Below are 72,089 nucleotides of genomic sequence, written 5' to 3' on the forward strand. Positions count from 1 at the left end.
GCTAAAATTAGCATGTTTAAAGTGATTTTCATGCTTCCAGGGCCCCTAAACACAAGATTTGTGGAACAGTTAAAAGTGCATGAAAATGGCCAATTTACTCACTCTGAGGTCTCAAAAAGGGTTTCTTCACCCCGGGAAGTGAATTAAATACAATTTGGAGGCATTTAATGTTCAAGCAAAAACAGGTGATTTTTGACAAAAGAGATAACACCCCCCCATTACGTCATGCTTCAGAAAGGTGAAAAATGGTCCGTTTTCGAATGTATTATTTTTGAACGTCAGTTCAGATTTGTAGGTAGATCATCAGTTTAAGAGCTAAAATTAGCATGTTTAAAGTGATTTTCATGCTTCCAGGGGCCCAGGAAGTCAATTAAATACCATTTGGAGGCATTTAATGTTCAAGCAAAAACAGGTGATTTTTGACAAAAGAGATAACACCCCCCCATTACGTCATGCTTCAGAAAGGTGAAAAATGGTCCGTTTTCAAATGTTTCATTTTTGAACGTCAGTTCACATTTGTAGGTAGATCATCAGTTTAAGAGCTAAAATTAGCATGTTTAAAGTGATTTTCATGCTTCCAGGGCCCCTAAACACAAGATTTGTGGAACAGTTAAAAGTGCATGAAAATGGCCAATTTACTCACTCTGAGGTCTCAAAAAGGGTTTCTTCACCCCAGGTAGTGAATTAAATACAATTTGGAGGCATTTAATGTTCAAGCAAAAACAGGTGATTTTTGACAAAAGAGATAACACCCCCCCCATTACGTCATGCTTCAGAAAGGTGAAAAATGGTCAGTTTTCAAATGTTTTATTTTTGAACGTCAGTTCACATTTGTAGGTAGATCATCAGTTTAAGAGCTAAAATTAGCATGTTTAAAGTGATTTTCATGCTTCCAGGTGCCCAGGAAGTCAATTAAATACCATTTGGAGGCATTTAATGTTCAAGCAAAAACAGGTGATTTTTCACAAAAGAGATAACACCCCCCTATTACGTCATGCTTCAGAAAGGTGAAAAATGGTCCGTTTTCAAATGTTTTATTTTTGAACGTCAGTTCACATTTGTAGGTAGATCATCAGTTTAAGAGCTAAAATTAGCATGTTTAAAGTGATTATCATGCTTCCAGGGGCCTGGGAAGTGAATTAAATACCATTTGGAGGCATTTAATGTTCAAGCAAAAACAGGTGATTTTTGACAAAAGAGATAACACCCCCCCATTACGTCATGCTTCAGAAAGTTGAAAAATGGTCCGTTTTCAAATGTTTTATTTTTGAACGTCAGTTCACATTTATAGGTAGATCATCAGTTTAAGAGCTAAAATTAGCATGTTTAAAGTGATTTTCATGCTTCCAGGGCCCCTAAACACAAGATTTGTGGAACAGTTAAAAGTGCATGAAAATGGCCAATTTACTCACTCAGAGGTCTCAAAAAGTGTTTCTTCACCCCGGGTAGTGAATTAAATACCATTTGGAGGCATTTAATGTTCAAGCAAAAACAGGTGATTTTTGACAAAAGAGATAACACCCCCCCATTACGTCATGCTTCAGAAAGGTGAAAAATGGTCCGTTTTCAAATGTTTTATTTTTGAACGTTAGTTCACATTTGTAGGTAGATCATCAGTTTAAGAGCTAAAATTAGCATGTTTAAAGTGATTATCATGCTTCCAGGGGCCTGGGAAGTGAATTAAATACCATTTGGAGGCATTTAATGTTCAAGCAAAAACAGGTGATTTTTTACAAAAGAGATAACACCCCCCCATTACGTCATGCTTCTGAAAGGTGAAAAATGGTCCGTTTTCAAATGTATTATTTTTGAACGTCAGTTCACATTTGTAGGTAGATCATCAGTTTAAGAGCTAAAATTAGCATGTTTAAAGTGATTTTCATGCTTCCAGGGGCCCTAAACACAAGATTTGTGGAACAGTTAAAAGTGCATGAAAATGGCCAATTTACTCACTCTGAGGTCTCAAAAAGGGTTTCTTCACCCCGGGAAGTGAATTAAATACCATTTGGAGGCATTTAATGTTCAAGCAAAAACAGGTGATTTTTGACAAAAGAGATAACACCCCCCCATTACGTCATGCTTCAGAAAGGTGAAAAATGGTCCGTTTTCAAATGTTTTATTTTTGAACGTCAGTTCACATTTGTAGGTAGATCATCAGTTTAAGAGCTAAAATTAGCATGTTTAAAGTGATTTTCATGCTTCCAGGGCCCCTAAACACAAGATTTGTGGAACAGTTAAAAGTGCATGAAAATGGCCAATTTACTCACTCTGAGGTCTCAAAAAGGGTTTCTTCACCCCAGGTAGTGAATTAAATACAATTTGGAGGCATTTAATGTTCAAGCAAAAACAGGTGATTTTTGACAAAAGAGATAACACCCCCCCATTACGTCATGCTTCAGAAAGGTGAAAAATGGTCAGTTTTCAAATGTTTTATTTTTGAACGTCAGTTCACATTTGTAGGTAGATCATCAGTTTAAGAGCTAAAATTAGCATGTTTAAAGTGATTTTCATGCTTCCAGGTGCCCAGGAAGTCAATTAAATACCATTTGGAGGCATTTAATGTTCAAGCAAAAACAGGTGATTTTTCACAAAAGAGATAACACCCCCCTATTACGTCATGCTTCAGAAAGGTGAAAAATGGTCCGTTTTCAAATGTTTTATTTTTGAACGTCAGTTCACATTTGTAGGTAGATCATCAGTTTAAGAGCTAAAATTAGCATGTTTAAAGTGATTATCATGCTTCCAGGGGCCTGGGAAGTGAATTAAATACCATTTGGAGGCATTTAATGTTCAAGCAAAAACAGGTGATTTTTGACAAAAGAGATAACACCCCCCCATTACGTCATGCTTCAGAAAGTTGAAAAATGGTCCGTTTTCAAATGTTTTATTTTTGAACGTCAGTTCACATTTGTAGGTAGATCATCAGTTTAAGAGCTAAAATTAGCATGTTTAAAGTGATTTTCATGCTTCCAGGGCCCCTAAACACAAGATTTGTGGAACAGTTAAAAGTGCATGAAAATGGCCAATTTACTCACTCAGAGGTCTCAAAAAGTGTTTCTTCACCCCGGGTAGTGAATTAAATACCATTTGGAGGCATTTAATGTTCAAGCAAAACCAGGTGATTTTTGAAAAAAGAGATAACACCCCCCCATTACGTCATGCTTAAGAAAGATGAAAAATGGTCCGTTTTCAAATGTTTTATTTTTGAACGTTAGTTCACATTTGTAGGTAGATCATCAGTTTAAGAGCTAAAATTAGCATGTTTAAAGTGATTATCATGCTTCCAGGGGCCTGGGAAGTGAATTAAATACCATTTGGAGGCATTTAATGTTCAAGCAAAAACAGGTGATTTTTTACAAAAGAGATAACACCCCCCCATTACGTCATGCTTCAGAAAGGTGAAAAATGGTCCGTTTTCAAATGTTTTATTTTTGAACGTCAGTTCACATTTGTAGGTAGATCATCAGTTTAAGAGCTAAAATTAGCATGTTTAAAGTGATTTTCATGCTTACAGGGGCCCAGGAAGTCAATTAAATACCATTTGGAGGCATTTAATGTTCAAGCAAAAACAGGTGATTTTTGACAAAAGAGATAACACCCCCCCATTATGTCATGCTTCAGAAAGGTGAAAAATAGTCCGTTTTCAAATGTTTTATTTTTGAACGTCAGTTCACATTTGTAGGTAGATCATCAGTTTAAGAGCTAAAATTAGCATGTTTAAAGTGATTTTCATGCTTCCAGGGCCCCTAAACACAAGATTTGTGGAACAGTTAAAAGTGCATGAAAATGGCCAATTTACTCACTCTGAGGTCTCAAAAAGGGTTTCTTCACCCCGGGAAGTGAATTAAATACAATTTGGAGGCATTTAATGTTCAAGCAAAAACAGGTGATTTTTGACAAAAGAGATAACACCCCCCCATTACGTCATGCTTCAGAAAGGTGAAAAATGGTCCGTTTTCGAATGTATTATTTTTGAACGTCAGTTCAGATTTGTAGGTAGATCATCAGTTTAAGAGCTAAAATTAGCATGTTTAAAGTGATTTTCATGCTTCCAGGGGCCCAGGAAGTCAATTAAATACCATTTGGAGGCATTTAATGTTCAAGCAAAAACAGGTGATTTTTGACAAAAGAGATAACACCCCCCCATTACGTCATGCTTCAGAAAGGTGAAAAATGGTCCGTTTTCAAATGTTTCATTTTTGAACGTCAGTTCACATTTGTAGGTAGATCATCAGTTTAAGAGCTAAAATTAGCATGTTTAAAGTGATTTTCATGCTTCCAGGGCCCCTAAACACAAGATTTGTGGAACAGTTAAAAGTGCATGAAAATGGCCAATTTACTCACTCTGAGGTCTCAAAAAGGGTTTCTTCACCCCAGGTAGTGAATTAAATACAATTTGGAGGCATTTAATGTTCAAGCAAAAACAGGTGATTTTTGACAAAAGAGATAACACCCCCCCATTACGTCATGCTTCAGAAAGGTGAAAAATGGTCAGTTTTCAAATGTTTTATTTTTGAACGTCAGTTCACATTTGTAGGTAGATCATCAGTTTAAGAGCTAAAATTAGCATGTTTAAAGTGATTTTCATGCTTCCAGGTGCCCAGGAAGTCAATTAAATACCATTTGGAGGCATTTAATGTTCAAGCAAAAACAGGTGATTTTTCACAAAAGAGATAACACCCCCCTATTACGTCATGCGTCAGAAAGGTGAAAAATGGTCCGTTTTCAAATGTTTTATTTTTGAACGTCAGTTCACATTTGTAGGTAGATCATCAGTTTAAGAGCTAAAATTAGCATGTTTAAAGTGATTATCATGCTTCCAGGGGCCTGGGAAGTGAATTAAATACCATTTGGAGGCATTTAATGTTCAAGCAAAAACAGGTGATTTTTGACAAAAGAGATAACACCCCCCCATTACGTCATGCTTCAGAAAGTTGAAAAATGGTCCGTTTTCAAATGTTTTATTTTTGAACGTCAGTTCACATTTGTAGGTAGATCATCAGTTTAAGAGCTAAAATTAGCATGTTTAAAGTGATTTTCATGCTTCCAGGGCCCCTAAACACAAGATTTGTGGAACAGTTAAAAGTGCATGAAAATGGCCAATTTACTCACTCAGAGGTCTCAAAAAGTGTTTCTTCACCCCGGGTAGTGAATTAAATACCATTTGGAGGCATTTAATGTTCAAGCAAAAACAGGTGATTTTTGAAAAAAGAGATAACACCCCCCCATTACGTCATGCTTCAGAAAGGTGAAAAATGGTCCGTTTTCAAATGTTTTATTTTTGAACGTCAGTTCACATTTGTAGGTAGATCATCAGTTTAAGAGCTAAAATGAGCCTGTTTAAAGTGATTATCATGCTTCCAGGGGCCTGGGAAGTGAATTAAATACCATTTGGAGGCATTTAATGTTCAAGCAAAAACAGGTGATTTTTGACAAAAGAGATAACACCCCCCCATTACGTCATGCTTCAGAAAGGTGAAAAATGGTCTGTTTTCAAATGTTTTATTTTTGAACGTTAGTTCACATTTGTAGGTAGATCATCAGTTTAAGAGCTAAAATTAGCATGTTTAAAGTGATTATCATGCTTCCAGGGGCCTGGGAAGTGAATTAAATACCATTTGGAGGCATTTAATGTTCAAGCAAAAACAGGTGATTTTTTACAAAAGAGATAACACCCCCCCATTACGTCATGCTTCTGAAAGGTGAAAAATGGTCTGTTTTCAAATGTATTATTTTTGAACGTCAGTTCACATTTGTAGGTAGATCATCAGTTTAAGAGCTAAAATTAGCATGTTTAAAGTGATTTTCATGCTTCCAGGGGCCCTAAACACAAGATTTGTGGAACAGTTAAAAGTGCATGAAAATGGCCAATTTACTCACTCTGAGGTCTCAAAAAGGGTTTCTTCACCCCGGGAAGTGAATTAAATACCATTTGGAGGCATTTAATGTTCAAGCAAAAACAGGTGATTTTTGACAAAAGAGATAACACCCCCCCATTACGTCATGCTTCAGAAAGGTGAAAAATGGTCCGTTTTCAAATGTTTTATTTTTGAACGTCAGTTCACATTTGTAGGTAGATCATCAGTTTAAGAGCTAAAATTAGCATGTTTAAAGTGATTTTCATGCTTCCAGGGCCCCTAAACACAAGATTTGTGGAACAGTTAAAAGTGCATGAAAATGGCCAATTTACTCACTCTGAGGTCTCAAAAAGGGTTTCTTCACCCCAGGTAGTGAATTAAATACAATTTGGAGGCATTTAATGTTCAAGCAAAAACAGGTAATTTTTGACAAAAGAGATAACACCCCCCCCATTACGTCATGCTTCAGAAAGGTGAAAAATGGTCAGTTTTCAAATGTTTTATTTTTGAACGTCAGTTCACATTTGTAGGTAGATCATCAGTTTAAGAGCTAAAATTAGCATGTTTAAAGTGATTTTCATGCTTCCAGGTGCCCAGGAAGTCAATTAAATACCATTTGGAGGCATTTAATGTTCAAGCAAAAACAGGTGATTTTTCACAAAAGAGATAACACCCCCCTATTACGTCATGCTTCAGAAAGGTGAAAAATGGTCCGTTTTCAAATGTTTTATTTTTGAACGTCAGTTCACATTTGTAGGTAGATCATCAGTTTAAGAGCTAAAATTAGCATGTTTAAAGTGATTATCATGCTTCCAGGGGCCTGGGAAGTGAATTAAATACCATTTGGAGGGATTTAATGTTCAAGCAAAAACAGGTGATTTTTGAAAAAAGAGATAACACCCCCCATTACGTCATGCTTCAGAAAGGTGAAAAATGGTCCGTTTTCAAATGTTTTATTTTTGAACGTCAGTTCACATTTGTAGGTAGATCATCAGTTTAAGAGCTAAAATTAGCCTGTTTAAAGTGATTATTATGCTTCCAGGGGCCTGGGAAGTGAATTAAATACCATTTGGAGGCATTTAATGTTCAAGCAAAAACAGGTGATTTTTGACAAAAGAGATAACACCCCCCCATTACGTCATGCTTCAGAAAGGTGAAAAATGGTCCGTTTTCAAATGTTTTATTTTTGAACGTTAGTTCACATTTGTAGGTAGATCATCAGTTTAAGAGCTAAAATTAGCATGTTTAAAGTGATTATCATGCTTCCAGGGGCCTGGGAAGTGAATTAAATACCATTTGGAGGCATTTAATGTTCAAGCAAAAACAGGTGATTTTTTACAAAAGAGATAACACCCCCCCATTACGTCATGCTTCTGAAAGGTGAAAAATGGTCCGTTTTCAAATGTATTATTTTTGAACGTCAGTTCACATTTGTAGGTAGATCATCAGTTTAAGAGCTAAAATTAGCATGTTTAAAGTGATTTTCATGCTTCCAGGGCCCCTAAACACAAGATTTGTGGAACAGTTAAAAGTGCATGAAAATGGCCAATTTACTCACTCTGAGGTCTCAAAAAGGGTTTCTTCACCCCAGGTAGTGAATTAAATACAATTTGGAGGCATTTAATGTTCAAGCAAAAACAGGTGATTTTTGACAAAAGAGATAACACCCCCCCATTACGTCATGCTTCAGAAAGGTGAAAAATGGTCAGTTTTCAAATGTTTTATTTTTGAACGTCAGTTCACATTTGTAGGTAGATCATCAGTTTAAGAGCTAAAATTAGCATGTTTAAAGTGATTTTCATGCTTCCAGGTGCCCAGGAAGTCAATTAAATACCATTTGGAGGCATTTAATGTTCAAGCAAAAACAGGTGATTTTTCACAAAAGAGATAACACCCCCCTATTACGTCATGCTTCAGAAAGGTGAAAAATGGTCCGTTTTCAAATGTTTTATTTTTGAACGTCAGTTCACATTTGTAGGTAGATCATCAGTTTAAGAGCTAAAATTAGCATGTTTAAAGTGATTATCATGCTTCCAGGGGCCTGGGAAGTGAATTAAATACCATTTGGAGGCATTTAATGTTCAAGCAAAAACAGGTGATTTTTGACAAAAGAGATAACACCCCCCCATTACGTCATGCTTCAGAAAGTTGAAAAATGGTCCGTTTTCAAATGTTTTATTTTTGAACGTCAGTTCACATTTGTAGGTAGATCATCAGTTTAAGAGCTAAAATTAGCATGTTTAAAGTGATTTTCATGCTTCCAGGGCCCCTAAACACAAGATTTGTGGAACAGTTAAAAGTGCATGAAAATGGCCAATTTACTCACTCAGAGGTCTCAAAAAGTGTTTCTTCACCCCGGGTAGTGAATTAAATACCATTTGGAGGCATTTAATGTTCAAGCAAAAACAGGTGATTTTTGAAAAAAGAGATAACACCCCCCCATTACGTCATGCTTCAGAAAGGTGAAAAATGGTCCGTTTTCAAATGTTTTATTTTTGAACGTTAGTTCACATTTGTAGGTAGATCATCAGTTTAAGAGCTAAAATTAGCATGTTTAAAGTGATTATCATGCTTCCAGGGGCCTGGGAAGTGAATTAAATACCATTTGGAGGCATTTAATGTTCAAGCAAAAACAGGTGATTTTTTACAAAAGAGATAACACCCCCCCATTACGTCATGCTTCAGAAAGGTGAAAAATGGTCCGTTTTCAAATGTTTTATTTTTGAACGTCAGTTCACATTTGTAGGTAGATCATCAGTTTAAGAGCTAAAATTAGCATGTTTAAAGTGATTTTCATGCTTACAGGGGCCCAGGAAGTCAATTAAATACCATTTGGAGGCATTTAATGTTCAAGCAAAAACAGGTGATTTTTGACAAAAGAGATAACACCCCCCCATTATGTCATGCTTCAGAAAGGTGAAAAATAGTCCGTTTTCAAATGTTTTATTTTTGAACGTCAGTTCACATTTGTAGGTAGATCATCACTTTAAGAGCTAAAATTAGCATGTTTAAAGTGATTTTCATGCTTCCAGGGCCCCTAAACACAAGATTTGTGGAACAGTTAAAAGTGCATGAAAATGGCCAATTTACTCACTCTGAGGTCTCAAAAAGGGTTTCTTCACCCCGGGAAGTGAATTAAATACAATTTGGAGGCATTTAATGTTCAAGCAAAAACAGGTGATTTTTGACAAAAGAGATAACACCCCCCCATTACGTCATGCTTCAGAAAGGTGAAAAATGGTCCGTTTTCGAATGTATTATTTTTGAACGTCAGTTCAGATTTGTAGGTAGATCATCAGTTTAAGAGCTAAAATTAGCATGTTTAAAGTGATTTTCATGCTTCCAGGGGCCCAGGAAGTCAATTAAATACCATTTGGAGGCATTTAATGTTCAAGCAAAAACAGGTGATTTTTGACAAAAGAGATAACACCCCCCCATTACGTCATGCTTCAGAAAGGTGAAAAATGGTCCGTTTTCAAATGTTTCATTTTTGAACGTCAGTTCACATTTGTAGGTAGATCATAGTTTAAGAGCTAAAATTAGCATGTTTAAAGTGATTTTCATGCTTCCAGGGCCCCTAAACACAAGATTTGTGGAACAGTTAAAAGTGCATGAAAATGGCCAATTTACTCACTCTGAGGTCTCAAAAAGGGTTTCTTCACCCCAGGTAGTGAATTAAATACAATTTGGAGGCATTTAATGTTCAAGCAAAAACAGGTGATTTTTGACAAAAGAGATAACACCCCCCCCATTACGTCATGCTTCAGAAAGGTGAAAAATGGTCAGTTTTCAAATGTTTTATTTTTGAACGTCAGTTCACATTTGTAGGTAGATCATCAGTTTAAGAGCTAAAATTAGCATGTTTAAAGTGATTTTCATGCTTCCAGGTGCCCAGGAAGTCAATTAAATACCATTTGGAGGCATTTAATGTTCAAGCAAAAACAGGTGATTTTTCACAAAAGAGATAACACCCCCCTATTACGTCATGCTTCAGAAAGGTGAAAAATGGTCCGTTTTCAAATGTTTTATTTTTGAACGTCAGTTCACATTTGTAGGTAGATCATCAGTTTAAGAGCTAAAATTAGCATGTTTAAAGTGATTATCATGCTTCCAGGGGCCTGGGAAGTGAATTAAATACCATTTGGAGGCATTTAATGTTCAAGCAAAAACAGGTGATTTTTGACAAAAGAGATAACACCCCCCCATTACGTCATGCTTCAGGAAGTTGAAAAATGGTCCGTTTTCAAATGTTTTATTTTTGAACGTCAGTTCACATTTGTAGGTAGATCATCAGTTTAAGAGCTAAAATTAGCATGTTTAAAGTGATTTTCATGCTTCCAGGGCCCCTAAACACAAGATTTGTGGAACAGTTAAAAGTGCATGAAAATGGCCAATTTACTCACTCAGAGGTCTCAAAAAGTGTTTCTTCACCCCGGGTAGTGAATTAAATACCATTTGGAGGCATTTAATGTTCAAGCAAAAACAGGTGATTTTTGAAAAAAGAGATAACACCCCCCCATTACGTCATGCTTCAGAAAGGTGAAAAATGGTCCGTTTTCAAATGTTTTATTTTTGAACGTCAGTTCACATTTGTAGGTAGATCATCAGTTTAAGAGCTAAAATTAGCCTGTTTAAAGTGATTATCATGCTTCCAGGGGCCTGGGAAGTGAATTAAATACCATTTGGAGGCATTTAATGTTCAAGCAAAAACAGGTGATTTTTGACAAAAGAGATAACACCCCCCCATTACGTCATGCTTCAGAAAGGTGAAAAATGGTCCGTTTTCAAATGTTTTATTTTTGAACGTTAGTTCACATTTGTAGGTAGATCATCAGTTTAAGAGCTAAAATTAGCATGTTTAAAGTGATTATCATGCTTCCAGGGGCCTGGGAAGTGAATTAAATACCATTTGGAGGCATTTAATGTTCAAGCAAAAACAGGTGATTTTTTACAAAAGAGATAACACCCCCCCATTACGTCATGCTTCTGAAAGGTGAAAAATGGTCCGTTTTCAAATGTATTATTTTTGAACGTCAGTTCACATTTGTAGGTAGATCATCAGTTTAAGAGCTAAAATTAGCATGTTTAAAGTGATTTTCATGCTTCCAGGGGCCCTAAACACAAGATTTGTGGAACAGTTAAAAGTGCATGAAAATGGCCAATTTACTCACTCTGAGGTCTCAAAAAGGGTTTCTTCACCCCGGGAAGTGAATTAAATACCATTTGGAGGCATTTAATGTTCAAGCAAAAACAGGTGATTTTTGACAAAAGAGATAACACCCCCCCATTACGTCATGCTTCAGAAAGGTGAAAAATGGTCCGTTTTCAAATATTTTATTTTTGAACGTCAGTTCACATTTGTAGGTAGATCATCAGTTTAAGAGCTAAAATTAGCATGTTTAAAGTGATTTTCATGCTTCCAGGGCCCCTAAACACAAGATTTGTGGAACAGTTAAAAGTGCATGAAAATGGCCAATTTACTCACTCTGAGGTCTCAAAAAGGGTTTCTTCACCCCAGGTAGTGAATTAAATACAATTTGGAGGCATTTAATGTTCAAGCAAAAACAGGTGATTTTTGACAAAAGAGATAACACCCCCCCCATTACGTCATGCTTCAGAAAGGTGAAAAATGGTCAGTTTTCAAATGTTTTATTTTTGAACGTCAGTTCACATTTGTAGGTAGATCATCAGTTTAAGAGCTAAAATTAGCATGTTTAAAGTGATTTTCATGCTTCCAGGTGCCCAGGAAGTCAATTAAATACCATTTGGAGGCATTTAATGTTCAAGCAAAAACAGGTGATTTTTCACAAAAGAGATAACACCCCCCTATTACGTCATGCTTCAGAAAGGTGAAAAATGGTCCGTTTTCAAATGTTTTATTTTTGAACGTCAGTTCACATTTGTAGGTAGATCATCAGTTTAAGAGCTAAAATTAGCATGTTTAAAGTGATTATCATGCTTCCAGGGGCCTGGGAAGTGAATTAAATACCATTTGGAGGGATTTAATGTTCAAGCAAAAACAGGTGATTTTTGAAAAAAGAGATAACACCCCCCCATTACGTCATGCTTCAGAAAGGTGAAAAATGGTCCGTTTTCAAATGTTTTATTTTTGAACGTCAGTTCACATTTGTAGGTAGATCATCAGTTTCAGAGCTAAAATTAGCCTGTTTAAAGTGATTATCATGCTTCCAGGGGCCTGGGAAGTGAATTAAATACCATTTGGAGGCATTTAATGTTCAAGCAAAAACAGGTGATTTTTGACAAAAGAGATAACACCCCCCCATTACGTCATGCTTCAGAAAGGTGAAAAATGGTCCGTTTTCAAATGTTTTATTTTTGAACGTTAGTTCACATTTGTAGGTAGATCATCAGTTTAAGAGCTAAAATTAGCATGTTTAAAGTGATTATCATGCTTCCAGGGGCCTGGGAAGTGAATTAAATACCATTTGGAGGCATTTAATGTTCAAGCAAAAACAGGTGATTTTTTACAAAAGAGATAACACCCCCCCATTACGTCATGCTTCTGAAAGGTGAAAAATGGTCCGTTTTCAAATGTATTATTTTTGAACGTCAGTTCACATTTGTAGGTAGATCATCAGTTTAAGAGCTAAAATTAGCATGTTTAAAGTGATTTTCATGCTTCCAGGGGCCCTAAACACAAGATTTGTGGAACAGTTAAAAGTGCATGAAAATGGCCCATTTACTCACTCTGAGGTCTCAAAAAGGGTTTCTTCACCCCGGGAAGTGAATTAAATACCATTTGGAGGCATTTAATGTTCAAGCAAAAACAGGTGATTTTTGACAAAAGAGATAACACCCCCCCATTACGTCATGCTTCAGAAAGGTGAAAAATGGTCCGTTTTCAAATGTTTTATTTTTGAACGTCAGTTCACATTTGTAGGTAGATCATCAGTTTAAGAGCTAAAATGAGCATGTTTAAAGTGATTTTCATGCTTCCAGGGCCCCTAAACACAAGATTTGTGGAACAGTTAAAAGTGCATGAAAATGGCCAATTTACTCACTCTGAGGTCTCAAAAAGGGTTTCTTCACCCCAGGTAGTGAATTAAATACAATTTGGAGGCATTTAATGTTCAAGCAAAAACAGGTGATTTTTGACAAAAGAGATAACACCCCCCCCATTACGTCATGCTTCAGAAAGGTGAAAAATGGTCAGTTTTCAAATGTTTTATTTTTGAACGTCAGTTCACATTTGTAGGTAGATCATCAGTTTAAGAGCTAAAATTAGCATGTTTAAAGTGATTTTCATGCTTCCAGGTGCCCAGGAAGTCAATTAAATACCATTTGGAGGCATTTAATGTTCAAGCAAAAACAGGTGATTTTTCACAAAAGAGATAACACCCCCCTATTACGTCATGCTTCAGAAAGGTGAAAAATGGTCCGTTTTCAAATGTTTTATTTTTGAACGTCAGTTCACATTTGTAGGTAGATCATCAGTTTAAGAGCTAAAATTAGCATGTTTAAAGTGATTATCATGCTTCCAGGGGCCTGGGAAGTGAATTAAATACCATTTGGAGGCATTTAATGTTCAAGCAAAAACAGGTGATTTTTGACAAAAGAGATAACACCCCCCCATTACGTCATGCTTCAGAAAGTTGAAAAATGGTCCGTTTTCAAATGTTTTATTTTTGAACGTCAGTTCACATTTGTAGGTAGATCATCAGTTTAAGAGCTAAAATTAGCATGTTTAAAGTGATTTTCATGCTTCCAGGGCCCCTAAACACAAGATTTGTGGAACAGTTAAAAGTGCATGAAAATGGCCAATTTACTCACTCAGAGGTCTCAAAAAGTGTTTCTTCACCCCGGGTAGTGAATTAAATACCATTTGGAGGCATTTAATGTTCAAGCAAAAACAGGTGATTTTTGAAAAAAGAGATAACACCCCCCCATTACGTCATGCTTCAGAAAGGTGAAAAATGGTCCGTTTTCAAATGTTTTATTTTTGAACGTTAGTTCACATTTGTAGGTAGATCATCAGTTTAAGAGCTAAAATTAGCATGTTTAAAGTGATTATCATGCTTCCAGGGGCCTGGGAAGTGAATTAAATACCATTTGGAGGCATTTAATGTTCAAGCAAAAACAGGTGATTTTTTACAAAAGAGATAACACCCCCCCATTACGTCATGCTTCAGAAAGGTGAAAAATGGTCCGTTTTCAAATGTTTTATTTTTGAACGTCAGTTCACATTTGTAGGTAGATCATCAGTTTAAGAGCTAAAATTAGCATGTTTAAAGTGATTATCATGCTTCCAGGGGCCTGGGAAGTGAATTAAATACCATTTGGAGGCATTTAATGTTCAAGCAAAAACAGGTGATTTTTGACAAAAGAGATAACACCCCCCCCATTACGTCATGCTTCAGAAAGGTGAAAAATGGTCCGTTTTCAAATGTTTTATTTTTGAACGTCAGTTCACATTTGTAGGTAGATCATCAGTTTAAGAGCTAAAATTAGCATGTTTAAAGTGATTTTCATGCTTCCAGGGCCCCAAAACACAAGATTTGTGTAACAGTTAAAAGTGCATGATATTGGCCAATTTACTAACTCTGAGGTCTCAAAAAGGGTTTCTTCACCCCGTGAAGTGAATTAAATACAATTTGGAGGCATTTAATGTTCAAGCAAAAACAGGTGATTTTTGACAAAAGAGATAACACCCCCCCATTACGTCATGCTTCAGAAAGGTGAAAAATGGTCCGTTTTCAAATGTATTATTTTTGAACGTCAGTTCACATTTGTAGGTAGATCATCAGTTTAAGAGCTAAAATTAGCATGTTTAAAGTGATTTTCATGCTTCCAGGGGCCCGGGAAGTGAATTAAATACCATTTGGAGGCATTTAATGTTCAAGCAAAAAAAGGTGATTTTTGACAAAAGAGATAACACCCCCCCATTACGTCATGCTTCAGAAAGGTGAAAAATGGTCCGTTTTCAAATGTTTTATTTTTGAACGTCAGTTCACATTTGTAGGTAGATCATCAGTTTAAGAGCTAAAATTAGCATGTTTAAAGTGATTTTCATGCTTCCAGGGCCCCTAAACACAAGATTTGTGGAACAGTTAAAAGTGCATGAAAATGGCCAATTTACTCACTCTGAGGTCTCAAAAAGGGTTTCTTCACCCCGGGAAGTGAATTAAATAAAATTTGGAGGCATTTAATGTTCAAGCAAAAACAGGTGATTTTTGACAAAAGAGATAACACCCCCCCATTACGTCATGCTTCAGAAAGGTGAAAAATGGTCCGTTTTCAAATGTATTATTTTTGAACGTCAGTTCACATTTGTAGGTAGATCATCAGTTTAAGAGCTAAAATTAGCATGTTTAAAGTGATTTTCATGCTTCCAGGGGCCCGGGAAGTGAATTAAATACCATTTGGAGGCATTTAATGTTCAAGCAAAAAAAGGTGATTTTTGACAAAAGAGATAACACCCCCCCATTACGTCATGCTTCAGAAAGGTGAAAAATGGTCCGTTTTCAAATGTTTTATTTTTGAACGTCAGTTCACATTTGTAGGTAGATCATCAGTTTAAGAGCTAAAATTAGCATGTTTAAAGTGATTATCATGCTTCCAGGGGCCTGGGAAGTGAATTAAATACCGTTTGGAGGCATTTAATGTTCAAGCAAAAACAGGTGATTTTTGACAAAAGAGATAACACCCCCCCATTACGTCATGCTTCAGAAAGGTGAAAAATGGTTCGTTTTCAAATGTTTTATTTTTGAACGTCAGTTCACATTTGTAGGTAGATCATCAGTTTCAGAGCTAAAATTAGCCTGTTTAAAGTGATTATCATGCTTCCAGGGGCCTGGGAAGTGAATTAAATACCATTTGGAGGCATTTAATGTTCAAGCAAAAACAGGTGATTTTTGACAAAAGAGATAACACCCCCCCATTACGTCATGCTTCAGAAAGGTGAAAAATGGTCCGTTTTCAAATGTTTTATTTTTGAACGTTAGTTCACATTTGTAGGTAGATCATCAGTTTAAGAGCTAAAATTAGCATGTTTAAAGTGATTATCATGCTTCCAGGGGCCTGGGAAGTGAATTAAATACCATTTGGAGGCATTTAATGTTCAAGCAAAAACAGGTGATTTTTTACAAAAGAGATAACACCCCCCCATTACGTCATGCTTCTGAAAGGTGAAAAATGGTCCGTTTTCAAATGTATTATTTTTGAACGTCAGTTCACATTTGTAGGTAGATCATCAGTTTAAGAGCTAAAATTAGCATGTTTAAAGTGATTTTCATGCTTCCAGGGGCCCTAAACACAAGATTTGTGGAACAGTTAAAAGTGCATGAAAATGGCCCATTTACTCACTCTGAGGTCTCAAAAAGGGTTTCTTCACCCCGGGAAGTGAATTAAATACCATTCGGAGGCATTTAATGTTCAAGCAAAAACAGGTGATTTTTGACAAAAGAGATAACACCCCCCCATTACGTCATGCTTCAGAAAGGTGAAAAATGGTCCGTTTTCAAATGTTTTATTTTTGAACGTCAGTTCACATTTGTAGGTAGATCATCAGTTTAAGAGCTAAAATGAGCATGTTTAAAGTGATTTTCATGCTTCCAGGGCCCCTAAACACAAGATTTGTGGAACAGTTAAAAGTGCATGAAAATGGCCAATTTACTCACTCTGAGGTCTCAAAAAGGGTTTCTTCACCCCAGGTAGTGAATTAAATACAATTTGGAGGCATTTAATGTTCAAGCAAAAACAGGTGATTTTTGACAAAAGAGATAACACCCCCCCCATTACGTCATGCTTCAGAAAGGTGAAAAATGGTCAGTTTTCAAATGTTTTATTTTTGAACGTCAGTTCACATTTGTAGGTAGATCATCAGTTTAAGAGCTAAAATTAGCATGTTTAAAGTGATTTTCATGCTTCCAGGTGCCCAGGAAGTCAATTAAATACCATTTGGAGGCATTTAATGTTCAAGCAAAAACAGGTGATTTTTCACAAAAGAGATAACACCCCCCTATTACGTCATGCTTCAGAAAGGTGAAAAATGGTCCGTTTTCAAATGTTTTATTTTTGAACGTCAGTTCACATTTGTAGGTAGATCATCAGTTTAAGAGCTAAAATTAGCATGTTTAAAGTGATTATCATGCTTCCAGGGGCCTGGGAAGTGAATTAAATACCATTTGGAGGCATTTAATGTTCAAGCAAAAACAGGTGATTTTTGACAAAAGAGATAACACCCCCCCATTACGTCATGCTTCAGAAAGTTGAAAAATGGTCCGTTTTCAAATGTTTTATTTTTGAACGTCAGTTCACATTTGTAGGTAGATCATCAGTTTAAGAGCTAAAATTAGCATGTTTAAAGTGATTTTCATGCTTCCAGGGCCCCTAAACACAAGATTTGTGGAACAGTTAAAAGTGCATGAAAATGGCCAATTTACTCACTCAGAGGTCTCAAAAAGTGTTTCTTCACCCCGGGTAGTGAATTAAATACCATTTGGAGGCATTTAATGTTCAAGCAAAAACAGGTGATTTTTGAAAAAAGAGATAACACCCCCCCATTACGTCATGCTTCAGAAAGGTGAAAAATGGTCCGTTTTCAAATGTTTTATTTTTGAACGTTAGTTCACATTTGTAGGTAGATCATCAGTTTAAGAGCTAAAATTAGCATGTTTAAAGTGATTATCATGCTTCCAGGGGCCTGGGAAGTGAATTAAATACCATTTGGAGGCATTTAATGTTCAAGCAAAAACAGGTGATTTTTTACAAAAGAGATAACACCCCCCCATTACGTCATGCTTCAGAAAGGTGAAAAATGGTCCGTTTTCAAATGTTTTATTTTTGAACGTCAGTTCACATTTGTAGGTAGATCATCAGTTTAAGAGCTAAAATTAGCATGTTTAAAGTGATTATCATGCTTCCAGGGGCCTGGGAAGTGAATTAAATACCATTTGGAGGCATTTAATGTTCAAGCAAAAACAGGTGATTTTTGACAAAAGAGATAACACCCCCCCCATTACGTCATGCTTCAGAAAGGTGAAAAATGGTCCGTTTTCAAATGTTTTATTTTTGAACGTCAGTTCACATTTGTAGGTAGATCATCAGTTTAAGAGCTAAAATTAGCATGTTTAAAGTGATTTTCATGCTTCCAGGGCCCCAAAACACAAGATTTGTGTAACAGTTAAAAGTGCATGATATTGGCCAATTTACTAACTCTGAGGTCTCAAAAAGGGTTTCTTCACCCCGTGAAGTGAATTAAATACAATTTGGAGGCATTTAATGTTCAAGCAAAAACAGGTGATTTTTGACAAAAGAGATAACACCCCCCCATTACGTCATGCTTCAGAAAGGTGAAAAATGGTCCGTTTTCAAATGCATTATTTTTGAACGTCAGTTCACATTTGTAGGTAGATCATCAGTTTAAGAGCTAAAATTAGCATGTTTAAAGTGATTTTCATGCTTCCAGGGGCCCGGGAAGTGAATTAAATACCATTTGGAGGCATTTAATGTTCAAGCAAAAAAAGGTGATTTTTGACAAAAGAGATAACACCCCCCCATTACGTCATGCTTCAGAAAGATGAAAAATGGTCCGTTTTCAAATGTTTTATTTTTGAACGTCAGTTCACATTTGTAGGTAGATCATCAGTTTAAGAGCTAAAATTAGCATGTTTAAAGTGATTATCATGCTTCCAGGGGCCTGGGAAGTGAATTAAATACCATTTGGAGGCATTTAATGTTCAAGCAAAAACAGGTGATTTTTGACAAAAGAGATAACACCCCCCCATTACGTCATGCTTCAGAAAGGTGAAAAATGGTCCGTTTTCAAATGCATTATTTTTGAACGTCAGTTCACATTTGTAGGTAGATCATCAGTTTAAGAGCTAAAATTAGCAAGTTTAAAGTGATTTTCATGCTTCCAGGGGCCCTAAACACAAGCTTTGTGGAACAGTTAAAAGTGCATGAAAATGGCCAATTTACTCACTCTGAGGTCTCAAAAAGGGTTTCTTCACCTCGGGAAGTGAATTAAATACCATTTGGAGGCATTTAATGTTCAAGCAAAAACAGGTGATTTTTGACAAAAGAGATAACACCCCCCCATTACGTCATGCTTCAGAAAGGTGAAAAATGGTCCGTTTTCAAATGTTTTATTTTTGAACGTCAGTTCACATTTGTAGGTAGATCATCAGTTTAAGAGCTAAAATTAGCATGTTTAAAGTGATTATCATGCTTCCAGGGGCCTGGGAAGTGAATTAAATACCATTTGGAGGCATTTAATGTTCAAGCAAAAACAGGTGATTTTTTACAAAAGAGATAACACCCCCCCCATTACATCATGCTTCAGAAAGGTGAAAAATGGTCCGTTTTCAAATGTTTTATTTTTGAACGTCAGTTCACATTTGTAGGTAGATCATCAGTTTAAGAGCTAAAATTAGCATGTTTAAAGTGATTATCATGCTTCCAGGGGCCTGGGAAGTGAATTAAATACCATTTGGAGGCATTTAATGTTCAAGCAAAAACAGGTGATTTTTGACAAAAGAGATAACACCCCCCCCCATTACGTCATGCTTCAGAAAGGTGAAAAATGGTCCGTTTTCAAATGTTTTATTTTTGAACGTCAGTTCACATTTGTAGGTAGATCATCAGTTTAAGAGCTAAAATTAGCATGTTTAAAGTGATTTTCATGCTTCCAGGGCCCCAAAACACAAGATTTGTGTAACAGTTAAAAGTGCATGATATTGGCCAATTTACTAACTCTGAGGTCTCAAAAAGGGTTTCTTCACCCCGTGAAGTGAATTAAATACAATTTGGAGGCATTTAATGTTCAAGCAAAAACAGGTGATTTTTGACAAAAGAGATAACACCCCCCCATTACGTCATGCTTCAGAAAGGTGAAAAATGGTCAGTTTTCAAATGCATTATTTTTGAACGTCAGTTCACATTTGTAGGTAGATCATCAGTTTAAGAGCTAAAATTAGCATGTTTAAAGTGATTTTCATGCTTCCAGGGGCCCGGGAAGTGAATTAAATACCATTTGGAGGCATTTAATGTTCAAGCAAAAAAGGTGATTTTTGACAAAAGAGATAACACCCCCCCATTACGTCATGCTTCAGAAAGATGAAAAATGGTCCGTTTTCAAATGTTTTATTTTTGAACGTCAGTTCACATTTGTAGGTAGATCATCAGTTTAAGAGCTAAAATTAGCATGTTTAAAGTGATTATCATGCTTCCAGGGGCCTGGGAAGTGAATTAAATACCATTTGGAGGCATTTAATGTTCAAGCAAAAACAGGTGATTTTTTACAAAAGAGATAACACCCCCCCATTACGTCATGCTTCAGAAAGGTGAAAAATGGTCCGTTTTCAAATGTTTTATTTTTGAACGTCAGTTCACATTTGTAGGTAGATCATCAGTTTAAGAGCTAAAATTAGCATGTTTAAAGTGATTATCATGCTTCCAGGGGCCTGGGAAGTGAATTAAATACCATTTGGAGGCATTTAATGTTCAAGCAAAAACAGGTGATTTTTGACAAAAGAGATAACACCCCCCCATTACGTCATGCTTCAGAAAGGTGAAAAATGGTCCGTTTTCAAATGTTTTATTTTTGAACGTCAGTTCACATTTGTAGGTAGATCATCAGTTTAAGAGCTAAAATTAGCATGTTTAAAGTGATTTTCATGCTTCCAGGGCCCCTAAACACAAGATTTGTGGAACAGTTAAAAGTGCATGATATTGGCCAATTTACTCACTCTGAGGTCTCAAAAAGGGTTTCTTCACCCCGGGAAGTGAATTAAATACAATTTGGAGGCATTTAATGTTCAAGCAAAAACAGGTGATTTTTGACAAAAGAGATAACACCCCCCCATTACGTCATGCTTCAGAAAGGTGAAAAATGGTCCGTTTTCAAATGCATTATTTTTGAACGTCAGTTCACATTTGTAGGTAGATCATCAGTTTAAGAGCTAAAATTAGCATGTTTAAAGTGATTTTCATGCTTCCAGGGGCCCGGGAAGTGAATTAAATACCAATTGGAGGCATTTAATGTTCAAGCAAAAAAAGGTGATTTTTTGACAAAAGAGATAACACCCCCCCCCATTACGTCATGCTTCAGAAAGGTGAAAAATGGTCCGTTTTCAAATGTTTTATTTTTGAACGTCAGTTCACATATGTAGGTAGATCATCAGTTTAAGAGCTAAAATTAGCATGTTTAAAGTGATTTTCATGCTTCCAGGGGCACGGGAAGTGAATTAAATACCATTTGGAGGCATTTAATGTTCAAGCAAAAACAGGTGATTTTTGACAAAAGAGATAACACCCCCCATTACGTCATGCTTCAGAAAGGTGAAAAATGGTCAGTTTTCAAATGTTTTATTTTTGAACGTCAGTTCACATTTGTAGGTAGATCATCAGTTTAAGAGCTAAAATTAGCAAGTTTAAAGTGATTTTCATGCTTCCAGGGGCCCTAAACACAAGCTTTGTGGAACAGTTAAAAGTGCATGAAAATGGCCAATTTACTCACTCTGAGGTCTCAAAAAGGGTTTCTTCACCTCGGGAAGTGAATTAAATACCATTTGGAGGCATTTAATGTTCAAGCAAAAACAGGTGATTTTTGACAAAAGAGATAACACCCCCCCATTACGTCATGCTTCAGAAAGGTGAAAAATGGTCCGTTTTCAAATGTTTTATTTTTGAACGTCAGTTCACATTTGTAGGTAGATCATCAGTTTAAGAGCTAAAATTAGCATGTTTAAAGTGATTATCATGCTTCCAGGGGCCTGGGAAGTGAATTAAATACCATTTGGAGGCATTTAATGTTCAAGCAAAAACAGGTGATTTTTTACAAAAGAGATAACACCCCCCCCATTACATCATGCTTCAGAAAGGTGAAAAATGGTCCGTTTTCAAATGTTTTATTTTTGAACGTCAGTTCACATTTGTAGGTAGATCATCAGTTTAAGAGCTAAAATTAGCATGTTTAAAGTGATTATCATGCTTCCAGGGGCTGGGAAGTGAATTAAATACCATTTGGAGGCATTTAATGTTCAAGCAAAAACAGGTGATTTTTGACAAAAGAGATAACACCCCCCCATTACGTCATGCTTCAGAAAGGTGAAAAATGGTCCGTTTTCAAATGTTTTATTTTTGAACGTCAGTTCACATTTGTAGGTAGATCATCAGTTTAAGAGCTAAAATTAGCATGTTTAAAGTGATTTTCATGCTTCCAGGGCCCCTAAACACAAGATTTGTGGAACAGTTAAAAGTGCATGAAAATGGCCAATTTACTCACTCTGAGGTCTCAAAAAGGGTTTCTTCACCCCAGGTAGTGAATTAAATACAATTTGGAGGCATTTAATGTTCAAGCAAAAACAGGTGATTTTTGACAAAAGAGATAACACCCCCCCCCCATTACGTCATGCTTCAGAAAGGTGAAAAATTGTCAGTTTTCAAATGTTTTATTTTTGAACGTCAGTTCACATTTGTAGGTAGATCATCAGTTTAAGAGCTAAAATTAGCATGTTTAAAGTGATTTTCATGCTTCCAGGTGCCCAGGAAGTCAATTAAATACCATTTGGAGGCATTTAATGTTCAAGCAAAAACAGGTGATTTTTCACAAAAGAGATAACACCCCCCCATTACGTCATGCTTCAGAAAGTTGAAAAATGGTCCGTTTTCAAATGTTTTATTTTTGAACGTCAGTTCACATTTGTAGGTAGATCATCAGTTTAAGAGCTAAAATTAGCATGTTTAAAGTGATTTTCATGCTTCCAGGGCCCCTAAACACAAGATTTGTGGAACAGTTAAAAGTGCATGAAAATGGCCAATTTACTCACTCAGAGGTCTCAAAAAGTGTTCTTCACCCCGGGTAGTGAATTAAATACCATTTGGAGGCATTTAATGTTCAAGCAAAAACAGGTGATTTTTGAAAAAAGAGATAACACCCCCCCATTACGTCATGCTTCAGAAAGGTGAAAAATGGTCCGTTTTCAAATGTTTTATTTTTGAACGTCAGTTCACATTTGTAGGTAGATCATCAGTTTAAGAGCTAAAATTAGCATGTTTAAAGTGATTATCATGCTTCCAGGGGCCTGGGAAGTGAATTAAATACCATTTGGAGGCATTTAATGTTCAAGCAAAAACAGGTGATTTTTTACAAAAGAGATAACACCCCCCCATTACGTCATGCTTCAGAAAGGTGAAAAATGGTCCGTTTTCAAATGTTTTATTTTTGAACGTCAGTTCACATTTGTAGGTAGATCATCAGTTTAAGAGCTAAAATTAGCATGTTTAAAGTGATTTTCATGCTTACAGGGGCCCAGGAAGTCAATTAAATACCATTTGGAGGCATTTAATGTTCAAGCAAAAACAGGTGATTTTTGACAAAAGAGATAACACCCCCCCCATTATGTCATGCTTCAGAAAGGTGAAAAATGGTCCGTTTTCAAATGTTTTATTTTTGAACGTCAGTTCACATTTGTAGGTAGATCATCAGTTTAAGAGCTAAAATTAGCATGTTTAAAGTGATTTTCATGGTTCCAGGGCCCCTAAACACAAGATTTGTGGAACAGTTAAAAGTGCATGAAAATGGCCAATTTACTCACTCTGAGGTCTCAAAAAGGGTTTCTTCACCCCGGGAAGTGAATTAAATACAATTTGGAGGCATTTAATGTTCAAGCAAAAACAGGTGATTTTTGACAAAAGAGATAACACCCCCCCCCCATTACGTCATGCTTCAGAAAGGTGAAAAATTGTCAGTTTTCAAATGTTTTATTTTTGAACGTCAGTTCACATTTGTAGGTAGATCATCAGTTTAAGAGCTAAAATTAGCATGTTTAAAGTGATTTTCATGCTTCCAGGTGCCCAGGAAGTCAATTAAATACCATTTGGAGGCATTTAATGTTCAAGCAAAAACAGGTGATTTTTCACAAAAGAGATAACACCCCCCCATTACGTCATGCTTCAGAAAGTTGAAAAATGGTCCGTTTTCAAATGTTTTATTTTTGAACGTCAGTTCACATTTGTAGGTAGATCATCAGTTTAAGAGCTAAAATTAGCATGTTTAAAGTGATTTTCATGCTTCCAGGGCCCCTAAACACAAGATTTGTGGAACAGTTAAAAGTGCATGAAAATGGCCAATTTACTCACTCAGAGGTCTCAAAAAGTGTTCTTCACCCCGGGTAGTGAATTAAATACCATTTGGAGGCATTTAATGTTCAAGCAAAAACAGGTGATTTTTGAAAAAAGAGATAACACCCCCCCATTACGTCATGCTTCAGAAAGGTGAAAAATGGTCCGTTTTCAAATGTTTTATTTTTGAACGTCAGTTCACATTTGTAGGTAGATCATCAGTTTAAGAGCTAAAATTAGCATGTTTAAAGTGATTATCATGCTTCCAGGGGCCTGGGAAGTGAATTAAATACCATTTGGAGGCATTTAATGTTCAAGCAAAAACAGGTGATTTTTTACAAAAGAGATAACACCCCCCCATTACGTCATGCTTCAGAAAGGTGAAAAATGGTCCGTTTTCAAATGTTTTATTTTTGAACGTCAGTTCACATTTGTAGGTAGATCATCAGTTTAAGAGCTAAAATTAGCATGTTTAAAGTGATTTTCATGCTTACAGGGGCCCAGGAAGTCAATTAAATACCATTTGGAGGCATTTAATGTTCAAGCAAAAACAGGTGATTTTTGACAAAAGAGATAACACCCCCCCCATTACGTCATGCTTCAGAAAGGTGAAAAATGGTCCGTTTTCAAATGTTTTATTTTTGAACGTCAGTTCACATTTGTAGGTAGATCATCAGTTTAAGAGCTAAAATTAGCATGTTTAAAGTGATTTTCATGGTTCCAGGGCCCCTAAACACAAGATTTGTGGAACAGTTAAAAGTGCATGAAAATGGCCAATTTACTCACTCTGAGGTCTCAAAAAGGGTTTCTTCACCCCGGGAAGTGAATTAAATACAATTTGGAGGCATTTAATGTTCAAGCAAAAACAGGTGATTTTTGACAAAAGAGATAACACCCCCCCATTACGTCATGCTTCAGAAAGGTGAAAAATGGTCCGTTTTCGAATGTATTATTTTTGAACGTCAGTTCAGATTTGTAGGTAGATCATCAGTTTAAGAGCTAAAATTAGCATGTTTAAAGTGATTTTCATGCTTCCAGGGGCCCAGGAAGTCAATTAAATACCATTTGGAGGCATTTAATGTTCAAGCAAAAACAGGTGATTTTTGACAAAAGAGATAACACCCCCCCATTACGTCATGCTTCAGAAAGGTGAAAAATGGTCCGTTTTCAAATGTTTTATTTTTGAACGTCAGTTCACATTTGTAGGTAGATCATCAGTTTAAGAGCTAAAATTAGCATGTTTAAAGTGATTTTCATGTTTCCAGGGCCCCTAAACACAAGATTTGTGGAACAGTTAAAAGTGCATGAAAATGGCCAATTTACTCACTCTGAGGTCTCAAAAAGGGTTTCTTCACCCCAGGTAGTGAATTAAATACAATTTGGAGGCATTTAATGTTCAAGCAAAAACAGGTGATTTTTGACAAAAGAGATAACACCCCCCCCATTACGTCATGCTTCAGAAAGGTGAAAAATGGTCAGTTTTCAAATGTTTTATTTTTGAACGTCAGTTCACATTTGTAGGTAGATCATCAGTTTAAGAGCTAAAATTAGCATGTTTAAAGTGATTTTCATGCTTCCAGGTGCCCAGGAAGTCAATTAAATACCATTTGGAGGCATTTAATGTTCAAGCAAAAACAGGTGATTTTTCACAAAAGAGATAACACCCCCCTATTACGTCATGCTTCAGAAAGGTGAAAAATGGTCCGTTTTCAAATGTTTTATTTTTGAACGTCAGTTCACATTTGTAGGTAGATCATCAGTTTAAGAGCTAAAATTAGCATGTTTAAAGTGATTATCATGCTTCCAGGGGCCTGGGAAGTGAATTAAATACCATTTGGAGGCATTTAATGTTCAAGCAAAAACAGGTGATTTTTGACAAAAGAGATAACACCCCCCCATTACGTCATGCTTCAGAAAGTTGAAAAATGGTCCGTTTTCAAATGTTTTATTTTTGAACGTCAGTTCACATTTGTAGGTAGATCATCAGTTTAAGAGCTAAAATTAGCATGTTTAAAGTGATTTTCATGCTTCCAGGGCCCCTAAACACAAGATTTGTGGAACAGTTAAAAGTGCATGAAAATGGCCAATTTACTCACTCAGAGGTCTCAAAAAGTGTTTCTTCACCCCGGGTAGTGAATTAAATACCATTTGGAGGCATTTAATGTTCAAGCAAAAACAGGTGATTTTTGAAAAAAGAGATAACACCCCCCCATTACGTCATGCTTCAGAAAGGTGAAAAATGGTCCGTTTTCAAATGTTTTATTTTTGAACGTTAGTTCACATTTGTAGGTAGATCATCAGTTTAAGAGCTAAAATTAGCATGTTTAAAGTGATTATCATGCTTCCAGGGGCCTGGGAAGTGAATTAAATACCATTTGGAGGCATTTAATGTTCAAGCAAAAACAGGTGATTTTTTACAAAAGAGATAACACCCCCCCATTACGTCATGCTTCAGAAAGGTGAAAAATGGTCCGTTTTCAAATGTTTTATTTTTGAACGTCAGTTCACATTTGTAGGTAGATCATCAGTTTAAGAGCTAAAATTAGCATGTTTAAAGTGATTTTCATGCTTACAGGGGCCCAGGAAGTCAATTAAATACCATTTGGAGGCATTTAATGTTCAAGCAAAAACAGGTGATTTTTGACAAAAGAGATAACACCCCCCCATTATGTCATGCTTCAGAAAGGTGAAAAATGGTCCGTTTTCAAATGTTTTATTTTTGAACGTCAGTTCACATTTGTAGGTAGATCATCAGTTTAAGAGCTAAAATTAGCATGTTTAAAGTGATTTTCATGCTTCCAGGGCCCCTAAACACAAGATTTGTGGAACAGTTAAAAGTGCATGAAAATGGCCAATTTACTCACTCTGAGGTCTCAAAAAGGGTTTCTTCACCCCGGGAAGTGAATTAAATACAATTTGGAGGCATTTAATGTTCAAGCAAAAACAGGTGATTTTTGACAAAAGAGATAACACCCCCCCATTACGTCATGCTTCAGAAAGGTGAAAAATGGTCCGTTTTCGAATGTATTATTTTTGAACGTCAGTTCAGATTTGTAGGTAGATCATCAGTTTAAGAGCTAAAATTAGCATGTTTAAAGTGATTTTCATGCTTCCAGGGGCCCAGGAAGTCAATTAAATACCATTTGGAGGCATTTAATGTTCAAGCAAAAACAGGTGATTTTTGACAAAAGAGATAACACCCCCCCATTACGTCATGCTTCAGAAAGGTGAAAAATGGTCCGTTTTCAAATGTTTTATTTTTGAACGTCAGTTCACATTTGTAGGTAGATCATCAGTTTAAGAGCTAAAATTAGCATGTTTAAAGTGATTTTCATGCTTCCAGGGCCCCTAAACACAAGATTTGTGGAACAGTTAAAAGTGCATGAAAATGGCCAATTTACTCACTCTGAGGTCTCAAAAAGGGTTTCTTCACCCCAGGTAGTGAATTAAATACAATTTGGAGGCATTTAATGTTCAAGCAAAAACAGGTGATTTTTGACAAAAGAGATAACACCCCCCCCATTACGTCATGCTTCAGAAAGGTGAAAAATGGTCAGTTTTCAAATGTTTTATTTTTGAACGTCAGTTCACATTTGTAGGTAGATCATCAGTTTAAGAGCTAAAATTAGCATGTTTAAAGTGATTTTCATGCTTCCAGGTGCCCAGGAAGTCAATTAAATACCATTTGGAGGCATTTAATGTTCAAGCAAAAACAGGTGATTTTTCACAAAAGAGATAACACCCCCCTATTACGTCATGCTTCAGAAAGGTGAAAAATGGTCCGTTTTCAAATGTTTTATTTTTGAACGTCAGTTCACATTTGTAGGTAGATCATCAGTTTAAGAGCTAAAATTAGCATGTTTAAAGTGATTATCATGCTTCCAGGGGCCTGGGAAGTGAATTAAATACCATTTGGAGGGATTTAATGTTCAAGCAAAAACAGGTGATTTTTGAAAAAAGAGATAACACCCCCCCATTACGTCATGCTTCAGAAAGGTGAAAAATGGTCCGTTTTCAAATGTTTTATTTTTGAACGTCAGTTCACATTTGTAGGTAGATCATCAGTTTAAGAGCTAAAATTAGCCTGTTTAAAGTGATTATCATGCTTCCAGGGGCCTGGGAAGTGAATTAAATACCATTTGGAGGCATTTAATGTTCAAGCAAAAACAGGTGATTTTTGACAAAAGAGATAACACCCCCCCATTACGTCATGCTTCAGAAAGGTGAAAAATGGTCCGTTTTCAAATGTTTTATTTTTGAACGTTAGTTCACATTTGTAGGTAGATCATCAGTTTAAGAGCTAAAATTAGCATGTTTAAAGTGATTATCATGCTTCCAGGGGCCTGGGAAGTGAATTAAATACCATTTGGAGGCATTTAATGTTCAAGCAAAAACAGGTGATTTTTTACAAAAGAGATAACACCCCCCCATTACGTCATGCTTCTGAAAGGTGAAAAATGGTCCGTTTTCAAATGTATTATTTTTGAACGTCAGTTCACATTTGTAGGTAGATCATCAGTTTAAGAGCTAAAATTAGCATGTTTAAAGTGATTTTCATGCTTCCAGGGGCCCTAAACACAAGATTTGTGGAACAGTTAAAAGTGCATGAAAATGGCCCATTTACTCACTCTGAGGTCTCAAAAAGGGTTTCTTCACCCCGGGAAGTGAATTAAATACCATTTGGAGGCATTTAATGTTCAAGCAAAAACAGGTGATTTTTGACAAAAGAGATAACACCCCCCCCCATTACGTCATGCTTCAGAAAGGTGAAAAATGGTCCGTTTTCAAATGTTTTATTTTTGAACGTCAGTTCACATTTGTAGGTAGATCATCAGTTTAAGAGCTAAAATTAGCATGTTTAAAGTGATTTTCATGCTTCCAGGGCCCCTAAACACAAGATTTGTGGAACAGTTAAAAGTGCATGAAAATGGCCAATTTACTCACTCTGAGGTCTCAAAAAGGGTTTCTTCACCCCAGGTAGTGAATTAAATACAATTTGGAGGCATTTAATGTTCAAGCAAAAACAGGTGATTTTTGACAAAAGAGATAACACCCCCCCCCATTACGTCATGCTTCAGAAAGGTGAAAAATGGTCAGTTTTCAAATGTTTTATTTTTGAACGTCAGTTCACATTTGTAGGTAGATCATCAGTTTAAGAGCTAAAATTAGCATGTTTAAAGTGATTTTCATGCTTCCAGGTGCCCAGGAAGTCAATTAAATACCATTTGGAGGCATTTAATGTTCAAGCAAAAACAGGTGATTTTTCACAAAAGAGATAACACCCCCCTATTACGTCATGCTTCAGAAAGGTGAAAAATGGTCCGTTTTCAAATGTTTTATTTTTGAACGTCAGTTCACATTTGTAGGTAGATCATCAGTTTAAGAGCTAAAATTAGCATGTTTAAAGTGATTATCATGCTTCCAGGGGCCTGGGAAGTGAATTAAATACCATTTGGAGGCATTTAATGTTCAAGCAAAAACAGGTGATTTTTGACAAAAGAGATAACACCCCCCCATTACGTCATGCTTCAGAAAGTTGAAAAATGGTCCGTTTTCAAATGTTTTATTTTTGAACGTCAGTTCACATTTGTAGGTAGATCATCAGTTTAAGAGCTAAAATTAGCATGTTTAAAGTGATTTTCATGCTTCCAGGGCCCCTAAACACAAGATTTGTGGAACAGTTAAAAGTGCATGAAAATGGCCAATTTACTCACTCAGAGGTCTCAAAAAGTGTTTCTTCACCCCGGGTAGTGAATTAAATACCATTTGGAGGCATTTAATGTTCAAGCAAAAACAGGTGATTTTTGAAAAAAGAGATAACACCCCCCCATTACGTCATGCTTCAGAAAGGTGAAAAATGGTCCGTTTTCAAATGTTTTATTTTTGAACGTTAGTTCACATTTGTAGGTAGATCATCAGTTTAAGAGCTAAAATTAGCATGTTTAAAGTGATTATCATGCTTCCAGGGGCCTGGGAAGTGAATTAAATACCATTTGGAGGCATTTAATGTTCAAGCAAAAACAGGTGATTTTTTACAAAAGAGATAACACCCCCCCATTATGTCATGCTTCAGAAGGGTGAAAAATGGTCCGTTTTCAAATGTTTTATTTTTGAACGTCAGTTCACATTTGTAGGTAGATCATCAGTTTAAGAGCTAAAATTAGCATGTTTAAAGTGATTATCATGCTTCCAGGGGCCTGGGAAGTGAATTAAATACCATTTGGAGGCATTTAATGTTCAAGCAAAAACAGGTGATTTTTGACAAAAGAGATAACACCCCCCCCATTACGTCATGCTTCAGAAAGGTGAAAAATGGTCCGTTTTCAAATGTTTTATTTTTGAACGTCAGTTCACATTTGTAGGTAGATCATCAGTTTAAGAGCTAAAATTAGCATGTTTAAAGTGATTTTCATGCTTCCAGGGCCCCAAAACACAAGATTTGTGTAACAGTTAAAAGTGCATGATATTGGCCAATTTACTAACTCTGAGGTCTCAAAAAGGGTTTCTTCACCCCGTGAAGTGAATTAAATACAATTTGGAGGCATTTAATGTTCAAGCAAAAACAGGTGATTTTTGACAAAAGAGATAACACCCCCCCATTACGTCATGCTTCAGAAAGGTGAAAAATGGTCCGTTTTCAAATGCATTATTTTTGAACGTCAGTTCACATTTGTAGGTAGATCATCAGTTTAAGAGCTAAAATTAGCATGTTTAAAGTGATTTTCATGCTTCCAGGGGCCCGGGAAGTGAATTAAATACCATTTGGAGGCATTTAATGTTCAAGCAAAAAAAGGTGATTTTTGACAAAAGAGATAACACCCCCCCATTACGTCATGCTTCAGAAAGATGAAAAATGGTCCGTTTTCAAATGTTTTATTTTTGAACGTCAGTTCACATTTGTAGGTAGATCATCAGTTTAAGAGCTAAAATTAGCATGTTTAAAGTGATTATCATGCTTCCAGGGGCATGGGAAGTGAATTAAATACCATTTGGAGGCATTTAATGTTCAAACAAAAACAGGTGATTTTTTACAAAAGAGATAACACCCCCCCATTACGTCATGCTTCAGAAAGGTGAAAAATGGTCCGTTTTCAAATGTTTTATTTTTGAACGTCAGTTCACATTTGTAGGTAGATCATCAGTTTAAGAGCTAAAATTAGCATGTTTAAAGTGATTATCATGCTTCCAGGGGCCTGGGAAGTGAATTAAATACCATTTGGAGGCATTTAATGTTCAAGCAAAAACAGGTGATTTTTGACAAAAGAGATAACACCCCCCCCATTACGTCATGCTTCAGAAAGGTGAAAAATGGTCCGTTTTCAAATGTTTTATTTTTGAACGTCAGTTCACATTTGTAGGTAGATCATCAGTTTAAGAGCTAAAATTAGCATGTTTAAAGTGATTATCATGCTTCCAGGGCCCCAAAACACAAGATTTGTGGAACAGTTAAAAGTGCATGATATTGGCCAATTTACTAACTCTGAGGTCTCAAAAAGGGTTTCTTCACCCCGTGAAGTGAATTAAATACAATTTGGAGGCATTTAATGTTCAAGCAAAAACAGGTGATTTTTGACAAAAGAGATAACACCCCCCCATTACGTCATGCTTCAGAAAGGTGAAAAATGGTCCGTTTTCAAATGCATTATTTTTGAACGTCAGTTCACATTTGTAGGTAGATCATCAGTTTAAGAGCTAAAATTAGCATGTTTAAAGTGATTTTCATGCTTCCAGGGGCCCGGGAAGTGAATTAAATACCATTTGGAGGCATTTAATGTTCAAGCAAAAAAAGGTGATTTTTGACAAAAGAGATAACACCCCCCCATTACGTCATGCTTCAGAAAGATGAAAAATGGTCCGTTTTCAAATGTTTTATTTTTGAACGTCAGTTCACATTTGTAGGTAGATCATCAGTTTAAGAGCTAAAATTAGCATGTTTAAAGTGATTATCATGCTTCCAGGGGCCTGGGAAGTGAATTAAATACCATTTGGAGGCATTTAATGTTCAAGCAAAAACAGGTGATTTTTTACAAAAGAGATAACACCCCCCCATTACGTCATGCTTCAGAAAGGTGAAAAATGGTCCGTTTTCAAATGTTTTATTTTTAAACGTCAGTTCACATTTGTAGGTAGATCATCAGTTTAAGAGCTAAAATTAGCATGTTTAAAGTGATTATCATGCTTCCAGGGGCCTGGGAAGTGAATTAAATACCATTTGGAGGCATTTAATGTTCAAGCAAAAACAGGTGATTTTTGACAAAAGAGATAACACCCCCCCATTACGTCATGCTTCAGAAAGGTGAAAAATGGTCCGTTTTCAAATGTTTTATTTTTGAACGTCAGTTCACATTTGTAGGTAGATCATCAGTTTAAGAGCTAAAATTAGCATGTTTAAAGTGATTTTCATGCTTCCAGGGCCCCTAAACACAAGATTTGTGGAACAGTTAAAAGTGCATGATATTGGCCAATTTACTCACTCTGAGGTCTCAAAAAGGGTTTCTTCACCCCGGGAAGTGAATTAAATACAATTTGGAGGCATTTAATGTTCAAGCAAAAACAGGTGATTTTTGACAAAAGAGATAACACCCCCCCATTACGTCATGCTTCAGAAAGGTGAAAAATGGTCCGTTTTCAAATGCATTATTTTTGAACGTCAGTTCACATTTGTAGGTAGATCATCAGTTTAAGAGCTAAAATTAGCATGTTTAAAGTGATTTTCATGCTTCCAGGGGCCCGGGAAGTGAATTAAATACCAATTGGAGGCATTTAATGTTCAAGCAAAAAAAGGTGATTTTTGACAAAAGAGATAACACCCCCCCCATTACGTCATGCTTCAGAAAGGTGAAAAATGGTCCGTTTTCAAATGTTTTATTTTTGAACGTCAGTTCACATATGTAGGTAGATCATCAGTTTAAGAGCTAAAATTAGCATGTTTAAAGTGATTTTCATGCTTCCAGGGGCACGGGAAGTGAATTAAATACCATTTGGAGGCATTTAATGTTCAAGCAAAAACAGGTGATTTTTGACAAAAGAGATAACACCCCCCATTACGTCATGCTTCAGAAAGGTGAAAAATGGTCAGTTTTCAAATGTTTTATTTTTGAACGTCAGTTCACATTTGTAGTTAGATCATCAGTTTAAGAGCTAAAATTAGCAAGTTTAAAGTGATTTTCATGCTTCCAGGGGCCCTAAACACAAGCTTTGTGGAACAGTTAAAAGTGCATGAAAATGGCCAATTTACTCACTCTGAGGTCTCAAAAAGGGTTTCTTCACCTCGGGAAGTGAATTAAATACCATTTGGAGGCATTTAATGTTCAAGCAAAAACAGGTGATTTTTGACAAAAGAGATAACACCCCCCCATTACGTCATGCTTCAGAAAGGTGAAAAATGGTCCGTTTTCAAATGTTTTATTTTTGAACGTCAGTTCACATTTGTAGGTAGATCATCAGTTTAAGAGCTAAAATTAGCATGTTTAAAGTGATTATCATGCTTCCAGGGGCCTGGGAAGTGAATTAAATACCATTTGGAGGCATTTAATGTTCAAGCAAAAACAGGTGATTTTTTACAAAAGAGATAACACCCCCCCCATTACGTCATGCTTCAGAAAGGTGAAAAATGGTCCGTTTTCAAATGTTTTATTTTTGAACGTCAGTTCACATTTGTAGGTAGATCATCAGTTTAAGAGCTAAAATTAGCATGTTTAAAGTGATTATCATGCTTCCAGGGGCCTGGGAAGTGAATTAAATACCATTTGGAGGCATTTAATGTTCAAGCAAAAACAGGTGATTTTTGACAAAAGAGATAACACCCCCCCATTACGTCATGCTTCAGAAAGGTGAAAAATGGTCCGTTTTCAAATGTTTTATTTTTGAACGTCAGTTCACATTTGTAGGTAGATCATCAGTTTAAGAGCTAAAATTAGCATGTTTAAAGTGATTTTCATGCTTCCAGGGCCCCTAAACACAAGATTTGTGGAACAGTTAAAAGTGCATGAAAATGGCCAATTTACTCACTCTGAGGTCTCAAAAAGGGTTTCTTCACCCCAGGTAGTGAATTAAATACAATTTGGAGGCATTTAATGTTCAAGCAAAAACAGGTGATTTTTGACAAAAGAGATAACACCCCCCCATTACGTCATGCTTCAGAAAGGTGAAAAATGGTCAGTTTTCAAATGTTTTATTTTTGAACGTCAGTTCACATTTGTAGGTAGATCATCAGTTTAAGAGCTAAAATTAGCATGTTTAAAGTGATTTTCATGCTTCCAGGTGCCCAGGAAGTCAATTAAATACCATTTGGAGGCATTTAATGTTCAAGCAAAAACAGGTGATTTTTCACAAAAGAGATAACACCCCCCTATTACGTCATGCTTCAGAAAGGTGAAAAATGGTCCGTTTTCAAATGTTTTATTTTTGAACGTCAGTTCACATTTGTAGGTAGATCATCAGTTTAAGAGCTAAAATTAGCATGTTTAAAGTGATTATCATGCTTCCAGGGGCCTGGGAAGTGAATTAAATACCATTTGGAGGCATTTAATGTTCAAGCAAAAACAGGTGATTTTTGACAAAAGAGATAACACCCCCCCATTACGTCATGCTTCAGAAAGTTGAAAAATGGTCCGTTTTCAAATGTTTTATTTTTGAACGTCAGTTCACATTTGTAGGTAGATCATCAGTTTAAGAGCTAAAATTAGCATGTTTAAAGTGATTTTCATGCTTCCAGGGCCCCTAAACACAAGATTTGTGGAACAGTTAAAAGTGCATGAAAATGGCCAATTTACTCACTCAGAGGTCTCAAAAAGTGTTCTTCACCCCGGGTAGTGAATTAAATACCATTTGGAGGCATTTAATGTTCAAGCAAAAACAGGTGATTTTTGAAAAAAGAGATAACACCCCCCCATTACGTCATGCTTCAGAAAGGTGAAAAATGGTCCGTTTTCAAATGTTTTATTTTTGAACGTCAGTTCACATTTGTAGGTAGATCATCAGTTTAAGAGCTAAAATTAGCATGTTTAAAGTGATTATCATGCTTCCAGGGGCCTGGGAAGTGAATTAAATACCATTTGGAGGCATTTAATGTTCAAGCAAAAACAGGTGATTTTTTACAAAAGAGATAACACCCCCCATTACGTCATGCTTCAGAAAGGTGAAAAATGGTCCGTTTTCAAATGTTTTATTTTTGAACGTCAGTTCACATTTGTAGGTAGATCATCAGTTTAAGAGCTAAAATTAGCATGTTTAAAGTGATTTTCATGCTTACAGGGGCCCAGGAAGTCAATTAAATACCATTTGGAGGCATTTAATGTTCAAGCAAAAACAGGTGATTTTTGACAAAAGAGATAACACCCCCCCCATTACGTCATGCTTCAGAAAGGTGAAAAATGGTCCGTTTTCAAATGTTTTATTTTTGAACGTCAGTTCACATTTGTAGGTAGATCATCAGTTTAAGAGCTAAAATTAGCATGTTTAAAGTGATTTTCATGCTTCCAGGGCCCCTAAACACAAGATTTGTGGAACAGTTAAAAGTGCATGAAAATGGCCAATTTACTCACTCTGAGGTCTCAAAAAGGGTTTCTTCACCCCGGGAAGCGAATTAAATACAATTTGGAGGCATTTAATGTTCAAGCAAAAACAGGTGATTTTTGACAAAAGAGATAACACCCCCCCATTACGTCATGCTTCAGAAAGGTGAAAAATGGTCCGTTTTCGAATGTATTATTTTTGAACGTCAGTTCAGATTTGTAGGTAGATCATCAGTTTAAGAGCTAAAATTAGCATGTTTAAAGTGATTTTCATGCTTCCAGGGGCCCAGGAAGTCAATTAAATACCATTTGGAGGCATTTAATGTTCAAGCAAAAACAGGTGATTTTTGACAAAAGAGATAACACCCCCCCATTACGTCATGCTTCAGAAAGGTGAAAAATGGTCCGTTTTCAAATGTTTTATTTTTGAACGTCAGTTCACATTTGTAGGTAGATCATCAGTTTAAGAGCTAAAATTAGCATGTTTAAAGTGATTTTCATGCTTCCAGGGCCCCTAAACACAAGATTTGTGGAACAGTGAAAAGTGCATGAAAATGGCCAATTTACTCACTCTGAGGTCTCAAAAAGGGTTTCTTCACCCCAGGTAGTGAATTAAATACAATTTGGAGGCATTTAATGTTCAAGCAAAAACAGGTGATTTTTGACAAAAGAGATAACACCCCCCCCATTACGTCATGCTTCAGAAAGGTGAAAAATGGTCAGTTTTCAAATGTTTTATTTTTGAACGTCAGTTCACATTTGTAGGTAGATCATCAGTTTAAGAGCTAAAATTAGCATGTTTAAAGTGATTTTCATGCTTCCAGGTGCCCAGGAAGTCAATTAAATACCATTTGGAGGCATTTAATGTTCAAGCAAAAACAGGTGATTTTTCACAAAAGAGATAACACCCCCCTATTACGTCATGCTTCAGAAAGGTGAAAAATGGTCCGTTTTCAAATGTTTTATTTTTGAACGTCAGTTCACATTTGTAGGTAGATCATCAGTTTAAGAGCTAAAATTAGCATGTTTAAAGTGATTATCATGCTTCCAGGGGCCTGGGAAGTGAATTAAATACCATTTGGAGGCATTTAATGTTCAAGCAAAAACAGGTGATTTTTGACAAAAGAGATAACACCCCCCCATTACGTCATGCTTCAGAAAGGTGAAAAATGGTCTGTTTTCAAATGTGTTATTTTTGAACGTCAGTTCACATTTGTAGGTAGATCATCAGTTTAAGAGCTAAAATTAGCATGTTTAAAGTTATTTTCATGCTTCCAGGGGCCCAGGAAGTCAATTAAATACCATTTGGAGGCATTTAATGTTCAAGCAAAAACAGGTGATTTTTGACAAAAGAGATAACACCCCCCCCATTACGTCATGCTTCAGAAAGGTGAAAAATGGTCCGTTTTCAAATGTTTTATTTTTGAACGTCAGTTTACATTTGTAGGTAGATCATCAGTTTAAGAGCTAAAATTAGCATGTTTAAAGTGATTTTCATGCTTCCAGGGCCCCTAAACACAAGATTTGTGGAACAGTTAAAAGTGCATGAAAATGGCCAATTTACTCACTCTGAGGTCTCAAAAAGGGTTTCTTCACCCCAGGTAGTGAATTAAATACAATTTGGAGGCATTTAATGTTCAAGCAAAAACAGGTGATTTTTGACAAAAGAGATAACACCCCCCCCATTACGTCATGCTTCAGAAAGGTGAAAAATGGTCAGTTTTCAAATGTTTTATTTTTGAACGTCAGTTCACATTTGTAGGTAGATCATCAGTTTAAGAGCTAAAATTAGCATGTTTAAAGTGATTTTCATGCTTCCAGGTGCCCAGGAAGTCAATTAAATACCATTTGGAGGCATTTAATGTTCAAGCAAAAACAGGTGATTTTTCACAAAAGAGATAACACCCCCCTTACGTCATGCTTCAGAAAGGTGAAAAATGGTCCGTTTTCAAATGTTTTATTTTTGAACGTCAGTTCACATTTGTAGGTAGATCATCAGTTTAAGAGCTAAAATTAGCATGTTTAAAGTGATTATCATGCTTCCAGGGGCCTGGGAAGTGAATTAAATACCATTTGGAGGCATTTAATGTTCAAGCAAAAACAGGTGATTTTTGACAAAAGAGATAACACCCCCCCATTACGTCATGCTTCAGAAAGTTGAAAAATGGTCCGTTTTCAAATGTTTTATTTTTGAACGTCAGTTCACATTTGTAGGTAGATCATCAGTTTAAGAGCTAAAATTAGCATGTTTAAAGTGATTTTCATGCTTCCAGGGCCCCTAAACACAAGATTTGTGGAACAGTTAAAAGTGCATGAAAATGGCCAATTTACTCACTCAGAGGTCTCAAAAAGTGTTTCTTCACCCCGGGTAGTGAATTAAATACCATTTGGAGGCATTTAATGTTCAAGCAAAAACAGGTGATTTTTGAAAAAAGAGATAACACCCCCCCATTACGTCATGCTTCAGAAAGGTGAAAAATGGTCCGTTTTCAAATGTTTTATTTTTGAACGTTAGTTCACATTTGTAGGTAGATCATCAGTTTAAGAGCTAAAATTAGCATGTTTAAAGTGATTATCATGCTTCCAGGGGCCTGGGAAGTGAATTAAATACCATTTGGAGGCATTTAATGTTCAAGCAAAAACAGGTGATTTTTTACAAAAGAGATAACACCCCCCCATTACGTCATGCTTCAGAAAGGTGAAAAATGGTCCGTTTTCAAATGTTTTATTTTTGAACGTCAGTTCACATTTGTAGGTAGATCATCAGTTTAAGAGCTAAAATTAGCATGTTTAAAGTGATTTTCATGCTTACAGGGGCCCAGGAAGTCAATTAAATACCATTTGGAGGCATTTAATGTTCAAGCAAAAACAGGTGATTTTTGACAAAAGAGATAACACCCCCCCATTATGTCATGCTTCAGTAAGGTGAAAAATGGTCCGTTTTCAAATGTTTTATTTTTGAACGTCAGTTCACATTTGTAGGTAGATCATCAGTTTAAGAGCTAAAATTAGCATGTTTAAAGTGATTTTCATGCTTCCAGGGCCCCTAAACACAAGATTTGTGGAACAGTTAAAAGTGCATGAAAATGGCCAATTTACTCACTCTGAGGTCTCAAAAAGGGTTTCTTCACCCCGGGAAGTGAATTAAATACAATTTGGAGGCATTTAATGTTCAAGCAAAAACAGGTGATTTTTGACAAAAGAGATAACACCCCCCCATTACGTCATGCTTCAGAAAGGTGAAAAATGGTCCGTTTTCGAATGTATTATTTTTGAACGTCAGTTCAGATTTGTAGGTAGATCATCAGTTTAAGAGCTAAAATTAGCATGTTTAAAGTGATTTTCATGCTTCCAGGGGCCCAGGAAGTCAATTAAATACCATTTGGAGGCATTTAATGTTCAAGCAAAAACAGGTGATTTTTGACAAAAGAGATAACACCCCCCATTACGTCATGCTTCAGAAAGGTGAAAAATGGTCCGTTTTCAAATGTTTTATTTTTGAACGTCAGTTCACATTTGTAGGTAGATCATCAGTTTAAGAGCTAAAATTAGCATGTTTAAAGTGATTTTCATGCTTCCAGGGCCCCTAAACACAAGATTTGTGGAACAGTTAAAAGTGCATGAAAATGGCCAATTTACTCACTCTGAGGTCTCAAAAAGGGTTTCTTCACCCCAGGTAGTGAATTAAATACAATTTGGAGGCATTTAATGTTCAAGCAAAAACAGGTGATTTTTGACAAAAGAGATAACACCCCCCCCATTACGTCATGCTTCAGAAAGGTGAAAAATGGTCAGTTTTCAAATGTTTTATTTTTGAACGTCAGTTCACATTTGTAGGTAGATCATCAGTTTAAGAGCTAAAATTAGCATGTTTAAAGTGATTTTCATGCTCCCAGGTACCCAGGAAGTCAATTAAATACCATTTGGAGGCATTTAATGTTCAAGCAAAAACAGGTGATTTTTCACAAAAGAGATAACACCCCCCTATTACGTCATGCTTCAGAAAGGTGAAAAATGGTCCGTTTTCAAATGTTTTATTTTTGAACGTCAGTTCACATTTGTAGGTAGATCATCAGTTTAAGAGCTAAAATTAGCATGTTTAAAGTGATTATCATGCTTCCAGGGGCCTGGGAAGTGAATTAAATACCATTTGGAGGCATTTAATGTTCAAGCAAAAACAGGTGATTTTTGACAAAAGAGATAACACCCCCCCATTACGTCATGCTTCAGAAAGGTGAAAAATGGTCTGTTTTCAAATGTGTTATTTTTGAACGTCAGTTCACATTTGTAGGTAGATCATCAGTTTAAGAGCTAAAATTAGCATGTTTAAAGTTATTTTCATGCTTCCAGGGGCCCAGGAAGTCAATTAAATACCATTTGGAGGCATTTAATGTTCAAGCAAAAACAGGTGATTTTTGACAAAAGAGATAACACCCCCCCCCATTACGTCATGCTTCAGAAAGGTGAAAAATGGTCCGTTTTCAAATGTTTTATTTTTGAACGTCAGTTTACATTTGTAGGTAGATCATCAGTTTAAGAGCTAAAATTAGCATGTTTAAAGTGATTTTCATGCTTCCAGGGCCCCTAAACACAAGATTTGTGGAACAGTTAAAAGTGCATGAAAATGGCCAATTTACTCACTCTGAGGTCTCAAAAAGGGTTTCTTCACCCCAGGTAGTGAATTAAATACAATTTGGAGGCATTTAATGTTCAAGCAAAAACAGGTGATTTTTGACAAAAGAGATAACACCCCCCCCATTACGTCATGCTTCAGAAAGGTGAAAAATGGTCAGTTTTCAAATGTTTTATTTTTGAACGTCAGTTCACATTTGTAGGTAGATCATCAGTTTAAGAGCTAAAATTAGCATGTTTAAAGTGATTTTCATGCTTCCAGGTGCCCAGGAAGTCAATTAAATACCATTTGGAGGCATTTAATGTTCAAGCAAAAACAGGTGATTTTTCACAAAAGAGATAACACCCCCCTATTACGTCATGCTTCAGAAAGGTGAAAAATGGTCCGTTTTCAAATGTTTTATTTTTGAACGTCAGTTCACATTTGTAGGTAGATCATCAGTTTAAGAGCTAAAATTAGCATGTTTAAAGTGATTATCATGCTTCCAGGGGCCTGGGAAGTGAATTAAATACCATTTGGAGGGATTTAATGTTCAAGCAAAAACAGGTGATTTTTGAAAAAAGAGATAACACCCCCCCATTACGTCATGCTTCAGAAAGGTGAAAAATGGTCCGTTTTCAAATGTTTTATTTTTGAACGTCAGTTCACATTTGTAGGTAGATCATCAGTTTAAGAGCTAAAATTAGCCTGTTTAAAGTGATTATCATGCTTCCAGGGGCCTGGGAAGTGAATTAAATACCATTTGGAGGCATTTAATGTTCAAGCAAAAACAGGTGATTTTTGACAAAAGAGATAACACCCCCCCCCCATTACGTCATGCTTCAGAAAGGTGAAAAATGGTCCGTTTTCAAATGTTTTATTTTTGAACGTTAGTTCACATTTGTAGGTAGATCATCAGTTTAAGAGCTAAAATTAGCATGTTTAAAGTGATTATCATGCTTCCAGGGGCCTGGGAAGTGAATTAAATACCATTTGGAGGCATTTAATGTTCAAGCAAAAACAGGTGATTTTTTACAAAATAGATAACACCCCCCCATTACGTCATGCTTCTGAAAGGTGAAAAATGGTCCGTTTTCAAATGTATTATTTTTGAACGTCAGTTCACATTTGTAGGTAGATCATCAGTTTAAGAGCTAAAATTAGCATGTTTAAAGTGATTTTCATGCTTCCAGGGGCCCTAAACACAAGATTTGTGGAACAGTTAAAAGTGCATGAAAATGGCCAATTTACTCACTCTGAGGTCTCAAAAAGGGTTTCTTCACCCCGGGAAGTGATTTAAATACCATTTGGAGGCATTTAATGTTCAAGCAAAAACAGGTGATTTTTGACAAAAGAGATAACACCCCCCCATTACGTCATGCTTCAGAAAGGTGAAAAATGGTCCGTTTTCAAATGTTTTATTTTTGAACGTCAGTTCACATTTGTAGGTAGATCATCAGTTTAAGAGCTAAAATTAGCATGTTTAAAGTGATTTTCATGCTTCCAGGGCCCCTAAACACAAGATTTGTGGAACAGTTAAAAGTGCATGAAAATGGCCAATTTACTCACTCTGAGGTCTCAAAAAGGGTTTCTTCATCCCAGGTAGTGAATTAAATACAATTTGGAGGCATTTAATGTTCAAGCAAAAACAGGTGATTTTTGACAAAAGAGATAACACCCCCCCCATTACGTCATGCTTCAGAAAGGTGAAAAATGGTCAGTTTTCAAATGTTTTATTTTTGAACGTCAGTTCACATTTGTAGGTAGATCATCAGTTTAAGAGCTAAAATTAGCATGTTTAAAGTGATTTTCATGCTTCCAGGTGCCCAGGAAGTCAATTAAATACCATTTGGAGGCATTTAATGTTCAAGCAAAAACAGGTGATTTTTCACAAAAGAGATAACACCCCCCTATTACGTCATGCTTCAGAAAGGTGAAAAATGGTCCGTTTTCAAATGTTTTATTTTTGAACGTCAGTTCACATTTGTAGGTAGATCATCAGTTTAAGAGCTAAAATTAGCATGTTTAAAGTGATTATCATGCTTCCAGGGGCCTGGGAAGTGAATTAAATACCATTTGGAGGCATTTAATGTTCAAGCAAAAACAGGTGATTTTTGACAAAAGAGATAACACCCCCCCATTACGTCATGCTTCAGAAAGTTGAAAAATGGTCCGTTTTCAAATGTTTTATGTTTGAACGTCAGTTCACATTTGTAGGTAGATCATCAGTTTAAGAGCTAAAATTAGCATGTTTAAAGTGATTTTCATGCTTCCAGGGCCCCTAAACACAAGATTTGTGGAACAGTTAAAAGTGCATGAAAATGGCCAATTTACTCACTCAGAGGTCTCAAAAAGTGTTTCTTCACCCCGGGTAGTGAATTAAATACCATTTGGAGGCATTTAATGTTCAAGCAAAAACAGGTGATTTTTGAAAAAAGAGATAACACCCCCCCATTACGTCATGCTTCAGAAAGGTGAAAAATGGTCCGTTTTCAAATGTTTTATTTTTGAACGTTAGTTCACATTTGTAGGTAGATCATCAGTTTAAGAGCTAAAATTAGCATGTTTAAAGTGATTATCATGCTTCCAGGGGCCTGGGAAGTGAATTAAATACCATTTGGAGGCATTTAATGTTCAAGCAAAAACAGGTGATTTTTTACAAAAGAGATAACACCCCCCCATTACGTCATGCTTCAGAAAGGTGAAAAATGGTCCGTTTTCAAATGTTTTATTTTTGAACGTCAGTTCACATTTGTAGGTAGATCATCAGTTTAAGAGCTAAAATTAGCATGTTTAAAGTGATTATCATGCTTCCAGGGGCCTGGGAAGTGAATTAAATACCATTTGGAGGCATTTAATGTTCAAGCAAAAACAGGTGATTTTTGACAAAAGAGATAACACCCCCCCCATTACGTCATGCTTCAGAAAGGTGAAAAATGGTCCGTTTTCAAATGTTTTATTTTTGAACGTCAGTTCACATTTGTAGGTAGATCATCAGTTTAAGAGCTAAAATTAGCATGTTTAAAGTGATTTTCATGCTTCCAGGGCCCCAAAACACAAGATTTGTGGAACAGTTAAAAGTGCATGATATTGGCCAATTTACTAACTCTGAGGTCTCAAAAAGGGTTTCTTCACCCCGTGAAGTGAATTAAATACAATTTGGAGGCATTTAATGTTCAAGCAAAAACAGGTGATTTTTGACAAAAGAGATAACACCCCCCCATTACGTCATGCTTCAGAAAGGTGAAAAATGGTCCGTTTTCAAATGCATTATTTTTGAACGTCAGTTCACATTTGTAGGTAGATCATCAGTTTAAGAGCTAAAATTAGCATGTTTAAAGTGATTTTCATGCTTCCAGGGGCCCGGGAAGTGAATTAAATACCATTTGGAGGCATTTAATGTTCAAGCAAAAAAAGGTGATTTTTGACAAAAGAGATAACACCCCCCCATTACGTCATGCTTCAGAAAGATGAAAAATGGTCCGTTTTCAAATGTTTTATTTTTGAACGTCAGTTCACATTTGTAGGTAGATCATCAGTTTAAGAGCTAAAATTAGCATGTTTAAAGTGATTATCATGCTTCCAGGGGCCTGGGAAGTGAATTAAATACCATTTGGAGGCATTTAATGTTCAAGCAAAAACAGGTGATTTTTTACAAAAGAGATAACACCCCCCCATTACGTCATGCTTCAGAAAGGTGAAAAATGGTCCGTTTTCAAATGTTTTATTTTTGAACGTCAGTTCACATTTGTAGGTAGATCATCAGTTTAAGAGCTAAAATTAGCATGTTTAAAGTGATTATCATGCTTCCAGGGGCCTGGGAAGTGAATTAAATACCATTTGGAGGCATTTAATGTTCAAGCAAAAACAGGTGATTTTTGACAAAAGAGATAACACCCCCCCCATTACGTCATGCTTCAGAAAGGTGAAAAATGGTCCGTTTTCAAATGTTTTATTTTTGAACGTCAGTTCACATTTGTAGGTAGATCATCAGTTTAAGAGCTAAAATTAGCATGTTTAAAGTGATTTTCATGCTTCCAGGGCCCCTAAACACAAGATTTGTGGAACAGTTAAAAGTGCATGATATTGGCCAATTTACTCACTCTGAGGTCTCAAAAAGGGTTTCTTCACCCCGGGAAGTGAATTAAATACAATTTGGAGGCATTTAATGTTCAAGCAAAAACAGGTGATTTTTGACAAAAGAGATAACACCCCCCCATTACGTCATGCTTCAGAAAGGTGAAAAATGGTCCGTTTTCAAATGCATTATTTTTGAACGTCAGTTCACATTTGTAGGTAGATCATCAGTTTAAGAGCTAAAATTAGCATGTTTAAAGTGATTTTCATGCTTCCAGGGGCCCGGGAAGTGAATTAAATACCATTTGGAGGCATTTAATGTTCAAGCAAAAAAAGGTGATTTTTGACAAAAGAGATAACACCCCCCCCCATTACGTCATGCTTCAGAAAGGTGAAAAATGGTCCGTTTTCAAATGTTTTATTTTTGAACGTCAGTTCACATATGTAGGTAGATCATCAGTTTAAGAGCTAAAATTAGCATGTTTAAAGTGATTTTCATGCTTCCAGGGGCACGGGAAGTGAATTAAATACCATTTGGAGGCATTTAATGTTCAAGCAAAAACAGGTGATTTTTGACAAAAGAGATAACACCCCCCATTACGTCATGCTTCAGAAAGGTGAAAAATGGTCAGTTTTCAAATGTTTTATTTTTGAACGTCAGTTCACATTTGTAGGTAGATCATCAGTTTAAGAGCTAAAATTAGCAAGTTTAGAGTGATTTTCATGCTTCCAGGGGCCCTAAACACAAGCTTTGTGGAACAGTTAAAAGTGCATGAAAATGGCCAATTTACTCACTCTGAGGTCTCAAAAAGGGTTTCTTCACCTCGGGAAGTGAATTAAATACCATTTGGAGGCATTTAATGTTCAAGCAAAAACAGGTGATTTTTGACAAAAGAGATAACACCCCCCCATTACGTCATGCTTCAGAAAGGTGAAAAATGGTCCGTTTTCAAATGTTTTATTTTTGAACGTCAGTTCACATTTGTAGGTAGATCATCAGTTTAAGAGCTAAAATTAGCATGTTTAAAGTGATTATCATGCTTCCAGGGGCCTGGGAAGTGAATTAAATACCATTTGGAGGCATTTAATGTTCAAGCAAAAACAGGTGATTTTTTACAAAAGAGATAACACCCCCCCCATTACGTCATGCTTCAGAAAGGTGAAAAATGGTCCGTTTTCAAATGTTTTATTTTTGAACGTCAGTTCACATTTGTAGGTAGATCATCCGTTTAAGAGCTAAAATTAGCATGTTTAAAGTGATTATCATGCTTCCAGGGGCCTGGGAAGTGAATTAAATACCATTTGGAGGCATTTAATGTTCAAGCAAAAACAGGTGATTTTTGACAAAAGAGATAACACCCCCCCATTACGTCATGCTTCAGAAAGGTGAAAAATGGTCCGTTTTCAAATGTTTTATTTTTGAACGTCAGTTCACATTTGTAGGTAGATCATCAGTTTAAGAGCTAAAATTAGCATGTTTAAAGTGATTTTCATGCTTCCATGGCCCCTAAACACAAGATTTGTGGAACAGTTAAAAGTGCATGATATTGGCCAATTTACTCACTCTGAGGTCTAAAAAAGGGTTTCTTCACCCCGGGAAGTGAATTAAATACAATTTGGAGGCATTTAATGTTCAAGCAAAAACAGGTGATTTTTGACAAAAGAGATAACACCCCCCCATTACGTCATGCTTCAGAAAGGTGAAAAATGGTCCGTTTTCAAATGTATTATTTTTGAACGTCAGTTCACATTTGTAGGTAGATCATCAGTTTAAGAGCTAAAATTAGCATGTTTAAAGTGATTTTCATGCTTCCAGGGGCCCAGGAAGTCAATTAAATACCATTTGGAGGCATTTAATGTTCAAGCAAAAACAGGTGATTTTTGACAAAAGAGATCAATCAATCAATCAATCAGGCCATTTATAGAGCGCACTACTCACCCGTAGGGTCTCAAGGCGCTGGGATGGGGGGGGGGTGCCGTTACTGCTCGAACAGCCAGGTCTTGAGCTTCTTCCTGAAGGAGAGGTGGTCTTGGGTCAGGCGCAGGTCGGTCGGGAGTGAGTTCCAGGTCTTGGCGGCCAGGTAGGAGAAGGACCTTCCTCCTGTTGTCGCTCTTCGGATGCGGGGGACGGCGGCGAGGGCGTGGCTGGTTGATCTGAGGAGGTGCTTGGGAGTGTAGAAGTTGATCCGGTTGTTGAGGTAGCTCGGGCCTTGGTCGTGTAGGGCTTTGTGCGCGTGGGTGAGGAGACGGAAGGTGATTCTCTTGTTGACCGGGAGCCAATGCAGATCTCTCAGGTGTCCGGAGATGTGGCTGCGTCGTGGGATGTCGAGGATAACACCCCCCCATTACGTCATGCTTCAGAAAGGTGAAAAATGGTCCGTTTTCAAATGTTTTATTTTTGAACGTCAGTTCACATTTGTAGGTAGATCATCAGTTTAAGAGCTAAAATTAGCATGTTTAAAGTGATTTTCATGCTTCCAGGGCCCCTAAACACAAGATTTGTGGAACAGTTAAAAGTGCATGAAAACGGCCAATTTACTCACTCTGAGGTCTCAAAAAGGGTTTCTTCACCCCGGGAAGTGAATTAAATACAATTTGGAGGCATTTAATGTTCAAGCAAAAACAGGTTATTTTTGACAAAAGAGATAACACCCCCCATTACGTCATGCTTCAGAAAGGTGAAAAATGGTCCGTTTTCAAATGTTTTATTTTTGAACGTCAGTTCACATTTGTAGGTAGATCATCAGTTTAAGAGCTAAAATTAGCATGTTTAAAGTGATTTTCATGCTTCCAGGGCCCCTAAACACAAGATTTGTGGAACAGTTAAAAGTGCATGAAAATGGCCAATTTACTCACTCTGAGGTCTCAAAAAGGGTTTCTTCACCCCGGGAAGTGAATTAAATACAATTTGGAGGCATTTAATGTTCAAGCAAAAACAGGTGATTTTTGACAAAAGAGATAACACCCCCCCATTACGTCATGCTTCAGAAAGGTGAAAAATGGTCTGTTTTCAAATGTGTTATTTTTGAACGTCAGTTCACATTTGTAGGTAGATCATCAGTTTAAGAGCTAAAATTAGCATGTTTAAAGTTATTTTCATGCTTCCAGGGGCCCAGGAAGTCAATTAAATACCATTTGGAGGCATTTAATGTTCAAGCAAAAACAGGTGATTTTTGACAAAAGAGATAACACCCCCCCCCCATTACGTCATGCTTCAGAAAGGTGAAAAATGGTCCGTTTTCAAATGTTTTATTTTTGAACGTCAGTTTACATTTGTAGGTAGATCATCAGTTTAAGAGCTAAAATTAGCATGTTTAAAGTGATTTTCATGCTTCCAGGGCCCCTAAACACAAGATTTGTGGAACAGTTAAAAGTGCATGAAAATGGCCAATATACTCACTCTGAGGTCTCAAAAAGGGTTTCTTCACCCCGGGAAGTGAATTAAATACAATTTGGAGGCATTTAATGTTCAAGCAAAAACAGGTGATTTTTGACAAAAGAGATAACACCCCCCCATTACGTCATGCTTCAGAAAGGTGAAAAATGGTCCGTTTTCAAATGTATTATTTTTGAACGTCAGTTCACATTTGTAGGTAGATCATCAGTTTAAGAGCTAAAATTAGCATGTTTAAAGTGATTTTCATGCTTACAGGGGCCCAGGAAGTCAATTAAATACCATTTGGAGGCATTTAATGTTCAAGCAAAAACAGGTGATTTTTGACAAAAGAGATAACACCCCCCCATTACGTCATGCTTCAGAAAGGTGAAAAATGGTCCGTTTTCAAATGTTTTATTTTTGAACGTCAGTTCACATTTGTAGGTAGATCATCAGTTTAAGAGCTAAAATTAGCATGTTTAAAGTGATTATCATGCTTCCAGGGGCCTGGGAAGTGAATTAAATACCATTTGGAGGCATTTAATGTTCAAGCAAAAACAGGTGATTTTTGACAAAAGAGATAACACCCCCCCATTACGTCATGCTTCAGAAAGGTGAAAAATGGTCCGTTTTCAAATGTATTATTTTTGAACGTCAGTTCACATTTGTAGGTAGATCATCAGTTTAAGAGCTAAAATTTGCATGTTTAAAGTGATTTTTATGCTTCCAGGGGCCCAGGAAGTCAATTAAATACCATTTGGAGGCATTTAATGTTCAAGCAAAAACAGGTGATTTTTGACAAAAGAGATAACACCCCCCCATTACGTCATGCTTCAGAAAGGTGAAAAATGGTCCGTTTTCAAATGTTTTATTTTTGAACGTCAGTTCACATTTGTAGGTAGATCATCAGTTTAAGAGCTAAAATTAGCATGTTTAAAGTGATTATCATGCTTCCAGGGGCCTGGGAAGTGAATTAAATACCATTTGGAGGCATTTAATGTTCAAGCAAAAACAGGTGATTTTTGACAAAAGAGATAACACCCCCCCATTACGTCATTCTTCAGAAAGGTGAAAAATGGTCCGTTTTCAAATGTTTTATTTTTGAACGTCAGTTCACATTTGTAGGTAGATCATCAGTTTAAGAGCTAAAATTAGCATGTTTAAAGTGATTATCATGCTTCCAGGGGCCTGGGAAGTGAATTAAATACCATTTGGAGGCATTTAATGTTCAAGCAAAAACAGGTGATTTTTGACAAAAGAGATAACACCCCCCCATTACGTCATGCTTCAGAAAGGTGAAAAATGGTCAGTTTTCAAATGTTTTATTTTTGAACGTCAGTTCACATTTGTAGATAAATCATCAGTTTAAGAGCTACAATTTGCATGTTTAAAGTGATTTTCATGCTTCCAGGGCCCCTAAACACAAGATTTGTGGAACAGTTAAAAGTGCATGAAAATGGCCAATTTACTCACTCTGAGGTCTCAAAAAGGGTTTCTTCACCCCGGGAAGTGAATTAAATACAATTTGGAGGCATTTAATGTTCAAGCAAAAACAGGTGATTTTTGACAAAAGAGATAACACCCCCCCATTACGTCATGCTTCTGAAAGGTGAAAAATGGTCCGTTTTCAAATGTAATATTTTTGAACGTCAGTTCACATTTGTAGGTAGATCATCAGTTTAAGAGCTAAAATTAGCATGTTTAAAGTGATTTTCATGCTTCCAGGGGCCCGGGAAGTGAATTAAATACCATTTGGAGGCATTTAATGTTCAAGCAAAAAAAGGTGATTTTTGACAAAAGAGATAACACCCCCCCCATTACGTCATGCTTCAGAAAGGTGAAAAATGGTCCATTTTCAAATGTTTTATTTTTGAACGTCAGTTCACATTTGTAGGTAGATCATCAGTTTAAGAGCTAAAATTAGCATGTTTAAAGTGATTTTCATGCTTCCAGGGCCCCTAAACACAAGATTTGCGGAACAGTTAAAAGTGCATGAAAATGGCCAATATACTCACTCTGAGGTCTCAAAAAGGGTTTCTTCACCCCGGGAAGTGAATTAAATACAATTTGGAGGCATTTAATGTTCAAGCAAAAACAGGTGATTTTTGACAAAAGAGATAACCTCCCCCCCATTACGTCATGCTTCAGAAAGGTGAAAAATGGTCCGTTTTCAAATGTTTTATTTTTGAACGTCAGTTCACATTTGTAGGTAGATCATCAGTTTAAGAGCTAAAATTAGCATGTTTAAAGTGATTATCATGCTTCCAGGGGCCTGGGAAGTGAATTAAATACCATTTGGAGGCATTTAATGTTCAAGCAAAAACAGGTGATTTTTGACAAAAGAGATAACACCCCCCCATTACGTCATGCTTCAGAAAGGTGAAAAATGGTCCGTTTTCAAATGTATTATTTTTGAACGTCAGTTCACATTTGTAGGTAGATCATCAGTTTAAGAGCTAAAATTAGCATGTTTAAAGTGATTTTTATGCTTCCAGGGGCCCAGGAAGTCAATTAAATACCATTTGGAGGCATTTAATGTTCAAGCAAAAACAGGTGATTTTTGACAAAAGAGATAACACCCCCCCATTACGTCATGCTTCAGAAAGGTGAAAAATGGTCCGTTTTCAAATGTTTTATTTTTGAACGTCAGTTCACATTTGTAGGTAGATCATCAGTTTAAGAGCTAAAATTAGCATGTTTAAAGTGATTATCATGCTTCCAGGGGCCTGGGAAGTTAATTAAATACCATTTGGAGGCATTTAATGTTCAAGCAAAAACAGGTGATTTTTGACAAAAGAGATATCACCCCCCCATTACGTCATGCTTCAGAAAGGTGAAAAATGGTCCGTTTTCAAATGTTTTATTTTTGAACGTCAGTTCACATTTGTAGGTAGATCATCAGTTTAAGAGCTAAAATTAGCATGTTTAAAGTGATTATCATGCTTCCAGGGGCCTTGGAAGTGAATTAAATACCATTTGGAGGCATTTAATGTTCAAGCAAAAACAGGTGATTTTTGACAAAAGAGATAACACCCCCCCATTACGTCATGCTTCAGAAAGGTGAAAAATGGTCAGTTTTCAAATGTTTTATTTTTGAACGTCAGTTCACATTTGTAGATAAATCATCAGTTTAAGAGCTACAATTTGCATGTTTAAAGTGATTTTCATGCTTCCAGGGCCCCTAAACACAAGATTTGTGGAACAGTTAAAAGTGCATGAAAATGGCCAATTTACTCACTCTGAGGTCTCAAAAAGGGTTTCTTAACCCCGGGAAGTGAATTAAATACAATTTGGAGGCATTTAATGTTCAAGCAAAAACAGGTGATTTTTGACAAAAGAGATAACACCCCCCCCATTACGTCATGCTTCTGAAAGGTGAAAAATGGTCCGTTTTCAAATGTTTTATTTTTGAACGTCAGTTCACATTTGTAGGTAGATCATCAGTTTAAGAGCTAAAATTAGCATGTTTAAAGTTATTTTCATGCTTCCAGGGGCCCAGGAAGTCAATTAAATACCATTTGGAGGCATTTAATGTTCAAGCAAAAACAGGTGATTTTTGACAAAAGAGATAACACCCCCCCATTACGTCATGCTTCAGAAAGGTGAAAAATGGTCCGTTTTCAAATGTTTTATTTTTGAACGTCAGTTTACATTTGTAGGTAGATCATCAGTTTAAGAGCTAAAATCAGCATGTTTAAAGTGATTTTCATGCTTCCAGGGCCCCTAAACACAAGATTTGTGGAACAGTTAAAAGTGCATGAAAATGGCCAATATACTCACTCTGAGGTCTCAAAAAGGGTTTCTTCACCCCGGGAAGTGAATTAAATACAATTTGGAGGCATTTAATGTTCAAGCAAAAACAGGTGATTTTTGACAAAAGAGATAACACCCCCCCATTACGTCATGCTTCAGAAAGGTGAAAAATGGTCCGTTTTCAAATGTATTATTTTTGAACGTCAGTTCACATTTGTAGGTAGATCATCAGTTTAAGAGCTAAAATTAGCATGTTTAAAGTGATTTTCATGCTTACAGGGGCCCAGGAAGTCAATTAAATACCATTTGGAGGCATTTAATGTTCAAGCAAAAACAGGTGATTTTTGACAAAAGAGATAACACCCCCCCATTACGTCATGCTTCAGAAAGGTGAAAAATGGTCTGTTTTCAAATGTTTTATTTTTGAACGTCAGTTCACATTTGTAGGTAGATCATCAGTTTAAGAGCTAAAATTAGCATGTTTAAAGTGATTATCATGCTTCCAGGGGCCTGGGAAGTGAATTAAATACCATTTGGAGGCATTTAATGTTCAAGCAAAAACAGGTGATTTTTGACAAAAGAGATAACACCCCCCCATTACGTCATGCTTCAGAAAGGTGAAAAATGGTCCGTTTTCAAATGTATTATTTTTGAACGTCAGTTCACATTTGTAGGTAGATCATCAGTTTAAGAGCTAAAATTAGCATGTTTAAAGTGATTTTTATGCTTCCAGGGGCCCAGGAAGTCAATTAAATACCATTTGGAGGCATTTAATGTTCAAGCAAAAACAGGTGATTTTTGACAAAAGAGATAACACCCCCCCCATTACGTCATGCTTCAGAAAGGTGAAAAATGGTCCGTTTTCAAATGTAATATTTTTGAACGTCAGTTCACATTTGTAGGTAGATCATCAGTTTAAGAGCTAAAATTAGCATGTTTAAAGTGATTTTCATGCTTCCAGGGGCCCGGGAAGTGAATTAAATACCATTTGGAGGCATTTAATGTTCAAGCAAAAAAAGGTGATTTTTGACAAAAGAGATAACACCCCCCCCCCCCATTACGTCATGCTTCAGAAAGGTGAAAAATGGTCCGTTTTCAAATGTTTTATTTTTGAACGTCAGTTCACATTTGTAGGTAGATCATCAGTTTAAGAGCTAAAATTAGCATGTTTAAAGTGATTTTCATGCTTCCAGGGCCCCTAAACACAAGATTTGTGGAACAGTTAAAAGTGCATGAAAATGGCCAATATACTCACTCTGAGGTCTCAAAAAGGGTTTCTTCACCCCGGGAAGTGAATTAAATACAATTTGGAGGCATTTAATGTTCAAGCAAAAACAGGTGATTTTTGACAAAAGAGATAACACCCCCCCATTACGTCATGCTTCAGAAAGGTGAAAAATGGTCCGTTTTCAAATGTTTTATTTTTGAACGTCAGTTCACATTTGTAGGTAGATCATCAGTTTAAGAGCTAAAATTAGCATGTTTAAAGTTATTTTCATGCTTCCAGGGGCCCAGGAAGTCAATTAAATACCATTTGGAGGCATTTAATGTTCAAGCAAAAACAGGTGATTTTTGACAAAAGAGATAACACCCCCCCATTACGTCATGCTTCAGAAAGGTGAAAAATGGTCCGTTTTCAAATGTTTTATTTTTGAACGTCAGTTTACATTTGTAGGTAGATCATCAGTTTAAGAGCTAAAATTAGCATGTTTAAAGTGATTTTCATGCTTCCAGGGCCCCTAAACACAAGATTTGTGGAACAGTTAAAAGTGCATGAAAATGGCCAATATACTCACTCTGAGGTCTCAAAAAGGGTTTCTTCACCCCGGGAAGTGAATTAAATACAATTTGGAGGCATTTAATGTTCAAGCAAAAACAGGTGATTTTTGACAAAAGAGATAACACCCCCCCATTACGTCATGCTTCAGAAAGGTGAAAAATGGTCCGTTTTCAAATGTATTATTTTTGAACGTCAGTTCACATTTGTAGGTAGATCATCAGTTTAAGAGCTAAAATTAGCATGTTTAAAGTGATTTTCATGCTTCCAGGGGCCCAGGAAGTCAATTAAATACCATTTGGAGGCATTTAATGTTCAAGCAAAAACAGGTGATTTTTGACAAAAGAGATAACACCCCCCCATTACGTCATGCTTCAGAAAGGTGAAAAATGGTCCGTTTTCAAATGTTTTATTTTTGAACGTCAGTTTACATTTGTAGGTAGATCATCAGTTTAAGAGCTAAAATTAGCATGTTTAAAGTGATTTTCATGCTTCCAGGGCCCCTAAACACAAGATTTGTGGAACAGTTAAAAGTGCATGAAAATGGCCAATATACTCACTCTGAGGTCTCAAAAAGGGTTTCTTCACCCCGGGAAGTGAATTAAATACAATTTGGAGGCATTTAATGTTCAAGCAAAAACAGGTGATTTTTGACAAAAGAGATAACACCCCCCCATTACGTCATGCTTCAGAAAGGTGAAAAATGGTCCGTTTTCAAATGTATTATTTTTGAACGTCAGTTCACATTTGTAGGTAGATCATCAGTTTAAGAGCTAAAATTAGCATGTTTAAAGTGATTTTCATGCTTACAGGGGCCCAGGAAGTCAATTAAATACCATTTGGAGGCATTTAATGTTCAAGCAAAAACAGGTGATTTTTGACAAAAGAGATAACACCCCCCCATTACGTCATGCTTCAGAAAGGTGAAAAATGGTCCGTTTTCAAATGTTTTATTTTTGAACGTCAGTTCACATTTGTAGGTAGATCATCAGTTTAAGAGCTAAAATTAGCATGTTTAAAGTGATTATCATGCTTCCAGGGGCCTGGGAAGTGAATTAAATACCATTTGGAGGCATTTAATGTTCAAGCAAAAACAGGTGATTTTTGACAAAAGAGATAACACCCCCCCATTACGTCATGCTTCAGAAAGGTGAAAAATGGTCCGTTTTCAAATGTATTATTTTTGAACGTCAGTTCACATTTGAAGGTAGATCATCAGTTTAAGAGCTAAAATTAGCATGTTTAAAGTGATTTTTATGCTTCCAGGGGCCCAGGAAGTCAATTAAATACCATTTGGAGGCATTTAATGTTCAAGCAAAAACAGGTGATTTTTGACAAAAGAGATAACACCCCCCCATTACGTCATGCTTCAGAAAGGTGAAAAATGGTCCGTTTTCAAATGTTTTATTTTTGAACGTCAGTTCACATTTGTAGGTAGATCATCAGTTTAAGAGCTAAAATTAGCATGTTTAAAGTGATTATCATGCTTCCAGGGGCCTGGGAAGTGAATTAAATACCATTTGGAGGCATTTAATGTTCAAGCAAAAACAGGTGATTTTTGACAAAAGAGATAACACCCCCCCCATTACGTCATGCTTCAGAAAGGTGAAAAATGGTCCGTTTTCAAATGTTTTATTTTTGAACGTCAGTTCACATTTGTAGGTAGATCATCAGTTTAAGAGCTAAAATTAGCATGTTTAAAGTGATTATCATGCTTCCAGGGGCCTGGGAAGTGAATTAAATATAATTTGGAGGCATTTAATGTTCAAGCAAAAACAGGTGATTTTTGACAAAAGAGATAACACCCCCCCATTACGTCATGCTTCAGAAAGGTAAAAAATGGTCAGTTTTCAAATGTTTTATTTTTGAACGTCAGTTCACATTTGTAGATAAATCATCAGTTTAAGAGCTACAATTTGCATGTTTAAAGTGATTTTCATGCTTCCAGGGCCCCTAAACACAAGATTTGTGGAACAGTTAAAAGTGCATGAAAATGGCCAATTTACTCACTCTGAGGTCTCAAAAAGGGTTTCTTCACCCCGGGAAGTGAATTAAATACAATTTGGAGGCATTTAATGTTCAAGCAAAAACAGGTGATTTTTGACAAAAGAGATAACACCCCCCCATTACGTCATGCTTCTGAAAGGTGAAAAATGGTCCGTTTTCAAATGTAATATTTTTGAACGTCAGTTCACATTTGTAGGTAGATCATCAGTTTAAGAGCTAAAATTAGCATGTTTAAAGTGATTTTCATGCTTCCAGGGGCCCGGGAAGTGAATTAAATACCATTTGGAGGCATTTAATGTTCAAGCAAAAAAAGGTGATTTTTGACAAAAGAGATAACACCCCCCCCCCCCATTACGTCATGCTTCAGAAAGGTGAAAAATGGTCCGTTTTCAAATGTTTTATTTTTGAACGTCAGTTCACATTTGTAGGTAGATCATCAGTTTAAGAGCTAAAATTAGCATGTTTAAAGTGATTTTCATGCTTCCAGGGCCCCTAAACACAAGATTTGTGGAACAGTTAAAAGTGCATGAAAATGGCCAATATACTCACTCTGAGGTCTCAAAAAGGGTTTCTTCACTCCGGGAAGTGAATTAAATACAATTTGGAGGCATTTAATGTTCAAGCAAAAACAGGTGATTTTTGACAAAAGAGATAACACCCCCCCATTACGTAATGCTTCAGAAAGGTGAAAAATGGTCCGTTTTCAAATGTTTTATTTTTGAACATCAGTTCACATTTGTAGGTAGATCATCAGTTTAAGAGCTAAAATTAGCATGTTTAAAGTGATTATCATGCTTCCAGGGGCCTGGGAAGTGAATGAAATACCATTTGGAGGCATTTAATGTTCAAGCAAAAACAGGTGATTTTTGACAAAAGAGATAACACCCCCCCATTACGTCATGCTTCAGAAAGGTGAAAAATGGTCCGTTTTCAAATGTTTTATTTTTGAACGTCAGTTCACATTTGTAGGTAGATCATCAGTTTAAGAGCTAAAATTAGCATGTTTAAAGTGATTATCATGCTTCCAGGGGCCTGGGAAGTGAATTAAATACCAGTTGGAGGCATTTAATGTTCAAGCAAAAACAGGTGATTTTTGATAAAAGAGATAACACCCCCCCATTACGTCATGCTTCAGAAAGGTGAAAAATGGTCCGTTTTCAAATGTTTAATTTTTGAACGTCAGTTCACATTTGTAGGTAGATCATCAGTTTAAGAGCTAAAATTAGCATGTTTAAAGTGATTATCATGCTTCCAGGGGCCTGGGAAGTGAATTAAATACCATTTGGAGGCATTTAATGTTCAAGCAAAAACAGGTGATTTTTGACAAAAGAGATAACACCCCCCCATTACGTCATGCTTCAGAAAGGTGAAAAATGGTCCGTTTTCAAATGTTTTATTTTTGAACGTCAGTTCACATTTGTAGATAAATCATCAGTTTAAGAGCCACAATTTGCATGTTTAAAGTGATTTTCATGCTTCCAGGGCCCCTAAACACAAGATTTGTGGAACAGTTAAAAGTGCATGAAAATGGCCAATTTACTCACTCTGAGGACTCAAAAAGGGTTTCTTCACCCCGGGAAGTGAATTAAATACAATTTGGAGGCATTTAATGTTCAAGCAAAAACAGGTGATTTTTTTACAAAAGAGATAACACCCCCCCATTACGTCATGCTTCTGAAAGGTGAAAAATGGTCCGTTTTCAAATGTAATATTTTTGAACGTCAGTTCACATTTGTAGGTAGATCATCAGTTTAAGAGCTAAAATTAGCATGTTTAAAGTGATTTTCATGCTTCCAGGGGCCCGGGAAGTGAATTAAATACCATTTGGAGGCATTTAATGTTCAAGCAAAAAAAGGTGATTTTTGACAAAAGAGATAACACCCCCCCCATTACGTCATGCTTCAGAAAGGTGAAAAATGGTCCGTTTTCAAATGTTTTATTTTTGAACGTCAGTTCACATTTGTAGGTAGATCATCAGTTTAAGAGCTAAAATTAGCATGTATAAAGTGATTTTCATGCTTCCAGGGGCCCTAAACACAAGATTTGTGGAACAGTTAAAAGTGCATGAAAATGGCCAATTTACTCACTCTGAGGTCTCAAAAAGGGTTTCTTCACCCCGGGAAGTGAATTAAATACAATTTGGAGGCATTTAATGTTCAAGCAAAAACAGGTGATTTTTGACAAAAGAAATAACACCCCCCCATTACGTCATGCTTCAGAAAGGTGAAAAATGGTCCGTTTTCAAATGTATTATTTTTGAACGTCAGTTCACATTTGTAGGTAGATCATCAGTTTAAGAGCTAAAATGAGCATGTTTAAAGTGATTTTCATGCTTCCAGGGGCCCAGGAAGTCAATTAAATACCATTTGGAGGCATTTAATGTTCAAGCAAAAACAGGTGATTTTTGACAAAAGAGATAACACCCCCCCATTACGTCATGCTTCAGAAAGTTGAAAAATGGTCCGTTTTCAAATGTTTTATTTTTGAACGTCAGTTCACATTTGTAGGTAGATCATCAGTTTAAGAGCTAAAATTAGCATGTTTAAAGTGATTATCATGCTTCCAGGGGCCTGGGAAGTGAATTAAATACCATTTGGAGACATTTAATGTTCAAGCAAAAACAGGTGATTTTTGACAAAACAGATAACACCCCCCCATTACGTCATGCTTCAGAAAGGTGAAAAATGGTCCGTTTTCAAATGTTTTATTTTTGAAACGTCAGTTCACATTTATAGGTAGATCATCAGTTTAAGAGCTAAAATTAGCATGTTTAAAGTGATTTTCATGCTTCCAGGGCCCCTAAACACAAGATTTGTGGAACAGTTAAAAGTGCATGAAAATGGCCAATTTACTCACTCTGAGGTCTCAAAAAGGGTTTCTTCACTCCGGGAAGTGAATTAAATACAATTTGGAGGCATTTAATGTTCAAGCAAAAACAGGTGATTTTTGACAAAAGAGATAACACCCTCCCATTACGTCATGCTTCAGAAAGGTGAAAAATGGTCCGTTTTCAAATGTATTATTTTTGAACGTCAGTTCACATTTGTAGGTAGATCATCAGTTTAAGAGCTAAAATTAGCATGTTTAAAGTGATTTTCATGCATCCAGGGGCCCAGGAAGTCAATTAAATACCATTTGGAGGCATTTAATGTTCAAGCAAAAACAGGTGATTTTTGACAAAAGAGATAACACCCCCCCCCATTACGTCATGCTTCAGAAAGGTGAAAAATGGTCCGTTTTCAAATGTTTTATTTTTGAACGTCAGTTCACATTTGTAGGTAGATCATCAGTTTAAGAGCTAAAATGAGCATGTTTAAAGTGATTTTCATGCTTCCAGGGGCCCAGGAAGTCAATTAAATACCATTTGGAGGCATTTAATGTTCAAGCAAAAACAGGTGATTTTTGACAAAAGAGATAACACCCCCCCATTACGTCATGCTTCAGAAAGGTGAAAAATGGTCCGTTTTCAAATGTTTTATTTTTGAACGTCAGTTCACATTTGTAGGTAGATCATCAGTTTAAGAGCTAAAATTAGCATGTTTAAAGTGATTATCATGCTTCCAGGGCCCCTAAACACAAGATTTGTGGAACAGTTAAAAGTGCATGAAAATGGCCAATTTACTCACTCTGAGGTCTCAAAAAGGGTTTCTTCACCCCGGGAAGTGAATTAAATACAATTTGGAGGCATTTAATGTTCAAGCAAAAACAGGTGATTTTTGACAAAAGAGATAACACCCCCCCATTACGTCATGCTTCAGAAAGGTGAAAAATGGTCCGTTTTCAAATGTATTATTTTTGAACGTCAGTTCACATTTGTAGGTAGATCATCAGTTTAAGAGCTAAAATGAGCATGTTTAAAGTGATTTTCATGCTTCCAGCGGCCCAGGAAGTCAATTAAATACCATTTGGAGGCATTTAATGTTCAAGCAAAAACAGGTGATTTTTGACAAAAGAGATAACACCCCCCCATTACGTCATGCTTCAGAAAGGTGAAAAATGGTCCGTTTTCAAATGTTTTATTTTTGAACGTCAGTTCACATTTGTAGGTAGATCATCAGTTTAAGAGCTAAAATTAGCATGTTTAAAGTGATTATCATGCTTCCAGGGGCCTGGGAAGTGAATTAAATACCATTTGGAGACATTTAATGTTCAAGCAAAAACAGGTGATTTTTGACAAAAGAGATAACACCCCCCCATTACGTCATGCTTCAGAAAGGTGAAAAATGGTCCGTTTTCAAATGTTTTATTTTTGAAACGTCAGTTCACATTTATAGGTAGATCATCAGTTTAAGAGCTAAAATTAGCATGTTTAAAGTGATTTTCATGCTTCCAGGGCCCCTAAACACAAGATTTGTGGAACAGTTAAAAGTGCATGAAAATGGCCAATTTACTCACTCTGAGGTCTCAAAAAGGGTTTCTTCACCCCGGGAAGTGAATTAAATACAATTTGGAGGCATTTAATGTTCAAGCAAAAACAGGTGATTTTTGACAAAAGAGATAACACCCCCCCATTACGTCATGCTTCAGAAAGGTGAAAAATGGTCCGTTTTCAAATGTATTATTTTTGAACGTCAGTTCACATTTGTAGGTAGATCATCAGTTTAAGAGCTAAAATGAGCATGTTTAAAGTGATTTTCATGCATCCAGGGGCCCAGGAAGTCAATTAAATACCATTTGGAGGCATTTAATGTTCAAGCAAAAACAGGTGATTTTTGACAAAAGAGATAACACCCCCCCATTACGTCATGCTTCAGAAAGGTGAAAAATGGTCCGTTTTCAAATGTTTTATTTTTGAACGTCAGTTCACATTTGTAGGTAGATCATCAGTTTAAGAGCTAAAATGAGCATGTTTAAAGTGATTTTCATGCTTCCAGGGGCCCAGGAAGTCAATTAAATACCATTTGGAGGCATTTAATGTTCAAGCAAAAACAGGTGATTTTTGACAAAAGAGATAACACCCCCCCATTACGTCATGCTTCAGAAAGGTGAAAAATGGTCCGTTTTCAAATGTTTTATTTTTGAACGTCAGTTCACATTTGTAGGTAGATCATCAGTTTAAGAGCTAAAATTAGCATGTTTAAAGTGATTATCATGCTTCCAGGGGCCTGGGAAGTGAATTAAATACCATTTGGAGGCATTTAATGTTCAAGCAAAAACAGGTGATTTTTGACAAAAGAGATAACACCCCCCCATTACGTCATGCTTCAGAAAGGTGAAAAATGGTCCGTTTTCAAATGTATTATTTTTGTACGTCAGTTCACATTTGTAGGTAGATCATCAGTTTAAGAGCTAAAATTAGCATGTTTAAAGTGATTTTCATGCATCCAGGGGCCTGGGAAGTGAATTAAATACCATTTGGAGGCATTTAATGTTCAAGCAAAAACAGGTGATTTTTGACAAAAGAGATAACACCCTCCCATTACGTCATGCTTCAGAAAGGTGAAAAATGGTCCGTTTTCAAATGTTTTATTTTTGAACGTCAGTTCACATTTGTAGGTAGATCATCAGTTTAAGAGCTAAAATTAGCATGTTTAAAGTGATTATCATGCTTCCTGGTGCCTGGGAAGTAAATTAAATACCATTTGGAGGCATTTAATGTTCAAGCAAAAACAGGTGATTTTTGACAAAAGAGATAACACCCCCCCATTACGTCATGCTTCAGAAAGGTGAAAAATGGTCCGTTTTCAAATGTATTATTTTTGAACGTCAGTTCACATTTGTAGGTAGATCATCAGTTTAAGAGCTAAAATTAGCATGTTTAAAGTGATTTTCATGCTTCCAGGGCCCCTAAACACAAGATTTGTGGAACAGTTAAAAGTGCATGAAAATGGCCAATTTACTCACTCTGAGGTCTCAAAAAGGGTTTCTTCACCCCGGGAAGTGAATTAAATACAATTTGGAGGCATTTAATGTTCAAGCAAAAACAGGTGATTTTTGACAAAAGAGATAACACCCCCCCATTACGTCATGCTTCAGAAAGGTGAAAAATGGTCCGTTTTCAAATGTATTATTTTTGAACGTCAGTTCACATTTGTAGGTAGATCATCAGTTTAAGAGCTAAAATTAGCATGTTTAAAGTGATTTTCATGCTTCCAGGGGCCCAGGAAGTCAATTAAATACCATTTGGAGGCATTTAATGTTCAAGCAAAAACAGGTGATTTTTGACAAAAGAGATAACACCCCCCCATTACGTCATGCTTCAGAAAGGTGAAAAATGGTCCGTTTTCAAATGTTTTATTTTTGAACGTCAGTTCACATTTGTAGGTAGATCATCAGTTTAAAAGCTAAAATTAGCATGTTTAAAGTGATTATCATGCTTCCAGGGGCCTGGGAAGTGAATTAAATACCATTTGGAGGCATTTAATGTTCAAGCAAAAACAGGTGATTTTTGACAAAAGAGATAACACCCCCGCATTACGTCATGCTTCAGAAAGGTGAAAAATGGTCCGTTTTCAAATGTTTTATTTTTGAACGTCAGTTCACATTTGTAGGTAGATCATCAGTTTAAGAGCTAAAATTAGCATGTTTAAAGTGATTATCATGCTTCCAGGGGCCTGGGAAGTGAATGAAATACCATTTGGAGGCATTTAATGTTCAAGCAAAAACAGGTGATTTTTGACAAAAGAGATAACACCCCCCCATTACGTCATGCTTCAGAAAGGTGAAAAATGGTCCGTTTTCAAATGTTTTATTTTTGAACGTCAGTTCACATTTGTAGGTAGATCATCAGTTTAAGAGCTAAAATTAGCATGTTTAAAGTGATTATCATGCTTCCAGGGGCCTGGGAAGTGAATTAAATACCATTTGGAGGCATTTAATGTTCAAGCAAAAACAGGTGATTTTTGATAAAAGAGATAACACCCCCCCATTACGTCATGCTTCAGAAAGGTGAAAAATGGTCCGTTTTCAAATGTTTAATTTTTGAACGTCAGTTCACATTTGTAGGTAGATCATCAGTTTAAGAGCTAAAATTAGCATGTTTAAAGTGATTATCATGCTTCCAGGGGCTTGGGAAGTGAATTAAATACCATTTGGAGGCATTTAATGTTCAAGCAAAAACAGGTGATTTTTGACAAAAGAGATAACACCCCCCCATTACGTCATGCTTCAGAAAGGTGAAAAATGGTCCGTTTTCAAATGTTTTATTTTTGAACGTCAGTTCACATTTGTAGATAAATCATCAGTTTAAGAGCCACAATTTGCATGTTTAAAGTGATTTTCATGCTTCCAGGGCCCCTAAACACAAGATTTGTGGAACAGTTAAAAGTGCATGAAAATGGCCAATTTACTCACTCTGAGGACTCAAAAAGGGTTTCTTCACCCCGGGAAGTGAATTAAATACAATTTGGAGGCATTTAATGTTCAAGCAAAAACAGGTGATTTTTGACAAAAGAGATAACACCCCCCCATTACGTCATGCTTCAGAAAGGTGAAAAATGGTCCGTTTTCAAATGTTTTATTTTTGAACGTCAGTTCACATTTGTAGGTAGATCATCAGTTTAAGAGCTAAAATTAGCATGTTTAAAGTGATTATCATGCTTCCAGGGGCCTGGGAAGTGAATTAAATACCATTTGGAGACATTTAATGTTCAAGCAAAAACAGGTGATTTTTGACAAAAGAGATAACACCCCCCCATTACGTCATGCTTCAGAAAGGTGAAAAATGGTCCGTTTTCAAATGTTTTATTTTTGAAACGTCAGTTCACATTTATAGGTAGATCATCAGTTTAAGAGCTAAAATTTGCATGTTTAAAGTTATTTTCATGCTTCCAGGGCCCCTAAACACAAGATTTGTGGAACAGTTAAAAGTGCATGAAAATGGCCAATTTACTCACTCTGAGGTCTCAAAAAGGGTTTCTTCACCCCGGGAAGTGAATTAAATACAATTTGGAGGCATTTAATGTTCAAGCAAAAACAGGTGATTTTTGACAAAAGAGATAACACCCTCCCATTACGTCATGCTTCAGAAAGGTGAAAAATGGTCCGTTTTCAAATGTATTATTTTTGAACGTCAGTTCACATTTGTAGGTAGATCATCAGTTTAAGAGCTAAAATTAGCATGTTTAAAGTGATTTTCATGCATCCAGGGGCCCAGGAAGTCAATTAAAAACCATTTGGAGGCATTTAATGTTCAAGCAAAAACAGGTGATTTTTGACAAAAGAGATAACACCCCCCCCCATTACGTCATGCTTCAGAAAGGTGAAAAATGGTCAGTTTTCAAATGTTTTATTTTTGAACGTCAGTTCACATTTGTAGGTAGATCATCAGTTTAAGAGCTAAAATGAGCATGTTTAAAGTGATTTTCATGCTTCCAGGGGCCCAGGAAGTCAATTAAATACCATTTGGAGGCATTTAATGTTCAAGCAAAAACAAGTGATTTTTGACAAAAGAGATAACACCCCCCCATTACGTCATGCTTCAGAAAGGTGAAAAATGGTCCGTTTTCAAATGTTTTATTTTTGAACGTCAGTTCACATTTGTAGGTAGATCATCTGTTTAAGAGCTAAAATTAGCATGTTTAAAGTGATTATCATGCTTCCAGGGGCCTGGGAAGTGGATTAAATACCATTTGGAGGCATTTAATGTTCAAGCAAAAACAGGTGATTTTTGACAAAAGAGATAACACCCCCCCATTACGTCATGCTTCAGAAAGGTGAAAAATGGTCAGTTTTCAAATGTTTTATTTTTGAACGTCAGTTCACATTTGTAGGTAGATCATCAGTTTAAGAGCTAAAATTAGCATGTTTAAAGTGATTTTCATGCTTCCAGGGCCCCTAAACACAAGATTTGTGGAACAGTTAAAAGTGCATGAAAATGGCCAATTTACTCACTCTGAGGTCTCAAAAAGGGTTTCTTCACCCCGGGAAGTGAATTAAATACAATTTGGAGGCATTTAATGTTCAAGCAAAAACAGGTGATTTTTGACAAAAGAGATAACACCCCCCCATTACGTCATGCTTCAGAAAGGTGAAAAATGGTCCGTTTTCAAATGTATTATTTTTGAACGTCAGTTCACATTTGTAGGTAGATCATCAGTTTAAGAGCTAAAATGAGCATGTTTAAAGTGATTTTCATGCTTCCAGGGGCCCAGGAAGTCAATTAAATACCATTTGGAGGCATTTAATGTTCAAGCAAAAACAGGTGATTTTTGACAAAAGAGATAACACCCCCCCATTACGTCATGCTTCAGAAAGGTGAAAAATGGTCCGTTTTCAAATGTTTTATTTTTGAACGTCAGTTCACATTTGTAGGTAGATCATCAGTTTAAGAGCTAAAATTAGCATGTTTAAAGTGATTATCATGCTTCCAGGGGCCTGGGAAGTGAATTAAATACCATTTGGAGACATTTAATGTTCAAGCAAAAACAGGTGATTTTTGACAAAAGAGATAACACCCCCCCATTACGTCATGCTTCAGAAAGGTGAAAAATGGTCCGTTTTCAAATGTTTTATTTTTGAAACGTCAGTTCACATTTATAGGTAGATCATCAGTTTAAGAGCTAAAATTAGCATGTTTAAAGTGATTTTCATGCTTCCAGGGCCCCTAAACACAAGATTTGTGGAACAGTTAAAAGTGCATGAAAATGGCCAATTTACTCACTCTGAGGTCTCAAAAAGGGTTTCTTCACCCCGGGAAGTGAATTAAATACAATTTGGAGGCATTTAATGTTCAAGCAAAAACAGGTGATTTTTGACAAAAGAGATAACACCCCCCCATTACGTCATGCTTCAGAAAGGTGAAAAATGGTCCGTTTTCAAATGTATTATTTTTGAACGTCAGTTCACATTTGTAGGTAAATCATCAGTTTAAGAGCTAAAATGAGCATGTTTAAAGTGATTTTCATGCATCCAGGGGCCCAGGAAGTCAATTAAATACCATTTGGAGGCATTTAATGTTCAAGCAAAAACAGGTGATTTTTGACAAAAGAGATAACACCCCCCCATTACGTCATGCTTCAGAAAGGTGAAAAATGGTCCGTTTTCAAATGTTTTATTTTTGAACGTCAGTTCACATTTGTAGGTAGATCATCAGTTTAAGAGCTAAAATTAGCATGTTTAAAGTGATTATCATGCTTCCAGGGGCCTGGGAAGTGAATTAAATACCATTTGGAGATATTTAATGTTCAAGCAAAAACAGGTGATTTTTGACAAAAGAGATAACACCCCCCCATTACGTCATGCTTCAGAAAGGTGAAAAATGGTCCGTTTTCAAATGTTTTATTTTTGAAACGTCAGTTCACATTTATAGGTAGATCATCAGTTTAAGAGCTAAAATTAGCATGTTTAAAGTGATTTTCATGCTTCCAGGGCCCCTAAACACAAGATTTGTGGAACAGTTAAAAGTGCATGAAAATGGCCAATTTACTCACTCTGAGGTCTCAAAAAGGGTTTCTTCACCCCGGGAAGTGAATTAAATACAATTTGGAGGCATTTAATGTTCAAGCAAAAACAGGTGATTTTTGACAAAAGAGATAACACCCCCCCATTACGTCATGCTTCAGAAAGGTGAAAAATGGTCCGTTTTCAAATGTATTATTTTTGAACGTCAGTTCACATTTGTAGGTAGATCATCCGTTTAAGAGCTAAAATTAGCATGTTTAAAGTGATTTTCATGCATCCAGGGGCCCAGGAAGTCAATTAAATACCATTTGGAGGAATTTAATGTTCAAGCAAAAACAGGTGATTTTTGACAAAAGAGATAACACCCCCCCATTACGTCATGCTTCAGAAAGGTGAAAAATGGTCCGTTTTCAAATGTTTTATTTTTGAACGTCAGTTCACATTTGTAGGTAGATCATCAGTTTAAGAGCTAAAATTAGCATGTTTAAAGTGATTATCATGCTTCCAGGGCCCCTAAACACAAGATTTGTGGAACAGTTAAAAGTGCATGAAAATGGCCAATTTACTCACTCTGAGGTCTCAAAAAGGGTTTCTTCACCCCGGGAAGTGAATTAAATACCATTTGGAGGCATTTAATGTTCAAGCAAAAACAGGTGATTTTTGACAAAAGAGATAACACCCCCCCATTACGTCATGCTTCAGAAAGGTGAAAAATGGTCCGTTTTCAAATGTTTTATTTTTGAACGTCAGTTCACATTTGTAGGTAGATCATCAGTTTAAGAGTTAAAATTAGCATGTTTAAAGTGATTATCATGCTTCCAGGGGCCCGGGAAGTGAATTAAATACCATTTGGAGACATTTAATGTTCAAGCAAAAACAGGTGATTTTTGACAAAAGAGATAACACCCCCCCATTACGTCATGCTTCAGAAAGGTGAAAAATGGTCCGTTTTCAAATGTTTTATTTTTGAAACGTCAGTTCACATTTATAGGTAGATCATCAGTTTAAGAGCTAAAATTAGCATGTTTAAAGTGATTTTCATGCTTCCAGGGCCCCTAACAGACAAAACGGTCGTGCAGTCAGCGGAGCCAGCGCTGACGTCACACGCCTTCTCCCCCTCGCGCCCTCCCGCCACGAGCGGAGGCCACGCCCACTTTAGGCCACGCCCCCAAACAATCACTCGCGCTTAAAAGCGCAGCGTTAAGGCACTCTAGCAAAGATAAGGATCGACTCCTGAGGCGAGAAAGCCGGGAGTAAGGAGACTGAAATTTTTTAACATTCTGTCACTGATTAACTTGCATTTTGTAAAAACTTTTAACTTGTATTAACTGAAGTCACAGAATACTTGTGTATAATTGAAGTCACAGATTACTTGTGTGAACCTAAGTCACAGAATAACTGTTAGAAATACTGCCACAGAACACTTGGGCAGCGCCTCACTTACCAGACAAAACGGTCGTGCAGTCAGCGGAGCCAGCGCTGACGTCACACGCCTTCTCCCCCTCGCGCCCTCCCGCCACGAGCGGAGGCCACGCCCACTTTAGGCCACGCCCCCAAACAATCACTCGCGCTTAAAAGCGCAGCGTTAAGGCACTCTAGCAAAGATAAGGATCGACTCCTGAGGCGAGAAAGCCGGGAGTAAGGAGACTGAAATTTTTTAACATTCTGTCACTGATTAACTTGCATTTTGTAAAAACTTTTAACTTGTATTAACTGAAGTCACAGAATACTTGTGTATAATTGAAGTCACAGATTACTTGTGTGAACCTAAGTCACAGAATAACTGTTAGAAATACTGCCACAGAACACTTGGGCAGCGCCTCACTTACCAGACAAAACGGTCGTGCAGTCAGCGGAGCCAGCGCTGACGTCACACGCCTTCTCCCCCTCGCGCCCTCCCGCCACGAGCGGAGGCCACGCCCACTTTAGGCCACGCCCCCCTGTTCCACAACCCCAGAACAGCATAAAACATGTGTCAATCTCGGTCGCGCAGCGGGCGAGCGCAGCGGGCGAGCGCAGCGGGCGCGACGATTGCGCGCCGAAGGCGCGCCTAAGGCAAGCCCGTCTGCGCCCGTCCGCGACCGACCGGGACCAGGGGCCATACCCCCTACAGGACCCAGCCCTTCCAGGGCCAAACCTACTCGCTACACACGTAGCGATCTATTAGCTCTTCACAACGCCACCATGGGTGCCAGATCTCTCCCATGTGTCCAAACGGGCCCTGGTCATACCTATGGCCCTATCTCGTGCCGCTCATGTCGATGGTCCGGCATGGAACAGCTTGCTATTGTACATCACTCTTCCCCCACTAGTAATCTGCTGGAATTAAAATGTTTATATTTTAACGCCAGGTCCTTACCTAAACATGAACTGGACATCTGGGACATGCTGATATCCATGACCCCCGACCTAGTTTTTGTTACGGAAACCTGGCTAACCGATTCCAGCGCCCCAGATCTAGCTAATGCCCTCCCCTCCGAATACAAAATAATCACACAAAACAGACTAGGGAAAAAAAAAGGAGGCGGAGTTGCCGTGATTTTCAGAGATCACCTAACTTGCCTCACGGAAACAATAACCACATACCCCGAACTTGAAACATTACCATTCACTATCTCTCTAGAGGGCCTTATTATACTAGCAGGTGCTGTTGTCTATAACCCCCCAGGACAACCAACTTGTGTTAGTGCCAAATTATTAAACCAACTACTACCATCCTGCCTAAAACGTAACAACTACATGGTCATAGGAGATTTCAACGTCCATTATGAAAGCACGATTGCCCCCGGATCCGCTCAGCTGAAATACGACATGGAACTCCTACAGCTTAAACAGTGGGTCGAGGGTCCTACGCATTCAGCAGGGCACACCCTGGACCTCCTCTTCACGAATATTGAGTCTACCATTATGAATGATATCCTCCCCCTGTCCTGGTCTGATCACTCCATGATATCCTTCTCATTCAAACTTCCCGGTAAACCCATGAATCCCAAACTTATCCCACCCACCACCAACAGAGCCTGGAGACTCATTAACGACTCCAACTTTCATAAACATTTCCCTGACACAAACATCATCCTTAAGGATGACGCCTCCATCGGTACCAACGTCACTCTCCTAGAAATGGGAATTCGCCAAACACTAGACACACTGGCGCCCCTACGAGCGATAAGGGAAAAAACTGCCACCAGGGAAAAATGGTACACTCCTCTCCTCAAAAGCCTCAAAAGGGAATGTCAAAAAACCGAACATCGATGGAGACAAATAAAGGATTCGGAAACCAGAGTTAACTATGTCACCAAACGGAAACAATACATCTCAGCCATCCGAGCCGCAAAAAAAGCATACCTTAGTCAACGAATCCTTGATAACCAAAACTCCACAAAAGAACTGTTTAAAATTGTAAAGGAACTTAGCAATCCCTCTGGTACCTCACAAACCCTCACTCCGTCAACCGAGGCTTGCGACCGCATTAGCACCTTTTTCATGGACAAAATTAACAAAATATATTTCACCTTCACCCCCCCACACTCCCTTCATTCGCACGACATCCCTGACAAGATGTCACCAGCATCAGACAACAGCAACTCCCAACAAGACACAGGCAATCTAACAAGCCTAACAAGTTTTCAACCAGTCTCTGAAACCGAGGTACTATCTGTACTACAAACAATCAAATCTGGCTCTCCTGCAGACCCATGCCCCCACTTTGTGTTCTCCGCAATCGCACCAACGCTCTGCCCACTTATTACCAAACTTTTTAACCAGTCACTCACTTCCGCATCCTTCCCTGAAACTTGGAAGCACGCATCCGTGATCCCCCTTCTGAAAAAAGCCGGATCCGACATCACTAATCCTGAAAACTACAGGCCCATCTCCCAGCTCCCCTACCTCTCCAAGGCTTTGGAAAAACTGGTTAATACCCAATTGTCCAGATATCTGGAGGAGAATTCACTCCTGGACCCCACCCAGACCGGCTTTAGAGCCAACAATAGTACCGAGGCAACGCTGCTGGCAGTGTCGGACAGTGTGAGATGCATCACAGATCAAGGGGGATCTGTGGCTCTGATACTGCTCGACCTGTCAGCGGCGTTTGACACGGTGTCACACGACCGCCTGTTAAACATCCTCCTAAGCAAAGGAGTGCAAGCCACAGCTTTGGGCTGGATTAAATCGTTTCTCAGCAATCGCAGCCAATCAGTCCATATGGGCCAATTCCACTCAAAACCCTATCCCATCAGCTGTGGAGTCCCACAAGGGGCCTCACTGAGCCCCACTCTCTTTAATGTCTACGTATCATCTCTGGCAGACATTGCAAGAAAGTGGGGCATCGGCATATGTTCATATGCCGACGACACACAGCTGATGGTGAAAATGGATGAGGGACCAGAGACAGCAAAAGAAAAGCTACACGGCTGTCTCTCTGAAATGGCTAGCTGGATGCGCACCCATTGCTTAAAGCTAAATGCCGGCAAATCAGAGATACTTCTGTTTGGAGGAGCTAAACTCACATGGAATGCCACATGGTGGCCATCCTCACTGGGATCAGCTCCTACTCCAAAACAGCATGCCAGGAATCTCGGCATCATTATGGACGATGTCGTGTCCATGAAGGACCACATCCGTTCATTATGGGGCAAGGGATTCGCAATACTTAAACTCCTGGCAAAAATCTTTTCCTGGATACCCCTGGACTGTCGACGCACTGTCACTCAAGCCCTTCTAGTTAGCCGCCTGGACTATGGAAATGCCCTGTTCGAAGGGATGAACGAACACCTGTTCTCCCGCCTACAGATCCTCCAAAACCAGGCGGCCAAACTGGTATGTAACAAAGGCAGGCGAGACTCGGCATCCGCATGTCTCAAAAGACTCCATTGGCTACCAATGCGTCAGAGGGCCACCTTCAAACTACTCTGTCATGCACACAGAGCTCTTCATAAAACGGGCCCCCTCATTCTTCAAGAGAAAATTGAGTTTTACATCCCCAGCAGGAACCTAAGATCAAACCACCTGGCGCTGGCTAAATCCAAGCGCATCTACAAAGCGCGAACTGGCGGTCGCGCCTTCTCATACCTGGCTGCCAAAAGATGGAATGAGCTACCTGTAGACCTCAGACTCACCACAAACTACCTTCAATTCCGCCAAAAACTTAAAACTCACCTTTTCCCCAAAAACTAACTCCCCAATTCAGTCCTCAGCAGTTTCCTTTGATTTACAGCGCCGTGATGTCCCATGGGACGAGTGTCGCGCTTTACAAAAACATAAATAAAAAAAATAAACACAAGATTTGTGGAACAGTTAAAAGTGCATGAAAATGGCCAATTTACTCACTCTGAGGTCTCAAAAAGGGTTTCTTCACCCCGGGAAGTGAATTAAATACAATTTGGAGGCATTTAATGTTCAAGCAAAAACAGGTGATTTTTGACAAAAGAGATAACACCCCCCATTACGTCATGCTTCAGAAAGGTGAAAAATGGTCCGTTTTCAAATGTATTATTTTTGAACGTCAGTTCACATTTGTAGGTAAATCATCAGTTTAAGAGCTAAAATGAGCATGTTTAAAGTGATTTTCATGCATCCAGGGGCCCAGGAAGTCAATTAAATACCATTTGGAGGCATTTAATGTTCAAGCAAAAACAGGTGATTTTTGACAAAAGAGATAACACCCCCCCATTACGTCATGCTTCAGAAAGGTGAAAAATGGTCCGTTTTCAAATGTTTTATTTTTGAACGTCAGTTCACATTTGTAGGTAGATCATCAGTTTAAGAGCTACAATGAGCATGTTTAAAGTGATTTTCATGCTTCCAGGGGCCCAGGAAGTCAATTAAATACCATTTGGAGGCATTTAATGTTCAAGCAAAAACAGGTGATTTTTGACAAAAGAGATAACACCCCCCCATTACGTCATGCTTCAGAAAGGTGAAAAATGGTCCGTTTTCAAATGTTTTATTTTTGAACGTCAGTTCACATTTGTAGGTAGATCATCAGTTTAAGAGCTAAAATTAGCATGTTTAAAGTGATTATCATGCTTCCAGGGGCCTGGGAAGTGAATTAAATACCATTTGGAGACATTTAATGTTCAAGCAAAAACAGGTGATTTTTGACAAAAGAGATAACACCCCCCCATTACGTCATGCTTCAGAAAGGTGAAAAATGGTCCGTTTTCAAATGTTTTATTTTTGAAACGTCAGTTCACATTTATAGGTAGATCATCAGTTTAAGAGCTAAAATTAGCATGTTTAAAGTGATTTTCATGCTTCCAGGGCCCCTAAACACAAGATTTGTGGAACAGTTAAAAGTGCATGAAAATGGCCAATTTACTCACTCTGAGGTCTCAAAAAGGGTTTCTTCACCCCGGGAAGTGAATTAAATACAATTTGGAGGCATTTAATGTTCAAGCAAAAACAGGTGATTTTTGACAAAAGAGATAACACCCCCCCATTACGTCATGCTTCAGAAAGGTGAAAAATGGTCCGTTTTCAAATGTATTATTTTTGAACGTCAGTTCACATTTGTAGGTAGATCATCAGTTTAAGAGCTAAAATTAGCATGTTTAAAGTGATTTTCATGCATCCAGGGGCCCAGGAAGTCAATTAAATACCATTTGGAGGCATTTAATGTTCAAGCAAAAACAGGTGATTTTTGACAAAAGAGATAACACCCCCCCATTACGTCATGCTTCAGAAA

Source organism: Lissotriton helveticus, chromosome 4_1, assembly GCF_964261635.1.
Source record: "Lissotriton helveticus chromosome 4_1, aLisHel1.1, whole genome shotgun sequence".
NCBI classification, from domain to species: Eukaryota; Metazoa; Chordata; class Amphibia; order Caudata; family Salamandridae; genus Lissotriton; species Lissotriton helveticus.